The sequence below is a fragment of the Muscardinus avellanarius genome (genome assembly GCF_963383645.1).
Source record: "Muscardinus avellanarius genome assembly, chromosome: X".
Classification (NCBI taxonomy): Eukaryota; Metazoa; Chordata; class Mammalia; order Rodentia; family Gliridae; genus Muscardinus; species Muscardinus avellanarius.
This window is the reverse complement of record NC_137792.1, coordinates 38,464,268-38,536,356: the sequence shown is the minus strand read 5'-3', so window position 1 is coordinate 38,536,356 and position 72,089 is coordinate 38,464,268. Positions and strand designations below refer to the sequence as shown.

Genomic DNA, 72,089 nt, shown 5'->3' with positions numbered 1-72,089 from the left:
TCAGATGAGTAGCTGGTAAAAATCTTCGTCATTCTGTTGGCTCTCTGTTGAGGTTCTTGACAGCTCAATGTAATACCATATATTGATGCTCAATTTAATTTCTCGTGTCTTTGGGGTCTTGTTGAGAAAGTTTTTACCTGTGCCTATGTGTTGTCCTATACCCTCTTCAAGTAGCTGCAAGGTTTCTTGTCTAATTTCCAGGTCTTTGATCCATCTTGAATTGACTGTGGTACAAGGTGAGAAAATTGGGTTCATTTCCAAATTTTTTATGTGGATAAACAGTTTTGCCCCTTGTTGAAGAGGCTATCTTTTTTTCCAAAAAAGCCCCTTTATCAAAAATCAATTGGCTTTAAGTGTGTGGATTTGTTTCTGAGTCTTCTATTTTGTTCCATTGGTCTATGTGTCTGCTTTTTGATATCATGCTGTTTTTATTACTATGACTCTGTAGTATAGTTTGAAGTCAGGTATTGTGATGCCTCCTGCATGGTTTTGATTACTGAGAACTATTTTAGCCAGACTGAGATTTTTCCTGTTCCAAATACATTTAAGGACTGATTTAAGGACTGATTTTTCTCTATATCTGTGAAGAATAACCATAGTATTTTAATGGGGAATGCATTGAATCTGTAGATCACTTTTGGAAGAATGGCCATTTTGATGATATTTATTCTACCTATCCAAGAGCATGGGGGGGGGGGGTCCTGTCACCTTCTAAGAGCTTCAATTTTTTCAGTGTTTTATAGTTTCCCTTGTTTTGAATGCACATTGTTGATATTTTGTTTAAAATTTTTATGTCTAAGTTCATCAACAATATTGGTCTGTAGTTTTCTTTTCTTGAGCTGTCTTTATTTAATTTTGTCATTAATGTGATGTTGACTTCAAAAATGTATTTGGGACAGTCCCTTTCTTCTATTTCATGGAATAGATTGAGAAGTACTGGGGCTCACTCTTTAAAGGTTTCATAAAATTCACCTGGGAAACCTTCTAGACCTGGGATTTTTTTAATGGTAGGCTCTTCTTTTTATTGCTTCAATCTCTTTGATTTCTATTGGTTGGTTTAAATTTTCTATATCTTCTTGATTCAGTTTAGGAAGGTTATATGTGTCTAGAAATCTGTCAATTTCTTCTACGTTTTCCATTTTGTTGGAGTATAGTTTTTCAAAGTAGTTTCTGATAGTCCTCTGGATTTTCACACTGTAGTAATATCACTTTTTTTAGGCTTTAGAGATTTATTGACATCGCAATAAATATAGCAAGTCAACTTAATTCTATTACATTATTCTATATTCTATGAACAATTAGAAGAAAAATTAAAAAGCAATTTTAAAACACTATTAAGCACCAGAAATATCAAATTACTTATGGACAAATCTAATAAAAGATGTGCAATACCACTATGATGAAATTTTTTGAACATTACAGAAATTTTATAATGATGTGTGCATATAAGTCACTATACCTATAAACCACATTATGATGTGAGACTATGATGCACCAAATAATATCACTTTTTTCATCTCTTATTCAGTAATTTGGGTTCATTTTCTCTTTCTTTTGGTTATATTGGCTACTGGTTTATCTATCTTGTATATATTTTTTTTGAGAAACCAGCCTTTGGTTTTGTTAATTTTTTGTATTACATTTTATTCTCTACATTGATTTCTGCTCTGGTTTTAATAATTTCCTGTCTTCTACTGACTTTGGGATTAGACTGGTCCTGTTTTACAAGGGCTTTGAGGTATGTCATTAGGTTATTTATTTAATGATTTTCTGTTCTTCTTATGTGAGCATTCAGCACTATGAATTTTCCTCTTACTACTGCCTTCAAGGTGTCACAGAGATTTTGAAATGTTGTGTCTCTAATTGTTTCTCAGAATTCTTAATTTCTCCCCTTATTTATTCTTTGATCCATTCCTCATTCAGCAGTGTGGTGTTCAGTTTCCATGAGTTTTTGCGGTTTCTCTGTGTCTTCTTATGGTTGATTTCTAATTTCCTCTCATTTTGGTCTTAAAAGACACAGGAGGTATGTCACATTTTTTGAATTTGCTAGTGCTTGCTTTGTAGTCCATAATATGGTCTATTTTGGAGAAGTTTCTGTGAGCAGCTGAAAAGAATGTGAATTCAGCTGTAGTTTGATGGAATATTCTGTATGTATCTAGTAGGTCCATTTGGTTTATGGTGTTCTTTATGTCTGAGACATCTTTACTGATCTTTTGTCTAGAGTATCGATCTAGGAGTATCAGAGGAGTGTTGAAGTCTTCCAATATTATCATATTGGGATCTATGTGTGACTTAATGTCAGAAAGAGTTTGTTTTATGAACGTGGTTGCAGCTATGTTTGGGGCATAAATGTTGACTACTGTTATTTCCTCTTGATGGGTTGTTCCTCTTACCAGTAAAAAAAAAAAAAAAAAAAAAAAGACTTGCTTTGTTGCTTCTAATAAGTTTAGGCTTAAAGTCTATTTTGTCTGATATCAGTGTTACTAGTCTGATAGCAGTGTTACTACTCCTGCTTGTCTTCAAGTTCCATTGGCATGGATTATCTTGCTCTAGCCCATCACATTTAATTTGTAGGTATCTTTACTTGTAAGGTACATTCTTATCTATATAGATAGATTGTGATTTTTAGTCCATTTTGCCACCTTATGTCTTTCAATTGGGGAATTGAGGCTATTGTACTCAGCATTATTATTGAGATATTATTTTTAATTCCTAACATTTTGATTTTTAACTTCTGTTTGAGATAATGTGTTCTGTTTTGCTTAGTTGTTCATTTTATGGAAATCATTATTTCTCTGGTTATGGCATTTATTTATTATTTCTTCTTTGTAATTTATCTCTTTGAGTATTTTCTCTAGTACTGGTTTGGAAGACAAAAATTCCTTCAGCTTCTGTTTGTCACGGAAGATTTATATTTCCTGTCAAATTTGAAAGATATCTTTACTGGGTTTAGTAGTCTTATCTGGAATTTGTTTTCTTTGTAAGTTTGGGATAGCCAGGCATGGTGGCACATGCTTGTAATCCCCGCACTTGGGAGGCAGAGACAGGAGGATTACACAGGTTCATAGCCAGCATCGCTGGCTTAAGAGACCCTGTTTCCAAATAAAAATATAAAAAATAGGTCTTGGAGTATAGCCCAGAGGTAGAAGGGTTTCCAGAAACCCCAGTACTACCAAAAAAAAAGTTGGGGTTATGTCACTCCAAGTTCTCCTGGCTCTCATGACTTTGTTTGAGAAGTCTGAAGTGATTCTTATTGATTTGCCTCTGAATGTCACTTGGCCCTTTGTTTTTGTTGCCTTTAAGATTCTCTCTTTAGCCTCTATGTTAGTCAATTTGATTATTATGTGAACTATAAGTGGGAAGGCAAAAATAATTAGATGACTCTGCCATGAAAATATTTTTATTCCACTACTTTCAGCTTCTATTTCCTCTTCTATGCCTAGATCTCTTCAGTGTCCAACTCATACTGTCAAATTGTTTTTTCTCAATTATATACCACCCATTTATTTTTAGAGCTGTCATCTTCTAAAAGTGAAATTCTGTTTCCAATGTCTAGTCTACTGTTGAAGAATTGTATTGATGCCTTAATTTGAATAATTGCATCCTTTACCTCCTTCAGAGCTTCTTTTTAATTCCCGTTCAGGGTATCAAATTCTTTGTTTATTTGAACCTTCATTTCTTTCATCTTTCTCTAAGCTCTTTTCAGAAATCCTGTATAAGTTCTACTATTAAAGTTCTGAATTGTCCTTCTGGAAATCTCTGCAATTTTGTGTTGAAGAGTTCTATTGTTATGGGATTGCGGGCATTCATCATTTCCTTCCTATTCTTCATTCTCATGATTTTAGGTTTCTCAATTTTATATCTTTGTTGCTTTTGAAGCTCTCTCACACTCTGTAGGTTTCCTATGTCTAATTTTTCTCCCTTTATTGTATCTTATTCTAGCAACAAATATTTACTTCAAGATATGCCTTAAAAGTGAATAGCCTCTACTGTATGAGTATTCTCAGCTTTCTGATGTGTGTTTATCACCCTTTAATACTGATTTTGAAGTCTGTGTCCTGTATCACCCCACTGTTGTTCTGCCTAGAGATTATCAGTATGGGTTGCATTACTTAAGGGCTCTATCTGCTCACTGAAGTGGTAATGTTGATGGGTTTCAGGTGTTAAGGTCTGGGGACCTGTCTGTTGTGTCCATAATTGGGAGTAGACTAAGAGCTGTGAGCAGAGCAGTTTGTGTCCTATATGTTTTTAAACTTCAATGTGCAGAGTGTTGGGCAGTTCCATCTGTCGGCTGTGGTTAGTTTGTCCTTAGTGTCTGGAACTCCTTTCTGGTGGTTCACCTATTGGTTCCAACCTCAACAGTAGAGGTTTAGAGGAGTCAGCTGGTATATACAAGGGCAAATTGTGCTGTATCCATTCAACAGTGAAGATGAGTGAGAAGGAGGGAGCTGGAGTTAGGAATGCAATAATAGGGTAGAATAGGGAAGAAATCAAGTAGAATCAGAATTTGAATGTAGTTAGATAATATATAGTAAAGATTAGAGATAGTGGAAATAAAAGAGAATTCTAGTAGCCAATGTAGAATATTTAGGTATAGTGATACAAAATGGATTTAATACAAGGCATTGGTAGACATGTTTACTTGGAGTCCAACAGACAAAACAGAATGCAGACAATCTCTTGCATATACACACATAAGAGGAGAGGGAGAGAAAAAGACAAAAAAAATAAAAAAAATAAAAAGGAACCTTAAAAATTGCTTATTTGAGAGTGAGTAAAGTTTCTTTGCTGGAATAGAGCTGTTTCCCCTTGTGGTTTAGATGTTTCCTTGTTCTTTTTTTCCTTGATTTGAGGCTTTCTGAGAAGAGATGTGAAAGTTGTTCAGAAGCTGTTCAAACCTCCTCTCCTGCCTGCTCTGTCTCCTACTTTGCTAAGGAGGCAAATTAGGGAGTAGATGCAGAGAGGTGCTGGCCCTTAGTGGTTGCTGGGAGGAGGCTCTACTAGGTTGAGGGTTTTAGGTATAGTCCAGGACACTTACAGGCTCATTCCCCTGTATCACAAAAGATAGGGGAAAAAAACAAGAAAAGGAAGGCAAGAAGGGAGGAGATAGGAAAGATAGGAAAAGCTTGTAAATAGGGTAGGAAAAACTCTACAAATATACAAGTACAGAGTAGCAGCACAAAACAGATATACAAATCAAAAAGGTGAAGAGGAATGTATGCCTGTGTGTGTGTGTGTGTGTGTGTATGTACATGTGTGTACTATTGTTATATACATAAAAAAGAGAAAAAAAGATACTTGGACTCTGCCACCTTCTTGGATTCTGCATGGATACTTCCAGTTGCTTAAGGTTCTCAGGCATATTCCAAGCATTCTCACTGGCCAGGTAATCTATAGCAATGACGTCAATTTGCAGCCCCAATTCTTGGTCTCCTGCAGTGAGCAAGACCCTAGCTAGGTGTCTCTCTCTGCCTACGTGAGTGCTGAGTGCCACTGGGGCCGCCCCCATGCAAGCGTGGGGCTCTGCATTCTCCACAGAGAAGGCTGAGTTGGACTGTAGGTTTCAGGCCTGCTGTATTCCTCAGAGTTTCATGTGTGACATGTAGCCACAGTCTGATTACATCCTCACTTCTTTTTTTGAGGGGGGGTCTTTTCAGTTACCTTGTGAGAGTGCTGCACTCACCTTTGTTGCCAGGCATATGGCAGGCAGGGGCTATGATGGACGAAGGTGTGGTTGTCCTTCTCTGACCTGTTGTCCCATGGCTGTGTGATTCTGTGGCTGGTGATCTCCATGTCTATGTAGTAGGTGTCAGGTTGCTGATTATAAGAATTTTTAGTTTTTCCAAATGTTCCTTTCAGTCTACTGACCCAGTCTGCAGTACAAGTATTTTCTAGAAATAAAATTCTAAAACTCTCATTGGATTCTCAAAGGTGTGTATCATAAAAAATGGTCATTACTTTATATAATAAATTTATGTTTAACTTTAAATCAATTAACTTCATATGCAACCAAAAATAGGAGGCAGTCTTATAAATAGAAGCAAAACAATAATGTTCACTATTTATTATTTATCTATTTATTTATTTATTTATTTATTTAGAAAGAAGGTCTCACTATGTTATCCAGGTTGGTCTTAATTACTGGGCTCAAGTGATCTTCCTGCCTCAGCCTCCCAAGGGACTGGGACCACAAGCATGTGCCAATGCATTCAGCTATTGCTAATTTCAGTGAGACTAGGAGCTCTGTCCAAGGCAATAATACATAAAACTGAAATAAGAGCTGTAACCACTAGAAAGAAAAAGACAAATTTATCACTGTACGTTGCCATGCCTGGAGACTATGAAATCAATTTGAAAAATGCTGCTCAAGATAATCAACAAATTATGCAATGACCCATTGTAAAGAAACTATACAATGAAAAATTTGATAAGAGAATGGGAACATTCCAACATAATAATCACCGAAAACTCTAAATAACTAGGAATAAATTTAGAAATTTAAACAATCCTATAAAAATTCCAAAACATTGTATACACAGTATTTTACAATTTTACAATAGACAGTCATTATCTTTTCTTATTTATTTTCCTCCTCTCTCCTTTCTTTCTCTTATTGGAATTGGTACCCAGGACCTCTTACATGCTGGGCAAATGCTTTACCACTGAGCCTCATCTCTAGCTCCAGATGTTGGTTTGTCTCTTTGTTTGTGAGGCTCTGTTTTGTTTTGTTTTGATGTTGTTTTGAGATGGAGTCTCACCATCTTGCTCAGGCTGGCCTCAAACTACTGGGATCAAGAGATTCTCCTGCCTCAGCCTCCTGCACAGCCAGGACTACAGGTACATCCCACTGCACCAGCATTCAGATAGTATTTAGATGGCCAGAAGAACATATAATTTTCCCAAACAACAATATTTCTATAGTATATATGTCAACTCTTCCCACCAATTAAATAACTGTAATTCGAAGGCTTAAAACTTAAAGTCTCAATGGGATTTGTGTTGAATTTTTCAAAATGATGTTTAAAGAACATCTAATGGGCCAGGCATAGTGGCACACTCTTGTAATCCCAGCATTTGGGAGGCTAAGACCGGAGGATCGCAGTTCGTGGCCAGCCTCAGCTACTTAATGAGACCCTTCGCAACTTAGTGAGACCCTGTTTCAAAATAAAGAAAAAGAAAAAAAAAACAGGCCACGGGGTGTAGCTCGGAGGTCGAATACCTCTGGATTTCATCCCCAGACCCGCAAAGGAAAAAAAAAAAGAACATCTAATGGAAGTTCCCAGTACTATGCTGAATAACAGTGGTATGTTTGTTTCCTGTGGAGAGTGTAACGAGATACCACACACTTTATTGCTTCAAAAATGGAAATATATTCTTGGATGCAGATACTTGGGACACTGAGCAAGAGTATCATTAAAGCCCAGAAATTCAAGACCAGCCTGGATAACATAGCAAGACCCTGGAAGAAGAAGGAGGAAGAAGAGAAGAAGGAGAAGTATATGAAGAAGAGAAGGAAGAAGAATAGGAGCAGGAAGAGAGAAAGGAAGAGTGCAGGAGAGGAGAAGAGAAGAGGAGAAAAAAGAAAAAGAAAAGAGGAGAAGGGGAAGTCTGTTCTCTTACAGTTACAGAGGCCTTTAGAAGTATGAAATGTTACCTTAAATAAAAACCAAAACTAACATGTAACTAACAGGCCCAGCAAACTGTGTATTTTAACAAGGCTTCCCGTTTCTTGAGTTTTATGTCATACTATAGTTATGCAAAATGTAACTATTTGGGAAAATTAGGTGAAGGCTACACAAGACCTCCTAGTAACATCTTTTCAAGTTCCCATAAATCTAGAATTAATTCAGTAAATTGAAAGAAAGATTTAAAACTAGAAATAAATAAAGTATGGTATATCTTAGCAATGGAATACCACTCAGTGATAATATGGAATGAACTGATTTACACAACATGGGTGCATCTTGGAAATATCATGCTGAATTAAATAAATTTGGCACAAAAGAATATATACTACTTGCCAGGCATACCTCTAAAACCAGTACTTGGGAGGCTGAGAGAGGAGGATTGCAGGTTCGAGAACAATTTCAGCAGGTAGTAAGATTCTCAGCAACCTAACAAAGCCCTGTTTCAAAATAAAAATAAAATAAGGTTGGGGTATAGCTCAGAGGTAAAATGCCCCTGAGTTCAATCCCTAGTAAAACACACACACACACACACACACACACACACACACACACACACACCAAGGAAATACATATATTAATTATTATATTACTTATATAATATATTGCTTAATTCCATGTAAGTGATGTCTAAAACAGAGACAACTAATACAAAATCAGAAGAGTTGTTTTTCAGAATGAAAACTAATTGGGAAAGGGCACGAGGGAGCTTTCCAGATTATAATATTCTGTATCTTTTGGCTTTTTGTTGTTATTTGATACTGGGGATTGAACCCAGGGCCTCACATACGCTAAGTATGCATTCTACCACTGAGCAACACTCCCAGCCCCAGTATTTTGTACCTAAGTTGCTAAAGCTGGATTTGAACCTGCTATCCTCCTGCCTCAGCCTCCCAAGTACTGGGATCACAGGCCAGCATTACCATGCCCAGCTCCTTTTTATTTTTTATTTTGAAACAGGATTTTACTAAGTTGCTGAGAGTAACGTTAAGTTGCTGAGGCTGGCCTGAAACCTACAACCCTCCTGTCTCAGCCTCCCAAGTACTGGGATTACACGAGTGTGCCACCATGCTGTTAGCCCCATCTCTTAAAGGTTGCACCACACCCCAATAACACTACTCTTGAGGACCAAGCCTTTGAAACATGGGCCTTTGAGGGACATTCAATATCCAAACTATAACAGGCATAGAGGGAAACCTAGGGACTTTCCCACTGAGGGAAAGTACTATTAGTTGTTGTCAAAAGGCTTCAAATACCTCTTCCTCTACTGGCCATGGAGGTAGCTAATACCCACCAAAAGAATTTGAAGAACCTTAGTTAATAGTTCCAATGATTTAGAGAGAGAGATCAACTGATTTTTTTGGGTACTAGGAATTGAACCCACAGGCATTTGACTTCCATACTACACTCTCATCCCACTTTTTTTTATTTCAAAACAGGGTCTTTGCCAGGCGTGGTGGCACACGCTTGTAATCCCAGCATTTGGAAGGCTGGAACAGGAGGATCGCCGTTTGCAGACAGCCTCAGCTACTTAGTGAGGCCCCCTGCAAATCAGTGAAACCCTGTTTCAAAATAAAGAATAAAAAATAGGGCTGAAAAAAAATAGGGCTAGAGTTGTAGTTCGGAGGTAGAATGCCCCTGAATTCCACCTCCAGTACCACAAAAAATTTAAAAAATTAAAAAACAGGGTTTCTCTATGTGCTGAGGACCTTGCTGGGTTGCTGTGGCTGGCCTTAAGTCTGCTATCCTCCTCTCTCAGGCTCCCAAGCACTGGATCACAGATGTGCCCCACCATGCCCAGTTCCAATTGGAATTTGACATGTAGCTCTCTATTTGCTGCTGTATCCATCCTCCACTTTAGGTCGTCTGCTTTTTATTAGGATCTCATCAGCACAGAACATTTGCATTTGATGCACTTTGAAAAAAATCCCACTTTCAAAGGATTCTGGAGGTTGCCTGGGACTCATGTAAACATCTATGAGAAGGTAGGCAGAACAGTTGGAGGACAAAAAAACACAGACCATGTGCAGGTGCCGCCCACAGCACTGCTCTTTATTCTCCAAAGCTCAGTGATCAAGTCAATGACATCCTTGCATAATTGAAACTCTGAAAAAAAAAATAACTACTCCTGGTCAGACCGATCTGCGTTTCATCCTGATTGGGCTTTGGGGAAATGGGAAGCGCATCTAATTTCTACCTAAAGACATATATTCCCTGCTCTTCAGTTATGGCTGTTGTGGGAAATACTATAAGAGCCTATCCATTCCTCTTCATGCAAGCACTTAGTTCTTTTTCTCCATCCCACTCTGGCTTAATGCTTGCCAAGATGTCTGAACTTGGCCTTGTTACCTGTGGGATCTGATTATTTATATTCAGAACTAATGTCTGTCTTAGGAAATGCCACACTTCCCTTCTCACACACTGTAGTACCTTTTTTCCAGGTTCATGATTCATGACTAATAGAAATCCCATGGAGTGCAGAAGTTTTTTCCAATTACAGTATTGGATAAGCCTACAGGTGATAATAAGCTGTACTGGGAACATATACTTGCCACCAATAGCCAGGGGAGCCCCATGTTTTTCATCTGATAGTTTGAATCTCTCAGAGAAGCAGGCTGTACAACCTGCTTCATTCAACACTTCTTCTTCCAGCAAAAGGTCAAGGCACAGGACCCAGCTTAGCAAGACCCTACTACCAAATAAAAATTCCAATAGGGATGGGTATCTCGGAGGTATTCAATCCCTAATATGAAAAAAATAAAAAAAACCCAAAAGCTTTGGATCCAGGCATGGTACCACACCTTTAATCCCAGCTGAACAGAAGCCAGAGGCAGGAGGATCCTATGATTGAGGCCAGCCTGGACCATTTAGTCAGAATCTGTCTCAAAACTTAAAATGGAGCTGATGAATATTATGCTAAGTGAGATCAGCCAGTCTCAGGCAGTCAAGGGTCAGATGTTTTCTCTCATAGAAAATAAGAAACAAAAGGGACTTCAGATAAGTGAGAAAGACCAGTAGAAGGGTGGAAGGGGATTAAAGAACAGAGATGTAAAGAGGAAAAAGGAGGATTGAGGAAGGAAACAGTTCAAATAATATTATGTCCATGTATGAAGGTATCACTACTAATCCCACTAACGTCTACAAAGAGGAAGGAGGAAAGAGTAGGGAGCAGAAGCAGAGGGAAACACACCAAGTGCTGTGTCCATGTGTGTCTGTATCACTTTCAACCTCACGATGATGTAAAAAGCACTAATAAAAACATTTTTTTTTTTGGTGGCACTGGGGTTCCTGGAAACCCTTCTATCTCCGGGCTACACTCCCAGACCTATTTTTATATTTTTATTTGGAAACAGGATCTCTTAAGACAGCGAGGCTGGCTTCGAACCTGCTCGATCCTCCTGTCTCTGCCTCCCAAGCGCGGGGATTACAAGCGTGCACCACCATGCCCAGCAAAAAAAAAAAAAAAACATATTTTTAAAGAGTTCCACATAAAAACAATAAGGGGGCTGGGGACGTAGCTCAGTGACAACACTAGCCTAGCATGGGCAAGGGGTGAGGCTGGATCCCCAGGACTAGGGGAAATGCTTTGGGAATGGGTGACTTCTAGGGAAAGTACTAAGGGCTCCCATCTGAACCTGCTGGCCTGCCACCAGGACCACATTCCAACCATCCCTGGCAACTTCGCAGGGATCGTGCCTAGCTGTAGTGACCCTTCAAGAGGGTTGGGACTGAAGAATGGAAAGCAAGGAAAAAGAAGACAGTAAAGAAGGACACAGGGGACCTGAGGCTTGGAAGCACAACAGATGTTTACTATGAAGCTTTGCAGCATATTTATATCATACAGAAATACCAAGAACTCTTTAACCTACGTCAGCAATACACATAAGACATGCACAGCACATAACCCATGTAAAAGCATACCTGGCACCATTAAGTCCTCTCAAAGCACAAGCAAGGACGGAGGTCCTTCAGAAGGACAGAGTAAACGGCTAGGAGCTTATCAGGCAGAATATGCACAGAAGTTAAGGATGTGACCAGCCGTAGACAAAGCAATGGGAAGTGAAAAGAGACAGACACGCTAAAATTAGCCTGAGTAACAAGGCCGAAGATGAGAGCAGCTTGCTGTTCTTCATGCACCAAAGGGCTTAGGGAGTAACCTCAGACTCTTGTGACTGGCCTGTCAGCACTCTGTCCCCCAACACCTAGCGGCTCTCATCCCTTTTTCCAGAAAATGGCCCTGCAAATAGCAGGCACACATCAATTTCATGTAGACCACAGAAGTCTTTTCCAGCCAGGAAGAAAACAATGAAGTCCTTCCCTGGAGGGAAGCAGCCTGGTATTGTGAGATCTCATGAGAATTAGAACCCAAACCCCTGATTCAAGTGCAGTCCAGGAATTTCAAAACTCCTAAATATATTGTATGCTCCACCCTCTAGGTACTAAAATCCAAAATAAACCCAACTACTAATTGCAAAATAAACACAAGAAAAGGTAACACATTTTTAATGAATCTAAAATGATAAAACCAACAGTTTTGATACCAAATATCAAATTCTTTCCAAAAAAGTAATGTACCTGCTTTGCTGGTGTCCTAAGCACGTGTGTAGTCTGTGTCGGGTTCCTAGTCTTGCCAGTGTTTACAACCTGGATTCTCCAGGCTCTGATGATTTCAAAGCTCATCAAGTCCCTTCTTCAGTATCAGTTAAAATGGCAAAGGAGATGGAAGTAACCCAGGCACTTGTGAAGATTGCTTGCAGCTCGTGAGTTCTAGGACTGTCCCTGCTGTATCAGCTAATTCTTGCTCTCCAGCCTATCATGAGGGGGATTTTCCAGGTACCTACTGTAGTGAACACTGTCAGCCTTTCACCTCAGCAGGTGCTGTGGATGCCAAGAAACTTGTCTTTGGCACTTTATCCCCACAGTTGTCATCTAACTGATGACTTCCAACTTCAGATCCGGCAAACGTTTTTCTGAGGTCCTCCTCTGACCAAGAGGGCTTGTTCAGCCTATGAAGAGTAGATGAGAAGTGCTGTGGAGTTAAGATTCTCAGAACAGCCCTCCACCAATGACCTTTTGATACCTAGTTCTCTGGCCTGTGGTCGGGATAACTCTGAAGTGTGTGTTCTGCACGGCCTCTCAGGCTCCCCCCAGCATGACCAAAGCCCTGTTGTCCACAGTGGCAGCTGGTTTCCACAATGCATCCTTTACTGGCTTTGTTCATGGTCTGCCTCAGCTCCCCATCCTGCATTTCTGGAGTCACATCCCAAATAATCTACCTGCACTCAAATACTTGCTCTGGAGTTTGTTTCTGAGAAACCCAAGCCACATTAGCCTTCTTTCATTCCCCTTGTGTTTTTCTTCCATAACCATAACTTGTGGGGTTTTCTTCTCTTTCTTTCATTCCTCCCCTCCACCACACACACACGCACTTTGGTGCTGGTTATAGAGCACAGGGATTTTGTTTGTTTGTTTGTTTGTTTTTGGTAATGGTTATATACCTCTGAACTACAATCCAGCCCTTTTTATTTTTTATTTTGAAACAGGGTCTTACTAAATTGTCAAGGCTAGCCTTGAACCCGCAATCCTCCTGTCTCGGCCTCCCAAGTAATGGTGTTATAGGTATGTATCACCATGCCTGACTTCCATACTTTGTTTTGATTTAATTATACACCCTACAAGAAAATGTACTGCTAGCCCTTACTCTGAGGATAGAGCCAAATCCATCATATTAATCTCATTCTGCTTCCCAGCAATGGCATAGAGCTTTAGTCAACTCTCGCCAGTGAGACCTGAAAGCAGAATTCCAAAAATTAGTTCTTCTCTCCAAAAACAAAATGCAAACATAGTAGAGCATGGTGGAGCACACTCGTAATCCCGGTACTTGGGAGGCTGAGACAGAACAACCACAGGCTGCAGGCCAGCTTTGGCAATTTAGCGAGACCCTCAGCCACATAGAAGCTGTTTCAAAATAAAAAAGTGGTTGAGGTGTGGTTTGGAGGTAGAATGCCCCAGGGCTCAATCCCCAGTACCAGAGACAGACAGACAGACAGACAGACAGAGAAAGAGAGACATGGTGGTGCACACCTACAATTCCAGTACTTGGGAGACTGAGACAGAATGATTGCAGGTTTCAGGTCAACCCCAACAACTTAGCAAGGCCCTCAGAAACTTAGTGAGATACTGTTTCACAATAATTTTGGGGGGTGCCGGGCGTGGTGGCACAAACTTGTAATCCCAGCATTCAGGAGGCAGAGACTAGAGGATCGCTGTTTGCAGACAGCTTCAGCTACTTAACGAGGCCCTTCGCAACTCAATGAGACCCTGTTTCAAAAAATAAAAAGACTAAGAAATGGAACAGAGAGGCGGGGTGTAGCTCAGAGGTAGAATGTCCCTGGGTTCCATTCCCTGTACCACAAAAAAAAAAAGTAAATTGGCTGGGGTGTGGCCCAGAGGTAACATGCCCCTGAATGCAATCTGCAGTACAAAAAGGGAGAGATGGAGGGAAGGAAGGTAGATGTTCCCTGTTCTTCCAGTGGAAATTTATGGGTCCCAACAGGATGCTCAGAATGACAGATACTAATCTGTGGCAATGGAAGCAAGCCTAAAGGGAAACAGACTCATCATAATGCGAAAAGACAAGATCCTGCCTTTGAATGACATATTTGAGCTACAGAAGCCACTGAATCTGTGGACTTACATGAAGTAACAGATTTTGTATTATTTAGACCAATTCCAGTGGAACTATTCTGTTACTTGTAGTTAAAGCTATCCTATCTGATATACCTTCCCAAATATTTCAATAACTGAAGCAAAATGTTTTGTTTTGAAACACTGCCACTTGAAAAATTAAATCCTGCATGATTTCTAGCAGCTGCCTAATAATAAGAACTGGTTCAATAAATAATGGCACATACTATACACCCATGGAAAATCTGTTTTTAGGAAAAATGTTTAATGACATAAAAATTATTTTAGTGTATTTTAAGTGAAAAGTTAATGTAATATGAATGTATTAAGAAAATATTAAAATTAATACCCAACTCAAAAGTGTTAACAGCTGCATTATTTTTTTTATATCTCCCATGTTTTCTCTTAGAAAGATGCGTTAAATTTAACCAGGTACAGTGGTGCATACCTGTAATCCCAGTTCTTGGGAAGTGAGACAGGATCACAGGGTTGAGACCAGCCTTAGCAACTTAGTGAGACCCTGTTTACAAATATAAAATAAAAAGGGCTGGTGTGTAGCTTGAAGGTAGAATGCCCCTGGGTTCTATCCAATGAAGAAAAAGGAGGAAAGGAGGAAGAGGTGGAGGAGAATTGTATGTGAAAAATATATTTGGAAAAAATTAACCTATGATCCTTAAAGTCTTCTTTCTCTTTCCTCCTTTTCTCAAGGAAAGAATTGTCTAACAGAAAAAAAAATACATGCAAGGGCAGAAGTGTCCAGGACTCTGCAGCAAATCAAGTTTCAAAGGTTAAGCTTCCTGACCTGTTTGATGGTAGGGTTTTAAGATGACCGCTCATCTCACTTCTGAAGGGTTAGGGACAACATGAGAAGAATTCCCATAGCCTGCGGGGCACATCCATGCTTGCCTTTCAGCTGAGATGCTCACCATTGGTAATGCTGTAGGAATCAGCTAATCTCCCTGCTTTGGGAGGGAGGGCAAGGGTCAAGGATTCTTCTAGTAGCTAACTTACCAGTGGGTTTTTTTGCAGAATAAAAGGGGGGGGGGAGTGCAAAGGGAAGCCAGAACCAGAAAGCAGAGTGAAATTAAAGCCAGGGTCATGAAAATGGTGGTAAATGGAAAAAATAATGCAGGGTTACAGTAAAAGAGGAAAAAGATTACCAAGAAGTCTGATGGCTGGCCATCTTTCCAGGATGAGGCTGGGCATCTGAAGCTGCTGACATTTCATGACAATAGAAGGGTCTTCCCAGGCACCAGCAGCTCTTGAGTGGTCCCTGCTGAGCAGAGTTGAGAGGGCACAGGCAAGCCCCATGTGGTTGATTCTCAAGTATGCCATCTTCCCTAGACGTGTTGCCAAAACACATGGGAAGCCTTTGAGAGTCCAATGCTGCCTCCACACATCTGGGGATTCAAATTAGATTTGCGAAAGTCACTGAAACAAATTCCAATCACCTCTTCAGAGGAAGCCTGATGGAGGCGATGGGGCCCTATTGGTAGGTTTCAGAAGAGCTTAATTCAGCCAGGCATGATGTTGCACTCCTGTAGTAATCCCAGTACTTGAGAGGCTGAGACAGGAGACTTGCAGGTTCCAGGACAGCTTCAGAAACTAGGAGAGACCCTGTTTCAAAATAAAATATAGAAAAAGGGCCAGGGATATATCTCAGAGATAGAATGCTCCTGGGTTCATTGCCTGTATCAAAATAAAACACACACACAAAAAGAAAAGCTGTATTCAAGCCTCAAATTTTGTATAAACTATACACACTATATATATATATATATGAAATAAATAATATATAATATATAGTATATACACGGTAATATAACATATATGTGATCTACAATATACAGCATATTATATAATGTTGTAATGTGTAATATTATATATACTGCTGACTATACAGCCCTTCATAAAATTCCAATAAGTATCTATTCTTTATCAAAGAATCAATGTGAAAGCACCCTAGTAAAACTATAGAAGTCTCCAGAATGCAAGCTATTATTAGTGATTTTGAAGTCTTGGTCAGGAAAATTACAAAGTGGAGAACTAGTGACTGTAAATACGCCAAGACCAATTTTTAACCATGTTCATCTACAGAAGAACCACAAAAGAATGAGTCTACCCCTTGGAGGAGCTGGTGCTGGCAGGCAGAAGGCCAAATCCTATTGGCTTGCAATTTTTTACATCAAGGAAGATCATTTCAAATACTAAAGAGTAGGGTTGTATTGTTGAGAAAGGATCAAAACCCAAGAAATCTTAGGGAACCATACAAGACCCTTTCCTTGAGACTTCATACTTAACAAATTATTTCTGGGTCCCTGAAAAAAACTCATGCATCTGATTCAGGCCGTGTCAAGACAACATGGAACAATCATGTTTTGTATCAACCAAATCCTCTGGGAAGTAGATGCTGAGATGCAGTGAAGAGTAAAAGAGTTTTGTTGGCAAGAAATGGTTGCAAAAAGACCAAGGGCTTGAAGGAAGCAGTTTGTGACAGGGAGAAGCTCCAGACACATGCAGATCTGATCAAGCCTCAGCCAACCCAACAGAGAGTTTTGGAGCAAAAATGACCCACCAAAGGAATCCCATGTTGAGAAGATGTGGTCAGATCTTAGACCTCCACCACATTCAGTTGTTGGTTGGGGCTATCCGGAAGAGCATGGCCATGCTTAAAAGTGAGGTGGGTTCCAAAGTGCTAACAGCTGGAGACCATCTCAAGGGTACTTCTAGAATTTTTTTTTTCAGTACTGGGGATGGAACCCAGGGACATTCTACCTCCAAGCTACATCCCTAGCCCTATATTTTATTCTTTATTTTGAAACAGAGTCTCACTGAGTTGCAAAGGGCCTCACTAAGTAGCTGAGGCTGTCTGTGAACCACAACCCTCCAGTCTCAGCCTCCCGAATGCTGAGATTACAAGCGTGAGCCACCATGCCTGGCATATTGTGGGTTTTGTTTTATTTTTAATTTTTATTTTTTTTTGGTGGTACTGGGGTTCCTGGAAGCCCTTCTACCTCCGGGCTACACTCCCAGACCTATTTTGTATTTTGGAAACAGGGTATCTTAAGCCAGTGTGGCTGGCTTCGAGTGCAGGGATTACAAGCATGCGCCACCATGCCCGGCCAGATTGTGGGTTTTAAAAGTGGCCTCTGGAAAACAGTTGAAATAATGCTATGTCCATATATGAAACTACTGACACCAATCTCAATAATATGTAAGGGAAGGAGGAAGGAGTAGAGTGGGATGTGAAGGAAAACACACCAAATGCTGTGTGCATGCATGTTTCTGTCATTATGAACTTCATTGTGATGTATCATTACACTGCATGGATAAAAGTAAATTTAAAATAGTTAAACCTAGCCGGGCGTGGTGGCGCATGCTTGTAATCCCCACACTTGGGAGGCTGAGACAGGAGGATCTCACGGGTTCGAAGCCAGCCTCAGCTACTTAGTGAGGCTCTCAGCAACTTAGTGAGACCTTGTTTGCAAATAAAATAGAAAATAGGTCTGAGAGTATAGCCTGGAAGTAGAAAGCCTCTGGGTTCCACCTCCAGTACCACCAAAAAAATAAAAAATAAATAAAAAATAGTTAAACCTCAGTAAATAAAATTTGGTTTTATGAAACAGGGAAATCTATATTCTTAGTTGATGTAAAACACTATATCATAGACACTTAAGAGATGATAAACAAGAAAATGTATTTTTAGCCGGGTATGGTGGTGCATGCCTGTAATCCTAGTACTTGGGAGGCTGAGACAGGAGGATCACAAATTTGTGGCCAGCCTCAACAACTTAGTGAGGTCCTCCACAACTTAGTGGGACTCTGTTTCAAAAGTTTTTAAAAATTTGAAAATCAGGCCAGGGGTGTAGGTTGGAAGCAAAATGCCCCTGGTTCAATCACCAGTACCCCAAAAAAAGCAAAAATAAAATATATTATTTAATCTCACAGAATAATATGACCCTTAAAAACAGATGATTAAACTGGTCATGGTGGTACATGCCTGTAATCCCAGTACTTAGAAGGCTGAAACAAGATGATCACAGGTTTTCTGCCAGCCTCAGCAACTCAGCAAGGCCCTTAGCAACTAACTTTAAAGAGACCCTGTTTCAAAATAGAAAATAAAATAGAACTGGGGATGTAGTTCAATCCCCAATAACATACACACACACACACACACACACACACACACACACATATATATATATATATGTTTAATTTATCTTATTGTTTATTTTTGATTGATGATATCCAAACATTATCATCATCATAATTCTTTCCATGCTTTCATATACAATCATTCAAAATTAAATTAATGCCATGCATTTATGCTCTTCTCTGTTGTTTACTTATACAACAATGCTTGGACTATATCAACTACTGTTCCTTGTCAATATATAATTACAGATTCCAGTCTATTACAGAAAAAAATGACAGGAAGACATTCTGAAGAAGAGTAATAAGTGATACCATTTGAATTAAGTAATGAATAGTGAGAAAGCATTGAAAAGAAAGAAAAAAACAGTTAAAGGTAGCAGGTGAAAGAGTATTAAAGGAAAGAAGAAATTTAAAGAGATTAGAGATTATATTAACATATAATCCCAAACTAGTGTCTTAGACAAAAAATAAAATAGAAGTTGCTTCTAGAGTGTCAGCACTGGGCTATCAAATGGACTGCTTGTGAGCAATTATAACAGGAGCTGGAGATCACTAGAACCAGAAGGGTTCACAGAGGAAAATGCCAAGATGGTCCATCTCACTTCCTGTTTTCAGCATTACCCATCGGGCATACCAGGAAAATGTGGATGATACAGTAATATATTTATCAAGATGGAAACATGGGAAGTAGGAAGTAGTTAAGTTGAACAAAATTCTGATATGCTCAAGCAGTCATATACATGGAGATCAGTTAATAAGACTTCTGTTAGCAGCTAATGCTTCAAGTTCAGAGGGACAACAAGGATTGATTCTTTCCTTCCAACACTAGTTTGTCTTCCTCATCCCCAGCATCAGTCAATAGCATTATATTTTCCTGGACATCCAGATTTGAAAGCTCTGAGTTTCCATAGATTCTTGCATCTCCCTTATTTCTTTTGTTGTTGTTGTTGTGGTGGTGGTGGTGGTACTAGGGATTGAACCCAGGGGCTACCTCTGAGCTACTCTCCCAGCCCTATTTTATTCTTTTTATTTTGAAATAGAGTGTCTTTAAGTTACTAAGGCTCTCACTAAGTTGCCATGGTTGGCCTCCAAACTTTGATCTTCTGTCTCAGCCTCCCAAGTACTGGGATTACAAGCCTGCACCACCATGCTCAGCTTCTCATTCCTTTTTTTATTTTTAAAATTTTTTAATTTAATTAATTAATTTATTTATTTATTTATTTGCGGGTCTGGGGATCAAACTCAGGGGCATTCAACCTCAGAGCTACACCCCCTGCCCTATTTTTTATTCTTTATTTTGAAACAGGGTCTCACTGAGTTGCAGAGGGCCTCACTAAGTAGCTGAGGCTGTCCGCGAACCGCGATCCTCCAGTGTCAGCTTCCCGAATGCTGGGATTACAAGCGTGCGCCACCATGCCTGACTCTCATTCCTTTTTTAAAAATATACTTTTATTTATGTATTGTAATCACACATCATAATAAAGTTCAGAGTGATAGGAATATACATGTATACCACACGTGGTGAGCTCCCCCCCGCCAGGGGCCTACCCCATTCCCAGGCCCTCTCCATACACAATATTGAGATTGGAATTGATAATTTCCTAAGTGTACACAGCACCGATGGAAGTGTTTCCTTCATCAAGTCTCCTTTTTTGGTCTCAGTTTCCAAGTCAGACAGACAAAGCTTCTTATTACCTCTCACATTTATCATTTACTTTCATTCCCACTACCATTCACTTTCATTTCCACTGGCATGCTCTTCTAAGTGTTTTTACACATTAATACATCCCATACACTATCAACAGTGCCCTTCCCTGCCACTCTGAACATTGGCCTGCGAGCCAAGTCCCCCACATCGGGGCCCTTCCTCTCTGCTCCCCTCTTAATGCTTGCCCCTGTGGTCCACCCCCAAGATCAAACCAATCCATATACCCCACCCATTATTTGCCTCTTCTTGGCTCTTGGCTGCCTTGAAGATGTTTTTTCAATGCCAAGCCACACATTCTCTTAATCTTCTAATGTTTCTGAAATTAGGAAACATCTTATGATAAAGATTAGAAAAAAATGTCAGCCTCAGAACTGAAGAAGTCATGGGAGGGTCCGCATTGCTTGAGACTACAAGAATTTTATAATGTGCAGAGGAGATCAATTCATCTAAGTATTGCTACAGTTGTATACTAACTTTACAGACTTCTTTTAAACTTAGCATGAGGCAGTTTGTGCTAGAAACTGTTCTGTAAAACATATAAATCCCTACTCAGATGGAGCACACATCATGAAGAACTGTTGCCAGGTTCTGAAAACTATCTGTCATGGCGTCTGGTTGACTTTTAAGAGAAGCTTTGTAATTTCTAGTAACAAATAACTCAATTAGGAGGAAAAATAAAACTATGGTTCTGAACAAAGAGGATATGAGATGAGACTTACTATACTTTGTGTGGCAAAAAAATGTTTGGAGACACTAACCTGTGCTTTTGTTAATCCTATATTTTCTTCTTTCTACCACCTTACTCCACTACCACAACCACTGATTGAAGCAAAGTTTGTCCCTTTTCTCATTTCCCCAGGGGTGCAATGGAGCAAGTCAGAAATTATATTTGGCCAACTGGACACGATGGTGCACGCCTAAAATCCCAGTACTTGGGAGGCTGAGATGGGAGGACTGCAGGTTTGAGACCAACCTCAGCAATTTAGCAAGACCTTTAACAACTTAGGAAGACCTGATTTCAAAGTAAAAAAAATAAAAAAGTGCTGAGGATGTAGTGCAGTGGTAGATGTCCCTTGTTTCAATCTCCAGAACCATAAAAAAAACAAAGACTAAATAAATTAGACATGACCTAAGAGAGAGCAAATCTAAGCCCCACTTCTTGTCAATACAGCTAGCCCTCCATATCCACAGGTTCTGCATCTGAGGATGTAACCAAACCACATGCAGATTGAATTTTTTAGAAGCTAGGGGTACTGAGAATTAAATCCAGGAGCATTCCACCTCCAAACTCTACCCCCTTCCATTTTTGTTTTTATTTCTTAATTTTGAAACGAGGTCTTGCCAAATTGCTGAGGTTCTCACTAAGTTACTGAGGCTGGCCTTGAACCTGCAATCCTCTTGTCTCCGCTTCCCAAGTACTTTGATCATATGTGTGTGCCACCATGCCCAGCTCACAGATCAAATTTTTTAAAAAATGTATCTGCACTGAACATGTGAAGGTTTTTTACTTGCCATTATTCTCCAAACAAAACAGTATGACAACTATATCTAGCATTAGCATTGTAGTAGATATAATTAGCCGTCTAGAGATGGTTGAAGGTATATGTGAGGATGTGCCAAGGTTATATGCAAATACAATGCCTCTGTATATAAGAGACTTGAGCATCTTTGGATTTTTGTATCTGGGAGTCCTAAAGCCAGTCCCCTATGGATATCAAGTATATAAGTCAGTATTCTCACTGCTGTGACTCAAAATACCTAATGACAACTCAAAGGAAGAAAATTTTATTTGTTCAAAATTCTGGAGATTTCAGGGGTTCAATCCACATTAGGCCAGGTGAAGTCTGTGGAGCTCAGGGCATGGTGCAGGAAGCAGAGAGACGAGCACAAAGGCTCTTCTCTCACATCACAGAGGCCAGAAGCAGAGAGAGCCTATGAAAGGGGTTTATAAATGCATGCACAATCCCCAAGGCCACCCCCTGTAGTCACAGTCTACCTGCCTAGGTTACCACCTAATAAACCCATTACAGTTGTGCATGGTGACACACACCTGTAATCTCATTACTTGGGATGCTAAGACAGGAGGATCACAGGTTTTAATCCAGCCTCAGCAACTTGGTGAGACTCTCAGCAACTTAGTAAGACCCTGTTTCCAAATTAAAAAAAAAATAGGTCTGGGAGTGTAGCTTGGAGGTAGACTACTCCTGGGTTCCGTCCCCAGTAACACACATGCAAAAATAAATATAAACCCATTACAATGGATTCATCCAGTGATGAGATTAGAACTCTCATGCTTCAGTAAGTCCCATCTGAACATCATTGCATGAGCTCTTCAGGGGACATTCTATATCGAAAACATAACATCAAGGGCTGGCCACAGCACACAGCCCACACAGAGATTAAAAAGACTGAGATGTAACTGGAGCTGGACATGGCAGGCCACATAGAAAGAGGGTCACAATGAAATCTCTTTTATGTGACATGAACTCTGATATAACAGCCCCACTCAGGTCCTTGTGTTGAGTAAATCCCCCCAAACTTCAATAAAACCCCAGAAAAGAATGGAGAAACCCAAGAAAGAATCATGCTAATATTCCCAGCCAATCCAGAATAGGATGCCTAAAATGGAAGTTATCACATGTAAAGTTCTATGATTTCCATTTCCATGAAATGAAAGATGCCAAAGAGGTCAAGAATCATGAGAATATTACAAAATACAGCATAATGTTTGAAAAGAAAAGCAGTTTGGGAAAATCTCAAGACTCCGTAAAACTAAGTTCAAATTAGGTTATGATTCTATAGTAAAAAGCATAGGTGGAGACTTCCGGGAAGATGGCGACCGAGAAAAGCGGGGCTTAAGAGCCCCGCTAACAACTAATCTCCATTACCACAAAATCAGCACCTTTCATAGCCAGAAAACACCATCACCAGTGAAACAAAAAATCACCAGGCTCCAGAGAGAAAGCGGACTGAGAACACAGCTCAGAGCCACAGAGGAGATACACCAGCCTCATGCCTGAGGACGCGGCAGCAGCGCCATACTGCCGGCAGCAGCGGCGACTTCACCGGACGGCTACAGCAAGACAAGGTGAGCCACTACGGAACAGCCAGGCGGGATCTTTCGGCGCAGGGAGCACCTAAAGCTCCCAGTGGCTGAGCTCAGCACACGCTGCAGGGACTCAGAGTGGAACTCAAAACCAAGAAGAAATAAGCCAGCCTCACAGCCGAGGGCGTAGCAGCGGCGCCATATTGCCACCGGCGGCAGCAGCACCGAATTCAGCGAGGCCAGTACAGCTACATCTGCGTACTCAAGAACAGTGAGTCAAATTGCGGGCCACAGAGGAGAAATCCCAGTACTGTACTCCCTGGGACTTGACCCAGTGGGGGAGGGGCGGTGGCAGAGATATCACACCATAGGAGAACGCCCAACCTGGCACCCCCCACAGTCTAAAGCAGCCTCTATCGACGCCCTGGGTCGGAGACTCTGTGATACAACCCAGTAAAGGAGTAGTGGGGTCAGAGATACTACAGACTCGAGATCCAGAACACCTTAAGTGAAGTCATAGTGACCCAAGGGAAGAACCCAGAGAAGGCACAAACTTCCGAAATCATGGGAAAGAGGAATAATACTGGAGCAATGAATGCCCACAACCCCACAACGTCAGAACCCGATAAAACAGAAAATCAGAGATTTCTAGAAGATCAAATCAGGAAAATAACTGTAGAAATAATAGAGGTGCTTCGAAAAGAACTCAGAGAGAGCCAAAAAGAGATAAAGGATGCAATTAATGAAGTAAAGGCCTCAATTCAAAGCACAAACAACCGATTAGAACACATGGAGAACAGAATCTCGCTCTTAGAAGATAAGCAATCCAAAAATGAACGCATAGTTTCTAATCTAGGAAAAAATATCCGACAGCAGGAATCTGATATTGAAGAAATATGGGCCCATTTTAAGAGAGCTAACCTAAGAATAATTGGAATAGAGGAGGGAAAAGAAAGTGAAACCAAAGGGATCAACAATCTCTTCAAGGAAGTAATAGCAGAAAATTTTCCAAACATAGAGCAAGAGGTTGATACACAGGTCCAGGAAACTTATAGAACTCCCTTTAGACAGGATCGGAGAAGAGGATCTCCACACCACATAATTGTCAAAATGACCAATGTGGAAGCCAAGCAGAGAATCTTAAAGGCAACAAAAACAAAGGGCCAAGTGACATTCAGAGGCAAACCAATTAGGATCACTCCAGACTTCCCAAACCAAGTCATGAGAGCCAGAAGGGCTTGGAGTAACATATTCCAAATTCTGAAAGAAAACAACTTCCAGCCAAAAATTTCCTACCCAGCAAAACTTTCTATCAAATTAGATGGAGAAATAAGAAGCTTCCATGACAAACAGAAACTGAAGAAATTTATGTCTTCAAAACCAGCGCTAGAGAAAATACTCAAAGAGATTAACTACAAAGAAGAAATAGGTAACACACACCAGAACCAGAGAAACAAGAGTTTCCATCCAACAGACAACTAAGATTGGTTATCTGTGGAGATTCATTACTTATGTTAGTCTTTTACCTATCTCTAAATGGTATTGTTTGCCTTTATTGTTGTTAATTTTTAGGATTTCTAGTTGGAATATTAATATACCTTCAGATATAGCATTTGGAAATATTTTATCCAATTCTGTTAGTAACTTTTAACTCTGTTTACATTGTCTTTGGATATACAATATTTTCTTTTATTTTTTAGGGAGTTTGTATATTCTTCTGTTGCCTGTGCCATTGAAATCATATCCAAGAAATCACTGCCAATTTCAATGTTGTGAGGTTTTATGACCCAGATTTTCTCCTAAAAGTTTATAGTCTTAAGATTTATATTTAGGTCTTTTATCTAGTTTGAGTTAATACTTGTATGTGGGATTAGGTAAGGGTCCAATTTTATTCTTTTCCATGTAATTATTATTTTTCAACAATATTTAGTTAAAAGATTATTATTTCCCCCACCAAATGTTCGTGGAAACCTTGTCAAAAATAACTTGACAATATATGGAAGAATTTAGCTCTAGGCTTTTATTTAACTCCAATGGTTTATATATCTGCCTTTAGAATAGTACTACACTGTTTCAATTATTGTAGCTTTATATGGTTTGAAATCAGAAAATATATATCTTCTAGCTTTGTTCTTTTTCAAGATCATTTTGGGTATCTAGAGTCCATATTCCATATTAGGATAGATTTTTTTTCTGAAAAATAAATATATAAATATATGATAGTTTCACCTAAAAAAATAGAAAAAAATATTCTCTGGTAAGAAAGAAAGTAAAAAGAAATATTGAAATGTTATCTTTAAGTCATCAAAAGCTTGGTATCAGACAAATGAAACTGTTATGTGAGATTATCATTTTTAATTTTGGATAAATTGCTATAATACTAGATGTCAACCACTAAGCCAAGCATGGGAGGGAGGGATGGGGAGAGAATGGGGTGGGGATCGGGTGGGGGCTGACTGGGTGATGTGTGCATGTATGTCCACAAAAGTTTGTATCCCACTATGATGTATGAATACAGTGCACCAATAAAAAAATAAAAAATAAAAATAAATTAAAAATTAAAAAATAGAATACAAAAAAAAAATCATAGGTGGAGCCAGGTGTGGTGGCACCCATCTATAGTCCCAGTATTCAGTACTTGGGAGGCTGAGACAGGAGGATCACAGGCTTAATACCAGTCTCAGCAAATAGTGAGACTCTCAGCAACTTAGCGAGACCCTGCGGGATACATTTATTCTGTATCATTTTTAAAAGTGTACTTGATATAGAGTTTCTTACATTTTTTCCTTACACAGACATTACTTTGTATGTATATGTATGTGTATGTGTGTGTATGCGTGTCTGTGTGTCTGTGTGGTGCAGGGGATTGAAACCAAAGACGTTTGACTTCCAAGCTACACTCTTAGCCCAATTTTATTTTCTATTTCAAAATATGGTTTCACTAAGTGCTGAGGGCCTTGGCTAAGTTACTGAGACCACCCTCAAACCTGTGAGCCTCGTGCCTCAGCCTCCCAAGTACTGGATTACAGGCATGTGCCACCATGCCCAACCAGACTGTATTTAAATTGAATAGTACATCTTACACTTGCTGGCACTTTGAAAATTAGGGAAACTGCTGCTCTTCATCATTTTCAGCTGTCAAAATCTTACCCCTTAGCAACCAAAATATTCACCAATAATGGATTTATTAAATAAATTGTGCTACCTCTATATAATGGAATACAGTAGTTATGAGTGGTCTCATAGGAGGTTGTTTAATGACATGGGGAAAGCTAAATTAAAAGAAACCACTTGTGGGTTGTGGTGTGTGTATATGTGTGTGTATGTATGTGTGTATGCATATGTAGAGGGAGCATAATCTAAAGAGCTGGCTCCAAGGTGTCTCCCAGTTCCTTTAATCTCAAAGGTCATCCCTTAATCTAATAGCCTCAAGTGCAGCACCATCTCACCATCTCACACACGTTACATAAAAGATCTAGTGCTTGAGTGATCAGCCATTCAGGTTTTCCCAGAAGTAAACGCTAAAGCAAGGACAGTGCTGGCAAATTAAGAGTGGTTGATCACTGCTATGATTTAAATGTGTCTCTCAAAAAACATGGGTTAGGCCAGGCAGGCCAGGCACAGTGGTATACTCCTGTAATCCCAGTACTTGGGAGGCTGAAACAGAAGGATAACAGGTTTGAGGATGACCTCAGCAAGTAATGAGACCCATCCACCTAGCAAGAACCTGTTTCCAAACAAAAATGAAAATAAAGCTGGGGGTATAGTAATACACAGGCACACATATGAACAAATAAACAAATACACACAAACACACACAGAGATCTATTGGAAATGTAATCCCCAAATCATATATTAATGGTATTTAAAGGTGAGGCCTTTGGGAGGTGGTTAGGATTAGATAAGGTCAATTAGGAGCCCTTCAGTAGATGCCAAGGCTGAACTTCTCAGCCTCTAGAACCATGAGCCAAATAAACTTCTATTTCTAATGAATTACCTGGTCTTGGGTATGTTGTCATAACAAGAGAAAAAAGACTAAGATGATCACCCTAACCAGTGCCCTTCTCGGTGTCCTAGGCACTAAGTCAGCCTTTGCTATTGGCCACTAACTCCTTCCAGGGATTTTGGCTGTCCTGCTGCTGAGCCCACCTGCAAGGCCTAAAGCAAGGCGCTGAAGTTACTGTATCAACAAATGTTTTGTTACGTTACCTTGAACCAGGAACAGCTCAGGGCTCAGGATCTTTGCTCGGGGCTCTGTGATTGGTCCCTTTTCAGAACTTCTGTACTGTTTATCAATGCACAAAGACATGTATATAAAAGTAACAGAAAACAGACATTAGAGTTAACAGAACCTCAAATCTGAAATATCTCCAAAGGGCAAAATGAAAGCCAAACCCAAGATGAACAACCCAAGACACCAAATTAAGGCTTTTAGTTTTTAATCAAAATATATGCATAGACTAAGGATACTTAATGAAGCTGTTCATATGAGAAAAATATCTGAAAATTTCAGTTTGATGAAAGATTATGAGACAAAAGGATGATATGCGGCTGCCAAAAAATGGAAATACAATCTTTAAATATATTATAGGAAAGAACTAGAAAGGATTATTCTAAATGAGACCAGCCAGTCTCAGAAACTCAAGGGTCATATGTTTTCTCTTGAATGTGGAAGCTAGGGAGAAATTGGGGAAAAAAAGGGGCTTCAGATAAATGAGATGTAAAATAAAAGTAGTAGGATAGTGGAGGGGGATTGGGACGGGGAGGTAGGGAGACAAAAATACTGAGAGGATTGAGGAAAGAAACAGTTCAAATAATGTTACATCCATATATGAGGTATCACTACCAATCTCACTAACATCTATTGGGCTTTGTGGGGAGCTGGGTTGGATCTAGAGAAAAACACAGCAAGTAATGTGTGCCTGTATGAATGTATCACTTTGAGCATCACTATGATGTCTAATTGCAATGCACCAATAAAGGTATATTAAAATAAAAAATGCTAGCAGCATATGATCACATTTTATAGAGGAGCAAATAAGGCAGCCTAACTGTGGGGATGGGAGGGGGAGAAGGAAACTCTTTAAAGCACACGATGTACTAATTCATATCGAAGTCAACCACTAAACTAAGCATGGGAGGGAGGGATGGGAGGGAGGGAGGTGGGGATTGGGTGGGGGCTGGCTGGGTGATGTGTGCATTTATGCCTACACAAGTTTTTTACCCCATTATGATGTATAAATACAATGCACTAACAAAAAAATGTGTTAAAATTTAAAATAAATAAATAAAAATAAATAAATAAATATGGCCAAGCTTGATACTACACATTTGTAATCCCAGTACTTGGGAGGCTGAGACAGGAGAATCACAGGTTCAAGACCAGCCTCAGCAACTTAGGGACACCCTGTTTCAAAATAAAAAAACAAAATCAGGCTGGGGGACAGGGTAGCTCAGCGGTAGGTTGAATTAGTACCACAAAAATTATATATACATATGTACTTATATATGTATTATATACATTTATATAAATATATACTTGTCAAAAGAAATATAATGTCTGAATGAGTGAAATCCACAGCACATTTACTCTTTAAAATAGGAACCAACGAGTTTGACTGTTGGTTTTCAAAACACATTATCATCACTCAGAAGATTTTTTAAATCGTGAACTGCTGGGCCCCATCTCAGAACTTCTGACTTAGTAGATCTGGGTGGAGCCCAAGAATTGACATTTCTAACAAGCACCACATAAAGCTGGTCCTGGGACTACCCTTTGAAAACCAGTGAGTTAGAATGTTGTCAGAGAGGACATCATGCTATGGTAAATGTTCTAGAAATCATGGCATGAGGAAGTATGGAAAGAATTTTCTACTTAGTTTGAATAAGTGTTGCATGGTAGCTGGATGTGGTGCTCATACTTGTTATCCCAATATTTAGGAAGCTGAAATAGGAGGATCACAGGTTTGAAACTAGCATCTGTGACTTAACAAGACTCTCAGCAACTTAGCAAGACCCTGTTTCTAAATAAATTAAGAAATTATGGCCAGGCATGGTGGTGCACACTTGTAATCCCAGCAGTCGGGAGGCTGAGACCGGAGGATCGCAGTTCACCGACAGCTTCAGCTACTTAGTGAGGCTCTCTGCAACTCAGTGAGACCCTGTTGCAAAATAAAGAATAAAAAAATAGGACAGGGGGTGTGGCTCAGAGTTCAAATGCCCCTAGGTTCCATCCCCAGACCCGCAAAAAAGAAAGAAATTATGTATCTCAAAGGTAGAATGCCCCTGCATATAATCCCCAGCACCAAAAAAAAGTTATGTGGTAATTTCCTACCCATATTTGAAGGTTTATGTGACAGAACAAATGGGCGTATCAGCTGTTGTTTTAAAGGCAAGATTAAAGCCAATAATTGGGAGTTACAAGCAGGAAAATTTGAGTTCACATATGGAAACCCTTTTTGTTAGAACCACTCTAAAAAATAGAGTAGGTTAAGTTAAAAAAATCTATATTAAAAAAATCTAGTTATAGACTTATAAGTATGATTATAAATCCTTTTTATGAACAAATACATATTTTCTTAAAACCTAAATGATAAGCAGAATTTTAGAAGTAGTTATCTTTTTTTTTGAAGGGGGGATCTACTGGAAATTGAAACCAGGGGCATTCTACCTCCAAGTCACACAGTTTTTATTTTTTATTTAGAAACAGAGTCTCCATTAAGTTGCTGAGGCTGGCCTTGAACCTTGGGATTCTCTTGTCTCAGCCTTCCAAGTACTGGGATTATAGGTATGTGCCACCCTACCTGGTTTAGAAGTAGTTGTTTTTCAATGGCCACCTTACAATGCAACTAGAAGGCTCTCACCAGATGCCAAGCAAATGTTGCACCATGCTCTTGGTATTCTCAGCTTCTAGAACTGTGAGCCAAATAAACTTCTATCTCTTATGTATTACCTGGTCTCAAGCATTTTGTCACAGCCAAAAACAGATTATTTTTTCTTCTGGTAACATTTTGTTCTTGTAGCATGACAAATTTTTCTTTCATTTTGTTATCTCTAGTGTCTCAATTGAGTCCAATGAATATGGATTAGGTATGTAATAAAATACTGAGAGCTAAAAAGTGAAATGGGCTGCCCTACAGAATAGGGAGCTGGTTCCCTACCCCTAGGGCGATTGAGCAATAGCTAGAGAAAAACTTAGTATGTGCTTAAAGAAGTAGTTATGCGGTCATTTCCTACCACATAAAGTTCTCAAACTTTAATGTGCATCAAATTCTTGGAAGCCTTATTAAAATACACAGTGTTGCCAGGCCTGGAATCCCAATACCTGGGAGGCTGAGACAGGAAGATCAAAAACTGGCGGCCAACCTCGGCAACTTAGCAAAGCCTTCTGCAACCTACTAAGATCCTGTTTCAAAATAAAAAATAGAAATAGGGCTGGAGGTGTAGTCTGGAAATAGAATGCCTATGGGTTCAATCCCCAGCACCAAACACACACACACACACACACACACACACACACACACACAGTCATGCTGGTTCCCACCCCAGAGTTTCTGACCCAACAGAAAATTCAGCCTAAGAATTTACATTTCCCAGTGATCCAATGATGTCATTTTGCTAGTCATTTTGTGTCACTTAAAATATGTTCTCTTATCCGGGCGTGGTGGCGCACGCTTGTAATCCCCGCGCTTGGGAGGCAGAGACAGGAGGATTGCGCAGGTTCGAAGCCAGCCACGCTGGCTTAAGAGACCCTGTTTCCACATTTAAAAAAGTACAAAAATAGGTCTGGGAGTGTAGCCCGTGGGAGTGTAGCCAGAGGTAGAAGGGCTTCCAGGAACCCCAGTACCACCAAAAAAAATAAAATAAAATAAAATATGTTATCTTATCCGGGCGTGGTGGAGCACACTTATAATCCCAGTGCTTGGGAGGCTGAGACAGGAGGCTTGCACAGGTTCAAAGCCAGCCTCAGGTACTTAGTGAGGCTCTCAGCAACTTAGTGAGACCCTGTTTCCAAATAAATTATAATATAGGACTGGGCATGTAGCCCAGAGGTAGAAAGCCACTGAGTTCCACCCCCCAGTACCACAAAAAATATATTTTCTTAGCAACTTATTTATTTTTTAATAGTACACAAGGAAGTACACATCCTTCTAAAATGAATCCCAAGATTCTCCTTTCCTATTTCTCTGTTTGTGACCTCATATAATCCTCTTCTCTTCCTTGTGACCTACACCTAATGACTCGCTTCTAGGAGATAAAATGCAGCAATGGCCAGGTGATGTCCTTCTGAAGATTAGGCCATGCAAGACTGTGAGAGACGTCTACTTCCAGAAAGAGAGTGGGAATACTTTCTCCTACTTGTCTTACTAAGTACAACTGAAAATCCTGGGTATATGTAAACTAAACATGAGAAGATGCTGAAAAGTGAAAAGAAGACATATGGGCTAGGGACATTGGGATCCAAAGAATGATAGGCTTATTAGTTCTTGCACCTTCTTTTTGTTTCACATATCCAAGTCTTGGTGTTAGAGAAGCTGGCCATCAGAAAATGGCCATGAACAGAGATTATTTTAAAAGCCCCACAAATGCCATGTCTCTATGGCCAAATGACTAGGAAAGGGGTAGTCTAGAAAGACAGAAAAGGACTAGCCAGGTATGGTGGCACATGCTCGTAATCTCAAATAAAAAATTCAAGGAGAGCCTCAACCGCTTAGCAAGGTTCTCAGCAACTTAACAAAACCTCATTTCAAGAATAAAAAATAAAAAATAAATAAATAAAACTAAACTAAAAACTAAAAAGGGTTGAGAGTGTAGCTTGGAGGTAGAATGTTCCTGGGTTCAAGCCCCAGTACCAAAAAAAAAAGAGAAAAAAACAGACATATATACAAAAGGACACAATAAAGAGCCCTGAAATAAATCTGTGCATTTATGGCCAATTAACTTTTGACAAATATGCCAAGAGCATACAATAAGGAAAGAAGAGTCTCTTCAAAAAATTGTGTTGAGATAATTAGATATTAACATACAGAAGAATGAAATTAGACTCTTATCTCACACCATATGCAAAAATCAACTGAAAATTGATTAAAGATTTAAAACATAAAACTGTAAAACTACTAGAAGAAAACACAGAGGAAAAGCTCCATGACTTTGGTCTAGGCAATGATTTGGGGATAGGACCAAAGGCAAAGTCAACAAAAGTGAAAATAGATAAATGTTTGGCATCAAATGAAAATGTTTTCATACTGAAAATGAAACATCAGAATAAACAAAAAACATGCATCTAACTCATAAGGGTTACTAACCACAATTTATAAGAAACTCAATAGCAAGAAAACAATCTAATTTTTAAATGAGCCAAGAATTTGACATTTTTCAAAAGAAGGCATATGAATGGCCAACAGATATATGAAAAGATGCTCAACAACACCATCAGTGAATGCAAATTCAAACCACAATGAAGCTGAACATGATGACACAGGCCTGTAATCTCAGTACTTGGGAGACCGAGACAGGAGGACAGCAGGTGTGTGCGTTGGGGACAGGGAGTTGTTGGAGAGACATTGGTCAAATGATGCAAATTTTCATTTGGCAGAAATAAGTTCAAGAAATCTATTGTGCAATATAATCCTTGTAATTAATAATGTAGTTTATTTTTGTGTGTTGTCTGGTGCTGAGGATTGAACTCGGAGGCATCCTACCTCTAAGCTACAATTCAGCCTCTTTTTAGTTTTTATTTGGAAACAGGGTCTCACTAGGTTGCTGAGAGCCTCATTAAATTTCTGAGGCTGGCCTTGAAAACTGTGATCCTCCTGTCTCAAGCTCCTAAGTACTGGGATTACAAGCATCACCATGTTGGCCATGTAGTATATATTTTAAATTGCTAGGAAAAATAAATAAATTGCTAAGAAAACATATTTAAGTGTTTTCACCCCAAAACAAGTACATGATGTAGTATATATATATAAATTAGCTTTGCTTAGCCATTTTACAATGTATATGTATTTTAAGACATCATGTCTCATCAAATAAATGTATACAATTTTTATTTGTTGATTTACACAAATAAGTAAACATTCAAAAACACAATGCTATTTATAGGAATAGGATATTGGAACCCATATAACACTGATTTTAAAAATTCAAGATCTAAGTGAAGAAACATACAGTGTTCATGGATTTGAACCTGTGATCCTAATGTCTCAGCCTCCCAAGTACTGGGATTATAGGCATGTGCAATCACACCCCAACTCAGCTAATTGTGTGTGTGTGTGGTACTGGGGATGGAACCCAGGGCTTTCTACCTCCGAGCTACACCCCCAGACCTATTTTATATTTTTTTTAATTTGGAAACAGGGTCTCATTAAGTTGCTGAGAGCCTCACTAAATAGCTGAGGCTGGCTTTGAACCTATGTGATCCTCCTGTCTCAGCCTCCCAAGCGCAGGGATTACAAGTGTGCGCCACCACGCCCAGCTCACTTGTTATATTTTTAATGTAATTGGGAGGCCATTACTCTGGGGTAGCTCTGGCATTTTTAATTTCTATATGTAACCGGGTGTTGTGGCACACTTCCTGAGACAAGAGAATCACAGGCTCAAAGCCAGTGCATGGTTACTTGGCAAGAGCTTAGGGTTTGTTTTTGTTCTTTTTTTTGGGGGGGTGTATGTTTTACTGGGAACTAAACTCAGGGGCATTCTACTTCCAAGCTACATTTCCAGCCCTCCCGAGTACTGGGATTACAGGCATGGGCCACCACTACACCTAGCTGAGATCCTGTTTTAAAATAAAATAAAAAATTTAAAAAGGGCTGGGGATGTAGCTCAGTGGCAATATGCCTCAATTCCTACATGAACAAACCAAAGCCCAATGCGAAGAGTAATTTAAAATAGTAACTGTACCAATTAGAAGTCACTAACTAACCTCAAGGTGGCCACTTGCTACTCGAATCAAAATCAGTGTCTTTGTCTTGCTTCTGCAAACACTTCATAAAAAGTTTCCCCTTTGGCCCCTCTGAGAGTGTCAGCCATTTGGAATCTGGTTCTGTCTTGACTTAACGAAACTCTTTAAGATGTAAATGGGGTTAAGTTTTCCTTTGATCACACCTGAAACCAAAAGGATGATTGCTAAAAAGGAAAATTGACAAATTAGACTTGAGCACAATTCATAACCTTTTCTCTGTTAAGAGGATGAAAGACAAGTTACCACCTGGGAGTAAGTATTAGCAAGCCACATGTGTTAGTCAGCTTTCTGTTACTGTAACAAATACCTGAGAAAATCATTTCATAAAGACAAAGAGTTTGGCTTTGACTCACAGTTTTGGAGGTTTCAGTCCATGGTCGATTTGCTTGGTTGCTTTGGGGCCTGCAGTAAGACAGCTCATAAAGGCAGGGTGCATACAGAGGAGCAAAATCTCACAGTGGGGTTGCAAAAGAGAGAAAAGAAAGAAACCCACTATCTCACAATCCCTTCAAGGGCACACACATACACACACACACACACACACACACACACACACACACACACACCCCGCAATGACCTAAAACCTCCCTCTAGGTTTTACTACTTAAAGTTCCCACCACCTGCCAATAGCACCATGGGCTGGGAGCCAAACCTCGAACGCATGGAACTTTGAGGGATCATTTTAGCTCCCAACTATAGTATCACATATCCAACAAACCTAGGTTTCTAGAATATATAACAAAAAATGTCAGAAATTAGCAATAGCCAGGCATGGTGGCCCGCACCTGAAATCCCAGCACTTGAGAGGCTGAGACAGGGGAATTAGAAGTTTGAGACCAGCCTCTGCAACTTAGTGAAGCCTTGTTTCAAAAACCAAATAGGAAAATAGGATTGGGAGTGTAGCTTAGAGGTAAAACATCCCTGGTTCTCAGTACTACAAAAAGAAAATCAACAATAAAATATACCCATGGGCTGAGGATGTAGCACTTGCCTGATATGCACAAGGCCCTGGGTTCCTTCCTCAGCACCATAAATACAATAACAATATAGCACAAGCCTGTAATCCCAGTGCTTGGAATGCTGAAATAAGAAGATTGCAGGTTCAAGGCCAGCCTCAGCAACTTAGTAAGACTCTGTTTCAAAATTAAAAACAAACAAAAAAATAGGTTTAGGGGTATAGCTTGGAGGCAGAAGTTCCCCAGGTTCACTCCCCAATATCAAATAAGAATAACGTGAGCAGACATTTTGCACAGAGAACTAAGAGATACATGCTTAATCATCAAGAACTGCCTTCGCCCTGCTCTTCCCAGCAATCGCTTCTCCTGGGGCCATTTCAATCCCTTGTCACCTCCCTTTTTTCCCTTTCTCGGACACTTTCTGTACCTCCGCACTCTCTTATGTCCTCAAACTGGCCAGGCTGTAGTCCCAGCAGGAAGTGCACAACCTTCCCTCCCAGATTTGGCCCTACTGGCTCTCTTTAACACCCACGGCCAAATTAGCACTCCCGGCCCCTTTTCTTGGTATCTAAAGGAAGACAATTCTCAAGCAGTTCAATCTTTGGAGTCAGGCCAACCACTGGGAAGGGAAGCAAGGTGGTCAAGAACAGAGGGGCTTGCAGGCCCCGGGGAAGCAGGAAAGCACAGGTGGGCACAGGCAGGGCTCCCCTCATCACACCTTAGGGGCCCACCAGGACCCTTCCCGTCCCTTGTTCTCAGATCAGCCAGAGAAAATGGACTAACAATAAGGTTTTTCCATTTCTGCAGCAGTAAAAAGCCCTGGCCTTTTCAAATCAGTGTTAAAAGTGTCACTTAATGGCCAGCAGACTAGCCTCTAGTTATTTCACAGTAGGGAAGGAAAGTCTGGCTGGTTAAGATGGATGGGCAGATTATCCAGAACAGAGGGGAGCAAAAATTGGTGTGTGTGCGTGTGTGTGTGTGTGTGTGTGTGTGTGTGTGTGTGTGTGTGTAAAATCCACAGGGACAGATAGACCCAGATTGAAAACAGTGAAGGGCGGAGGCCTTCAGGATTCTTTGAAAGTCCCAGGTGGAACATAGGTCGAACATACATCCTGCACGGACCTTTCCTGCCCAGCTGGGATATCCTGTGTTTGTCGAAAGGACCACACTGGGAAAGCCATGACCATTGTCCTTCCCGAAATCTGCCAGGGAGCCCCTCCCCAGGCCAAGGCAGCCGCCCCAGGCAGAGGAAGAGTAACTCTGGAAACACGTTATCAGCATCCTCCACGGACTTCCTTGTCTCCTCCCCAGCCTCGTTAGCCCCAGCCTCAGCATCCCCACACAGAAACCTGCGAGGCTGGGATGGGGTCAGCACCCTGAAGCCAGCTGCGCTAACCGCTTCCTATCTGGCCCAGCCCAGATCCCACAATGGAGCCAGGGCCGCTCCTGCTGCTGCTGTGGGTCTCGGCCCTGAGCTGTTCTCTCTCCTCGCCGGCTTCTCCCTCTCCTTCTCTGGGGCCCCGGGTCAGGACCGGCTACAGTTTGGGAAGGATTTTCCTCGGCCTTGATAAATGCAATGCCTGCATCGGGACATCTATTTGCAAGAAGTTCTTTAAAGAAGAAATCAGGTCAGAATCCTAATCGAATAAATCTCTGGGTTCAGATTCTTTTCCTGTTATATTGAAGATGTCCAGTTTATTGGAAAGGAACCGGGATGTAATTGATGGGTGGGAGCTAAAACAAAGCCAGTAGTAGTAGCAGTAGTAGTAGTAGTAGTAGTAGTAGTAAGGATTGAACTCAGAGGCATTCATTCTACCTCTGAGCCACACCCCCTGACCCTTTTCAGTTTTTACTTTGAAACAGGGTCTCACTAGGTTGCTGAGAGTCTCCCTAAATTGTTGAGGCTAGTCGTGAACCTGCAATCCTACAGTCAGTCTCTCAAGTACTGGGATTACAAGCATGCGATCCTCCTGTCTCAGTCTCTCAAGTACTTGGATTACAGGCATGTGCCACCATGTGCAGCTTGAATGGTGTTTTGCTGATTATAAAAGTAGCACCTGTTTGTCTTAGAATTTATAGGAAATGTTAAGGGAAAAGCAAAATAAGTATCACGTATGATTCCTCCCTCAAGAGATCATCCCTTCCTTAGAATAATATATGTTTTCTTGTATATCCTGATATCCTGGCCGCTCATTTTCTAAGTATGGACTAAGAAATGTCCATAAATCTGGTCATACTATGTATACTCTTTGGGGAGCATTTATTTAACAATATATAGGGGACACCTTTCCGAAGGATTAAATATTTTTCTTCACAGTCTGATTTTTTTTTTTTTTTGCAGTACTGGGGATGGAACCCAGGGGCATTCTATCTTCTAGCTACACCCCCACCCCCAGCCCTATTTTTTTATTCTTTACTTTGAAACAGGGTCTCACTAAGTTACAGAGGGCCTCAAGTACGTAGCTGTGGCTGGCCATGAACCCACAATTCTCCTATTTCTGCCTCCTAAGTACTGGGATTACAAGCATGCACCACCATGCCTGGTTTCACAATCTGAATTTTAATGGCTTCATAATATTCAATTACATCAACTATAATTTATTATAATTTATTATTTTTATATTATAACTATAATTATAATACTTGGGAGGTCAACATCTAGGATTTTTTTCAATACTCAGTATTATAAAGTGTTATGGGGTGTATTCATTCGAGTCACCCCTCCATGCCATGGGGCTGTATTTCTATCCTCTGTATTTCTATCTTTTAATAAACTTCTTTAAATCTTCAAAAAAAATAAAGCGTTATGATCGAGGTTATGTCTGTCTCAGTCTGTCTCTCTCTCTCTCCTCTCTCTCTCTCTATTACTACTTTTTGTTTGCATTTCTTCTGAGTTGAGGTTTATCAGCCATTTGTGTTACTTCACTGCTAAACTGCCAAGTTCACATCCTCCCCCTCACGCCCCCTACACTAGGTTCCATGGTGGGAACCAAACCCAAGACCTCGTCCATGCTAAGCATGCCTTCTACCACTAAGCCACACACCTAGCTCTGCTTCACCTCTCTAATAGGGTATTTTTCATCTTGTTCTAATTAATCTCCAAACATTTCTCCACTTTTTGGGGGGTGGAGGATGTACTAGAGATTGAACCCAGGGGCATTATACCTCCGAGCTACACCCCCAGCCCAATTTTTTTTGTTCTTTATTTTGAAACAGTGTCTCACTAAGTTGCAGAGAGCCTTGCTAAGTAGCTGCGGCTGCCCTTGAACCTGCGATCCTCTTGTTTCAGCCTCCCAAGTACTGGAATTACAAGCGTGCGCCACCATGCCCAGCTTTACATCTCTTCACTTATAAATATGACTCCCAGTATGTGGTAGGCTGATTGCTAGTTTGAGACCAGCCTCCCAACTTAGTGAGACCCTGTCTCAAAATAAAAATAAAAGGGACTGGGATGTAGCTCAGAGGTAGAACACCTCTGGGTTCAATCCTCAATACCACAAAAAAGAAAAAAAGATTCCCATTACTATGGAATCTTTGGCACACACCTGGAATCCCAGTACTTGGGAGGCTGAGACAGGATGATTGCAGGTTCAAGATCAGCTTTGGCAACTTAGCAAGACCCTCAGCAATTTAGCAAGACCCTATTTCAAAATAAAGTTAGATTAGATAGATGATAAATGATGATAGATGATAGAGATGATAGATGATGGAGATAGATAGATAGATGATAGATCGGTTGGTCTGAAGGTATAGTTCAGAAGTAGAATGCCCCTGGATTCAATCCACAGCAACACACACACACACACACACACACACACACACACACACACGCAACAAGAACAACAACAAAAAAAACCCTGATTATCATAATAGCTGAAAATACCAATCCCAAACTCTGCGGCACTGGGTGGCAATGCTCCAGGTGAGCACTCAGGACTGCACAATGCAAATGACAGGAGGGCCTCCAAAGCTGGCTACCTGAAGACCTATGACTGGCAGGTGAGGAGTGCCTTTCTGTCTTTCCTTTATCGTTTCTTTGTTGAGAATGTGGTGATGTAGCTGGGTGTGGTGGCACAATCCTGTAATCCCAGTACTTGGGAGGTTGAGACAGCACAATCACAGGTTCAAGGCCAGCCTCAGTAACTTAGTGAGACCTTATTTAAATAAATAAGAAAAAGGGCTGGGGGTGTAGCTCAGAGATAGAGCACCTCTGAGTTGTATCCCCAGTACCCCAAAAATAAATAAATAAAAGAATGCTGGTAATGCATCAGAGGCTTTCTATATGCAACCACTGACCTGTGAATATTTGAATAATTCCTGTAAAAAAAAATGTCCCATGAGATCCATTGTTGAATTTTATCTCCTGAATGGAAAAGTTAAGGGAATCTAGGAAATTGTATAAACCTGAATGACATACTTTCCTACTGTGAATATACCTTTTTATGCTCAATCCTGAGTGGTCCCACCAACTGGATCCACGAGGACCAAATTATGGTATTGTGTATGGGGGAGGCGGGTGTTTAGTGACACTATTTTAGAAACATTTAGAAAGGTCTGAAAGAATATTGCTTATCTCCGGGCGTGGTGGCGCACGCTTGTAATCCCCGCACTTGGGAGGCTGAGACAGGAGGATCGCACAGGTTCGAAGCCAGCCTCAGCTACTTAGTGAGGCTCTCAGCAACTTAGTGAGACCCTGTGTCCAAATAAAATATAAAATGGGTCTGGGAGTATAGCCCGGAGGTAGAAAGACTCTGGGTTCCACCTCCAGTACCACCAAAAAATAAAATAAAATAAAAAGAATGGTGCTTATCTAAGGGTAGCCAGTGGTTTGGTGAGACCAAAGAAAGTCTGAAAAAGGGAAGAGCAGACAGCGATCCTAGAAAGAATATTGGGTACTGCACCAGCAAGCGCAACTATATCCTGACAGCTTTAGAAAGATGCTAGGTGCTTTAAGGGTAAACTGAAGAGGTGAGAGATAGAGAAGAGAGGTAAGAAATATTTAAGAGCCAGGCACAGTGATAAATGCCTACTTGGGAGGCTGACACAGGAAGATCACAGGTTCAAGGCCAGCCTCGGCAACTTAATGATGCCCTCCTCAACTTAGTGAAACCCTGTTTTAAAATAAAGAATAAAATAGGGCTGGGGGTGAAGCTTGGAGGTAAAATGCCCCTGAATTCAATCTCCATACCACAAAAGAAATAAAGAGAGGGAGGAAGAGAAGGCGGGAGGGAGGAAGGGAAGGAAGAAGGAAGACTTGATTTAGGAAGAAACGTCCACATGCAAGGGAAAAGGGCATCTCGTGGTAATTCCAGTGCTGCCCCTCTCCCCTGCACACCCCACTACTCTCCAGGTCCAGGGGCTTGGGACATTGATCTTGATGCTTGGAAGCAAGGACAAAATAAATGTTTAGAACCTTGCCCACTCTAACATTCTCAACCTGTTCCTGTGAGCTAATTCATAAAATGGATGATAGAGGAATAGGTGACGGCAAAGTGGTGAAGATCAAAAGCTCTGGAGCCTTGAATGCCACATCCTCCCATTCCTGGTAGTGTGATCACTCTGTGCCTCGGTTTCCTCATGTGTATTCCTGACAATATGGTCGCCTTCACAGGTTTATTGAAATGATTGGATGCATGGAAAGTGGTCAACAAAGTGAATGGCATGCTTAGGTGTTTCATAGATGTGTGTTACTTTTATCATAACTGGGAAAAAGTGTTGATTCTGCTGCCCCTTGATAAAAAGCCAATGGCTCAAGACGCTGAGAGTCAGGAGAAGAAAGAGCTTTACTTAATGGCCAAAAATAGAAAAGCAGAAGCTCTGCTTATAAAGCAGCTTCCTCCCTCTAGGGAGTTAGTGTCACAAATATAGGATGGAAATATGGAGGGAGGGAGATAGGTGAATAAAGAAAAAATATCAATGTCCTTTCTGGGAATTGATGGAGAGCATCTGGCAACTTGGGGGCCATTCTTTTCTTTTTAATTTTATTGGTGCATTGTAGTCATACATCTTAATGGGGTACAAGATGGTAGAGGCAATACATGCACACATCACTCATTTAGCCCTTCCCCAACTCCCTCCCCATTCCCTACCCCTCCCTCCTTCTCATGTTTGGCTTAGTGACTGACTTTGATATGTTTGTGAATGTACGTCATGTGCGTTAGGGAATTTCCCTCTTTCACCTCCCATCCCCTTCAGTTATGTCACCTCATTTGTTCATCTATGGTTTCTCCTCTTTCATCTAGAACTCCTCCTATGACCCTTTTTCTCCCTAGGAAACACCTCTTTTCACTCCTTTCATGGTCTCATGTTTCCTATCATGGAGCCTGTTAGGTATTTGTATTTATTTATTTATTAATTATACTGGTGATTGAACCCAAGGACATTCTACCTCCAAGCTATACCCCCATGCCTGTCCTGTTTTTCAAAATAAGTACAGTGTCTCGATAGGTTGCTGAGCATCTCACTACATCACTGAAGATGACCTGGAACCTGTGCTCCTCCTGTCTCCGTCTCCCAAATCCTGGGATTACAGGCGTGTGCCACCATGCTCAGCCAACGCTAGAGATTTTTAAGTCAACTAAGCAAGTTAAGCTAGAAGGTTTATCTCCTTCTTTTCCCTCAGTAACATCATCATTATCTAAAAGAGCCACATAGTTGTAAATCTTTCCTCCTAGGACCTTTGAGATATTGAAATTCCATGAACAAGAGTGACTGCAGGAAACAGGGCCCTGGCCCCTTTCTGATCTGCCTAGAAAAGAGGACTGTGGTCCTGAAGCTTCCAGCCAAACTGACCCACTGCAAGTTTGCAGTGCTTTGCCTTTTTCAGTATGTTTGTGGCGATGCTCTTGAACAGAATTCCTGGTGCCAATTTCCAGATTTCCAATGCAGTTCATGTCGTTGCCCTGCACAAGTTGCTTAATGGAGTGTGCGTGCGTGTGTGTGTGTGGTACTGGGGTGGAACCCAGAGCCTTTCTACCTCCAGGCTATACCCCCAGACCTATTTTATACTTTATTTGAAAACAAGGTCTCTCACTAAGTTGCTGAGAGCCTCACTGAGTAGCCGAGGCTGGCTTCGAACCCGTGCGATCCTCCTGTCTCAGCCTCTCAAGCACTGGGATTACAAGCGTGCGCCACCACGCCCGGCTCTTACTAGATATTTTTGCTGTGGTGTCTTCCTAAACATCAAAGGCTAGGACTCCAGTGCATTCCTCAGGGACTCAGAGGCCAGCCTCCCCAGCTCCCTGGACAAGCCTCCTGACCTCTTGGCTCTTGCAAGTTTTTTTTGTAGTTTTCTTTGATATCAAAACAATAGGAAGAACCTGGGTGACACCTGTAGTTAGAGTACTTGGGAGGCTGAAACAGGAGGATCACAGGTTCCAGGCCGGAGTGAGACCTTGTTACAAAAATAAAAAATAAAATAGGGCTGGAGTGTAGTTCAAAGGTAGAATGCCCCTGGGTTCAATCCCCAATAACACACACACACACACACACACACACACACACACACATACACACACACACACACACACACACACACACACACACGGATTGAGGAAGGAAACAGTTCAAATAACATTATGGCAATATATGTAGAAGGAGAGAGGAGAGCAGGTAGGATGCAGAAGGAAACACACCAAGACCTATGGGCATGTATGTTTGTATCACATTGAACCTCACTATATTGTGTAATTGAAATCCCCCAAAAAAAATCTTTAAAAAAATTTTTCTTTTGTGATACTGGGAATGGAACACAGGGTCATTCTACCTCCAAGCTCTACCCCCAGCCCAGTTTTTTATTTTTTTGAAACAGGGTCTCACTGAGTTGCAAAGGGCCTCACTAAGTAGCTGAGGCTGTCCACAAATTGCCATCCTCTTGTCTCAGTCTCCCAAATGCTGGGATTACAAGCGTGCATCACCACACCGGGCTTTTAAAAATTTTTAAATATGGCCAGGCATGGTGGCGCACTCTTGTAATCCCCGCACTTGGGAGGCAGAGACAGGAGGATCGCGCAGGTTCGAAGGCAGCCTCGCTGGCTTAAGAGACCCTGTTCCAAATAAAAATATAAAATAGGTCCGGGAGTGTAGCCCGGAGGTTAAAGGGTTTCCAGGAACCCCAGTACCACCCCCAAAAAAATTTTAAATATGAATTCATCCAAAGCACATTATCCCAGCTGGGCGTGGTGGCGCATGCCTGTAATCCCAGCATTTGGGAGGCTGAGACAAGAGGATCACAGGTTCGCGGACAGCCTCAGCTACTACTTAGTAAGGCCCTTTGCAACTCGGTGAGACCCTGTTTCAAAATAAAGAATAAGGCCGGGCATGATGGCGCACGTTTGTAATCCCCGTGCTTGGGAGGCAGAGACAGGAGGATAGCACAGGTTTGAAGCCAGCCACGCACGCTGGTTTAGGACACCCTATTTCCAAATAAAAATATAAAAATAGGTCTGGGAGTGTAGCCCAGAGGTAGAAGGGCTTCCAGGAACCCCAGTACCACCAAAAAAAAAAAAAAAAAAAAAAGAAAGAAAGAAAGAAAAAGAAAAAAAAACAAAATAAAGAATAAAAAATAGGGCTAAGGGTATAGCTTGGAGGTAGAATGCCCCTAGGTTACACCCCCAGTACGGGAAAAAAAAAAAAGCACATTTTCCCAAACTCATTATCCTGGGATTGCCCAATAATGCCCAATAATAATAATTTAAAGATTCCTATTGAAATTAAACAAATAGCATATTAAATAGCCTGGTTTTCACTTGCAGCATGACCCACAATGATTAATAATAATGAAGGCAAACTTTTTTCTGAGAACATTTCCATACATAAATCAAAAGGAGATTTAACATTCTCCCCTAATGGAAATGTCAGTACACAGCTGGAGAAATGGCTCTGGAGAAAGGGCAAGTGGGGCCTAGGAAATCAGCAAATGATAAAGGGCCCAAGGCCCATTGTGTAATTCCACACCTCCTGGAGCCAAATAGCTTCCAATCTGGTGACCTAATACTTAAGTGGCAGTGATTGCCTGAGACTGGGTTGGTGCTGATGAATTTAATCTTAGGATTCAAAGCAAAGTTGATGAGGCTCTTTGGAGTTAGATGTGGAGGGGTCAATGGTCTTCCCAGTGCTGTCCCAAGAGGCTTTGCGAGCACTATGGTTCCAAGACTTCAGCACCGTTCAGAGGGTGGGCAGTCTGGCAAGTGGTGCAGGAAAGGGGGAAGATGGTGAGCTTTGTTAACAGAGACCCCAGAGCTCACATCTCTGCTTAGCAACCTCTCATCTGACGTGGAGCAAGGTACTGAGCTCCCTAAGCCTCCGTTTCTGCATTCATCCGGCGAGGCTGCGTCGTGAAGAGCATCAGTGCGGCCTGTGTAAAGCTATGGATAGTCTTTCCTTGGGGGAGAAGTTCGGAAGGCTGTGGCCAGTCCTATACCAGGAGAATAAGGGTCCCTTCTGTCTGATTCAAATGCTCTTCACCTTTTCTGACATCACATACATGTTTTCCTCGGTTTAAGAAAATAAAAATGGCACTTCCGGGAAGATGGCGACTAAACAAATCTCCATTACCACAAAATCAGCGCCTTTCATAGCCAGAAAACACCATCACCAGTGAAACAAAAAATCACCAGGCTCCAGAGAGAAAGCGGACTGAGAACAGAGCCACAGAGGAGATAACCGGCCTCACGCCCGAGGACGTGGCAGATACGGCAGCAGCGCCATACTGCCAGCGGCAGCGGCGACTTCACGAGACGGCTACAGCAAGCCGAGGTGAGCCGCTGCAGAACAGCCAGGAGAGATTTCTCCGCGCAGAGAGCATCTAAAGCTCCCAGTGGCCGAGCTCAGCACACGCTGCAGGGATTCAGAGAGGAAATCAAAACCAAGAAGAAAAACACCAGCCCCACAGCCAAGGGCGTAGCGGCGGCACCATATTGCCACCGGCGGCAGCAGCACCGAATTCAGCGAGGCCAGTATAGCTACATCTGCGTACTCAAGAACAGTGAGTCAAATTGCAGGCCACAGAGGAGAAATCCCAGTACTGTACTCCCTGGGACTTGACCCAGTGGGGGAGGAGCGGTGGCAGTGATATCACACCATAGGAGAACGTGCAACCTGGCACCCCCCACAGTCTAAAGCAGCCTCTATCGACTCTCTGGGTCGGAGACTCTGTGATACAACCCAGTAAAGGAGTAGTGGGGTCTGAGATACTACTGACTCGAGATCCAGAACGCCTTAAGTGAAGTCATAGTGACCCAGGGGAAGAACCCAGAGAAGGCACAAACATCCGAAATCATGGGAAAGAGGAATAATACTGGAGCAATGAATGCCCACAACCCCACAACGTCAGAACCCGATAAAACAGAAAATCAGAGATTTCTAGAAGATCAAATCAGGAAAATAACTGTAGAAATAATAGAGGTGCTTCGAAAAGAACTCAGAGAGAGCCAAAAAGAGATAAAGGATGCAATTAATGAAGTAAAGGCCTCAATTCAAAGCACAAACAACCGATTAGAACACATGGAGAACAGAATCTCGCTCTTAGAAGATAAGCAATCCAAAAATGAACGCATAGTTTCTAATCTAGGAAAAAATATCCGACAGCAGGAATCTGATATTGAAGAAATATGGGCCCATTTTAAGAGAGCTAACCTAAGAATAATTGGAATAGAGGAGGGAAAAGAAAGTGAAACCAAAGGGATCAACAATCTCTTCAAGGAAGTAATAGCAGAAAATTTTCCAGACATAGAGCAAGAGGTCGATACGCAGGTCCAGGAAACTTATAGAACTCCCTTTAGACAGGATCGGAGAAGAGGATCCCCACGCCACATAATTGTCAAAATGACCAATGTGGAAGCCAAGCAGAGAATCTTAAAGGCAACAAAAGCAAAGGGCCAAGTGACATTCAGAGGCAAACCAATTAGAATCACTCCAGACTTCCCAAACCAAGTCATGAGAGCCAGAAGGGCTTGGAGTAACATATTCCAAACTCTGAAAGAAAACAACTTCCAGCCAAAAATTTCCTATCCAGCAAAACTTTCTATCAAATTAGATGGAGAAATAAGAAGCTTCCATGACAAACAGAAACTGAAGGAATTTATGTCTTCAAAACCAGCGCTAGAGAAAATACTCAAAGAGATTAACTACAAAGAAGAAACAGGTAACACACTCCAGAATTAGAGAAACAAGATTTTCCATCCAACAGACAACTAAGATTGGTTATCTGTGGAGATTCATTATTTATGTTAGTCTTTTACCTATCTCTAAAGGGTATTGTTTGCCTTTATTGTTGTTAATTTTTAGGATTTCTAGTTGGAATATTAATATACCTTCAGATATAGCATTTGGAAATATTTTATCCCATTCTATTAGTAATTGTTAACTCTGTTTACATTGTCTTTGGATATACAATATTTTTTTTATTTTTTAGGGAGTTTGTATACTCCTCTGTTGCCTGTGTCATTGAAATCATAACCAAGAAATCACTGCCAATTTCAATGTTGTGAGGTTTAATGACCCAGATTTTCTCCTAAAAGTTTATAGTCTTAAGATTTATATTTAGGTCTATTATCTATTTTGAGTTAATATTTGTATATGGGATTAGGTAAGGGTCCAATTTTATTCTTTTCCATGTAATTATTATTTTTAACAATATTTAGTTAAAAGATTAATATTTCTACCACCAAATGTTCGTGGAAACCTTGTCAAAAATAACTTGACAATATAGGGAAGAATTTAGCTCTAGGCTTTTATTTAACTCCAATGGTTTATATATCTGCCTTTAGAACAGTACTACACTGTTTCAATTATTGTAGCTTTATATGGTTTGAAATCAGAAAATATATATCTTCTAGCTTTGTTCTTTTTCAAGATCGTTTTGGGTACCTAGAGTCCATATTCCATATTAGGATAGATTTTTTCTGAAAAATAAATATATAAATATATGATAGTTTCACCTAAAAAATAGATAAAAAAATATTCTCTGGTAAGAAAGAAAGCAAAAAGAAATATTGAAATGTTATCTTTAAGTCATCAAAAGCTTGGTATCAGACAAATGAAACTGTTATGTGAGATTATCATTTTTAATTTTAGATAAATTGCCATAATACTAGATGTCAACTACTAAGCCAAGCATGGGAGGGAGGGATAGGGAGAGAATGGGGTGGGGATTGGGTGGGGGCTGACTGGGAAAAGTGTGCATGTATGTCTACAAAAGTATGTATCCTACTATGATGTATGAATACAGTGCACCAATAAAAATAAATAAATAAATAAAAATAAATTAAAAAAAGAAAATAAAAATGGTCTCCTCGCTGTGTGTGGTGGCACACACCTATGATCCCAGTACTTGGGAGGCTGAGACAAGAGGATCGAGGGTTGGAAGCCAGCCTCAGCAATGTACTGAGACTCAGCAACAGAGTGAGATCCTGTTTCAAAACAAAAATATAAAAAGAGCTGGGGGTGTGTAGCTGAGAGGTACACCCTGAGTTCGATCCCCAGTACTATAAAAAAAAATGGTCTTTTCATAAAAAGAATTGGTACCACTTCAGTCTAAGAAAGAGAAATGGGGCAGTTGGGCTGCTGGCCCCTGTGTCCATGTCCTCAGCCCTGCTGGCCAGCCCCTCACAGGCCCATCCTCAAAGGACTTTTCTCCTGACAGGTTCGACAGTGAGCTGGCATCCCACCTCAAGTTGCCTCCTGGCGATTTGCCCTCCTATCCTGCAAACTACTCAGATGATTCCAAAACCTGGCGCCCCGTGGAGATTTTTAGGCTGCTCAACAAACACCAAAACGAGATGTCAGACAGGAGAATCTGCGCCTCTGCAGCAGCCCCAAAGACCTGCAGCATAGAGCGCGTCCTGCGGAAAACAGGAAGGTTCCAGAAATGGCTGCAGGCCAAGCGTCTCACCCCAGACCTGGTGCAGGTGAGTGGTAGGCAGTGGAGAAGGAGGAGGAGGAGGAGGAGGAGGAGGAGGAGGAGGAGGAGGAGGAGGAGGAGGAGAGAGGAAGGGCCATTCCCATCTCACATCTCAGTCTGGAAAAAAAAAAGGGAGAACTTGGTGGTCTTTGGGTGGATACCTTTAATCCCAATATTTGGAAGGCTACGAGCGGCAGGACGCGGCAGAGGGCCAGGCCCGTCTCCCAGCCGGCTGTTCAGGGAAGGCGAGGACGGTGGGCAGACGAGAACCGCAGCGTCTCTCAGGCCCCTCTGTCTTGTCTGCAAAGGGCTGCTGTGTTGTCCAGTAGATGGGGATTGATTTTATACAGGGGGGTCGTTCCTTTACTGTTCTGTTGTCTAGACTGTGGGGGGGGGGCGCGCTGGGGACTGAACCCAGGGACATTCTACCTCCGAGCTCCTCCCAGACCTATTTTTTATCTTTTAATTTGAAACAGGGTCTCTTAAGCCAGTGAGGCTGGCTTCGAACCTGCGCGATCCTCCTGTTTGCACCTTCCAAGTGTGGGGATGACAAGCGTGCACCCAGGGGCATTTGACCTCCGAGCTACACCCCCTGCCCAATTTTTTATTCTTTATTTTGAAACAGGGTCTCACTGAGTTACGGAGGGCCTCACTCAGTAACTGAGGCTGTCTGCGAACCGCGATCCTCTGGTCTCAGAGGCTGGTCTTGAACTTGCAATCCTCCTGTCTCAACCTCCCAAGTACTGGGATTACAGGTATACACCACCGCACTCAACTTATTTATTTTTATCAGCATTATTGTTTTGCCGTGCTTGGGATGGAACCCAGAGCCTCATGCATGCTTGGCAAGTGCTCTCCACTGAGTTATATCCCCAGCCCATGGTTTGCTTATTTATATAGTGACTTGCCTGGCCTAATTCTTTTTTTTTTTTTTTTTTTTTTTTTGGTGGTGGTGGTATTGGGGTTCCTGGAAGCCCTTCTACCTCCGGGCTACACTCCCAGACCTATTTTTTTATATTTTGAAACAGGGTCTTGTAAGCCAGGACAGCTGGCTTTGAAATTGCACGATCCTCCTGTCTCCGCCTCCCAAGCTCGGGGATTACAAACGTGTGCTACCACGCCCAGCCCTCTGCCCTATTTTTCTGATAACCCATCAGGCATGAGTCCTCATTTCTGCTTTGGAACTCGCGATCCTTTGATACTTACATGGAAGTTTCGGGTGTAACGAGAGAGCTATTATAAGGCGGATGGCAGAGAGAAGTGCCTAATCCTGGACTTATACCAACTAACCCAGTGCCAGCCCAGCCCATCAGTCAGGCCGGCCCTGGGGATGCTGTGGCTACTTAAGTGGCTTTTCTCTAACTTCCTTAAGAGCTGCTTTCCCATGAAGATCTAGGCCAGAACCCTTGATTGTGCATATCTGTGCGTGTGTGTGTGTGTGTGTGTGTGTGTGTGTGTGTGTGTGTGTGTTCAGGGGAGGAAAAACAAGGTCATGAGAAACTAACAGGCTAAGAGAACTAGGCAAGACAGAAATGAGAGAAGAAAAGCAAATCAAAGAAATGAAAGTAGCCAGCTGCTGTGGTACATACCTGTACTCCCAGTACTTGGGAGGCTGAGACAGGAGGATCACAGTTTGGGGACAGTCTCAGAACTTAGCAAGGGCCTCAGCAACTTAATACAAAAAGATAGGAGAAAGAAAGAAAGAAAGAAAGAAAGAAAGAAAGAAAGAAAGAAAGAAAGAAAGAAAGAAAGAAAGAAAGAAAACAAGAAAGGTAGAAAGAAAGGAAAAGAAACAAGAAAGAAAGAAAGAAAGAAAGAAAGAAAGAAAGAAAGAAAGAAAGAAAGAAAGAAAGGAAAGGAAAGGGAGGAGGGAGAAAGGGAGGGAAGGGAGGGGAAAGGAAGGGAAGAACTATCTACCGTCTGACTGGTTCGGGGGCCTTGGAACCTCTACTGTCAGTCCTATGTATGAATAAGTAAAGTCAACTTGGATAAAAAGCCCCAAGTATCATCAGGAGAGGCTGAGTCCGAGCTCCCCTCCTGCAGGGCCAAGTGCAGTTCTGTCTTAAGGACACTCTGGAGCCACAGATGATACGACACAGCTGGGGCTGCCAAGGAGGGTGACAGGACCAAGAATGGAGAAGGAGATGAAACTATTCCGCACGTGTGTCTGCGTGTGACAGCACTTATGCTAATAAAACCGCGACCTTTCTCCCCTAAAAGCTGCTTTGTTCGGATGGGAATATCCCACGGCCTAAATTACTAGTCCACAAATAGGATCACAGCCAAGAACACCGCTCTGAGTTTCTCAAGATATGCTTGTTCTCACAAACACAAAGGTTTCCCGGGCTCTTACGCCAAGCGTAAAGTAACCACCCTTGGCAGCCCGTGGCTAATGAGAAGAAAGTACCCTCCCTCCGTCGCGCCCGCTTCCCATCCCCTCCAGGACGATCCCATCCACTTCTGACAGCCTACGGAACACAGAGGCTGTTACAACCTTCCAACCAGAGTGGACTCGGTCCCGGGCGCAGAGCCTTTTGTCCACCAGGTGGCGGTATGGAGCGTTCTAGCCGCTTTGTTTAAACAAGAGCTGCTGGCAGTTCTGCGTGCTGCGTCTCCTTTATTTAAGTAAACAGAATCGGGAAAATAAGCAAATTAATAAAAATGCACCTTGGTCATTCAATCCAAATAAAGGTGTATATGTAACTGCTCAGCAAGGGAAATTCATTTTTATTTAGGTTTAACTCAATATTTAAGGGACATTTTAAGACCTATGCCAGATTCTAGGAAGGTGTAAGGATTATCAAGCAAGGGCTCAGCTCTCTGGAAAGTGACACCACAGTGACGAAACAGATCATAAGAAACTTGTTCTGATACACAATAGGTTATGATGAAGTGTTTTAAGGAAGAGGGAAATTTTTATATTGGATTTGCAGCTACTGTTCAGACCATAAATAGTCTAACCCTCTCACAGGTTAGGAAATCAAGGACCCTTTAAAAAATTACATTTTGTGTGTGTGCATGTGGTATAGGAGAATGAACCGAGGGACATTCTACCTCTGAGCTACAGCCCCAGCTCTGTTTTATTCTTTTTGTTTTGAAACTGGGTCTCACTAAGTTGCAGGGGGCCTTGCAGAGTTGATGAGGCCGGTCTCGAACCTGCAGTCCTCCTCAGTACTGGGATTACAAGCATGTGCCACCATGCCCAGCTGTAGTCGTCTTTTTAAAAAATTTCAGGAAGCCTGATGTAATGGCACATACCTGTAATCCCAGTACTTGGGAAGCTGAGACAGGAGGATCGAAGGTTTGAGCTCAGCCTCAGCAACTAAGTCCCATCCTCAGGAATTTCGCAAGACCCTGTTTCAAATTTAAAAAATAAATTAATAAAAAGGGCTGGGGTTGAGGGGTGTAGCTCAAAGATAGAATGCCCCTAGATTTAATTCTCAGTACAAAAAAAAAAAAAAACAGACAACCCAAGGCAGGCTTCAGCTTTCCCTGAATTTAAATATTAGTCGACCAGACCCTCCTTTAAAGAAATCAAGCTGCTCTTTGTTCTTACGATTAATTTCTTCCTTTGATATCTCACTATTCCTATTCTGATGTACAGTGGTCTTTCCTCACCTGAAGTTTCAATTATCCATGGCCAACTCTGGCCCAAAAATAATAAATGGAAAATTCTAGCAATAAGCAATTCATAAGTTTTAAGTGATAGTTATTACAGTGCATTGTTCTAATTTCTCTATTTTGTTATTGTTGTTTTTATCTCTTCCTATACCTAATTTATTCATTAGACCTTATCATAGCTATGTATATATAAGAAAAAAAATATAACATATGTAGAATTTTGAACTACCTATGGCACCCACAGGCCATCTTGGAATGCATCCCTTGCAGATAAAGGACGACTCTGAAACAAACAGTTTTGCTGAAAATATGATGTGGCTCAAAGGCCTCTGGGTTGGCGGTACCTCTATATATGTTCACATAGTATGAAGTAAGCAGAACTTAAATTCTGTAACACACACACACACACACACACACACACACACATATATATATATATATATATATATATATATGTATATATATAGAGAGAGAGAGAGAGAGAGAGAACGAGAGAGAGAGGGAGAGAGAGAAACTTGGAAGAATTAATAGCAGAACTATAAAACCTGCCAATAAATTTTGAAAAGCACAAATTTTTTTTTTTTTTTTTTGGTGGTACTGGGGTTCCTGGAAGCCCTTCTACCTCCGGGCTACACTCCCAGACCTATTTTTACATTTTCATTTTTGGAAACAGGGTCTCCTAAGCCAGCGCACGCGGCTGGCTTCGAACCTGTGCGATCCTCCTGTCTCTGCCTCCCAAGCGCGGGGATTACAAGCGTGCGCCACCACGCCCGGCAAAGCACAAATATTTAAAAAAAAACATTTTCTCTAAGCAAAAGGCAATAAGATCAGACATTACCAGCAAATTAAAATGTAAAGGAAAAAAGGTACTAAGGCATTTTAAAACATTATCTTTTGAACCGCAGAGCAAATGGTTGTTACAATAGCAAGAAAATAACAGTGATGACATAAAGAACTTTCAACGGTAAGGAAGGAGACCTATGGCCTAGTGGAAGAGGATGAGGGGAGAGCGTTGGGGAGGGGAAGGGGGAGCACTGAAGGAGACAGTTCAAATAATATGACGACAGTATGTGAAGGTATCATTGTCAATCTCACTAGCTCCTGTGGGGAGAGAGGAGGGGAGCGAGGTAGAAGGTGGAGGGAAAGACACCAGGAGCTCTTCTGTGCTTGTATGTTTTAACCACATTGAGCCTCACTATGATGTATAATTGTGATGCACTAATAATTTTTTAAAAGAGAAAATTACAATAATGAAAATTCCATATTTCTCACAATGTATGATGTAGTATTTGCCAAATCACTGCTTCTAGGAAAGCTAAAAATCAATATAGTGTTGTGCTAGGAAGCTGATGATATGTGTTCGGTCATTAATGAGGAGTAACACAAAAAGATATAAAATGCAGGATAACAACCTGGTCCTAACTCAGGGTCCCCTCTAGTAGTCATAATGTTTTCGGGTGTGCTAGCTTTTCTCTCTTAAAGATTATTCAGAGTCCTGCGGAGCTAGGCATGGTGGTGCACGCCTGTAATCTCAATACTTAGGAGGCTGAAACGGAAGGATTGCAGGCTCAAGGACAGCCTCAACAACATGGTGAGGCTTCAGCAACTTAGTGAGACCCTGTTTTAAAATTTAAAAATATAAAATAGGGCTGAGAGTGTAGCTCAGAAGTAGAATGTCCCTGGGTTCCATCCCCAGTACCAAAAACAAAAGAAGAAAGAGGAGGAGGAAAGGAAGAAGGAAGAAGGAAGAAGGAAGGAAGGAAGGAAGGAAGGAAGGAAGGAAGGGAGGGAGGGAGGGAGGGAGGGAAAGAAAGGAAGAAAGGAAGAAAGGAAGAAAGGAAGAAAGAAAGAAAGAAAGAAAGAAAGAAAGAAAGAAAGAAAGAAAGTTCCCAAGATATCAAGGGACCTATCATAAACCTGCCATAGCTATGGACTTCAAAGCAAAATTGAAATTTACAGCTTCTCCTCCCTCCTGTAGTACCTGAAACAGTGGACTAAGTGAGTTAGCTCTGCCTGGAAAGAAACATGACAGTTGCAAGGACTTTTCTGAATGTCTAAATTAGCGAAATCATCCAAATGGTCTCTACAAAATAATCATGGTGGTGGTAGACACTTGTAGAATGAAATTTAACACGCCAAAATGCCTCACGTTGTGTGTGGGTTTCAGAGGAAAAGATAATCAAAAAGAACTTTAGGAAAAGAGGGGGGGGGATCAAGCCGGGCATGGTGGTGCACGCCTGTAATCACAGTACATAGGAGGTTGAGATACGAGGATCACAGGCTCAAGGTGAGACTCAGCAACTTGTCAAGACCCTCAGCAACTTAGTAAGACCCTGTTTCAAGACAAAAATAAATAAATAAAAAGGGCTGGAAATATAGCTTGGAGGTAGAATGTCCCTGGGTTCCACCTCCACAAGGAGGAGAAGGAAGAGGAGGAGGAGCAGAGGAGGAAGAGGAGCAAGAGGAGGAGGAAGAGGAGCAGGAGGAGAAGGAGGAGGAGGAAGAGCAGAGGAGGAAGAGGAGCAGGAGGAAGAGGAGGAGGAGGAGGAGGAGGAGGAGGAGGAGGAGGAGGAGGCAGCACAACATTTTGTCATTGTGTCCAAAAAAGGAAGTCTGCTCAGGGACTTCTTCCATGGCTTGAAAGATAGGCAAACAGAAAATAACAATGCCCCTGGACATCTGTCAAAAATGCAGAGTTCTAGGCTTCCTGTACCTACCCGTCCCTACATTTTAGGCAGGAGCCTATGGATTTGCATTTGTGTAACTTTCTGAAGCCTTCAATTGCCACTCAACTTTGGGGTGCACTGCCCTTTATAAAATTATTGGAGGTTCCCCCTCCACTCTGCTCATTAAATCTTCCTCTGCTTTCTGGGGTTCGGGTGTGCTCGAAAGCCAAGGCATCAGTAGGCAGCACGAGCTTTACCAAGCCTCCTCCCTTTCCTGATCCTTATTTCATCTGGGCAATGGGAGCCTTCTACTAAACCACTTGATAACACAACCATCTGCATTTTCCAGCATAGGCTGTGAAAATTAATGTCACACATCTCCTGCAAATGCATGGTACTAGGGATCATACCCAGGGGTGTTCTACCTCCGAGCTGCACCTCCAGCCCTATATTATTATTATTATTATTATTATTATTATTATTATTATGTTAGCGGTACTGGAGATTGAACCCAGGGGCATTCTACCTCTGAGCTATACCCCAGCCCCATTTTTTTTTTTTTTGGTGGTACTGGGGTTCCTGGAAACCCTTCTACCTCCAGGCTACACTCCCAGACCTATTTTTTATATTTTTTATCTGGAAACAGGGTCTCTTAAGCCAGTGAGGCTGGCTTCGAACCTGCGCGATCCTCCAGTCTCCGCCTCCCAAGCGCGGGAATTACAAGCGTGCGCAACCACACCCGGCCCAGCCCCATTTTTTATTCTTTATTTTGCAACAGAGTCTCACTAAGTTTCAGAGGGCCTCACTAAATAGTTGAGGCTGGACGTGAACCCACAATTCTCCTGTCTCAGCCTCTCAAGTACTGGGATTACAAGCATGTACCACCATGCCCAGACTACTACTACTATACTACTACTTCCTCCTCCTCCTCCTCCTCCTCCTCTTCTTCTTCTTCTTCTTCTTCTTCTTCTTCTTCTTCTTCTTCTTCTTCTTCCTATTCTTACTATATTTGTTTATTTATTGTGGCACTAGGGATGGAACTCAGGAGTATTCTTCTGAGCTACACTCCCAGCCCTATTTTATTTTTTTAAACAGGGTCTAAGTTGCAGAGAACCTCACTAAGTTGCTGAGGCTGTCCTTTTTTTTTTTTTTTTTTTTTTTTTTTGGTGGTACTGGGGATGGAACCCAGGGGCCTTCTACATCCGGGTTATACTCCCAGACCTATTTTATATTTTATTTGGAAACAGGATCTCTTAAACCATCTGAGGCTGGCTTCGAACCTGCGCGATCCTCCTGTCTCAGCCTCCCAAGCACGGGGATTACAAGCGTGCGCCACCACGCCCGGCTTGAGGCTGTCCTTAAACATGTGGTCCTCCTATCTCAGCCTCCCGAGTACTGAGATTATAGGTGTGTGCCACCACCCCCACCTTGAAGCCTTTTTTGATCAATCACTGTAAATTTCTAGGAAAGTCACCAGGGTAAAAGAGCCCCAAAGGCTTCATGTCCTTGTATTTATTGAGATGATGGCACCTCTCTGGGAAAAGACCTAGCACAGACTCCAACTCTGACTTTCAGGAAATGAGGAAATGTGAGCGACTCCTCTCAGCTGTGTCATATCAACCATCTTTTCTTTTTTGTTCTTGTTATATATATATAATATATATATATATAATATATTATATATATTATATATATTATATATATTATATATATATATGTTATATATACGTTATATATATATATAATATATATATACTGGGGATTGACCCCAGGGGCATTCTGCCTCTAAGATACACTTCCAGTCATTTTTATTTTTCATTGTGAAACAAGGTCTCACTTGTTTCTGAGGTTGCGGAAAGCCTCACTAAGTAACTGAAGCTGGCTGCTAACCTGTGATCCTCCTGTCTCATCTCAGCTAGCTGTCTGTGCTGGGATTACAAGCGTGCGCCACCAAGCCTGGCTCCATGTTGGTATTTTTTAAATTTTATTTATGTATTTTATTTTATTTTTGCGGTACTAGGGATTGAACCCAGGGGCATTCTACCCCTGAGCTACACCCCCAGCCCTATTTTTTAATTCTTTATTTTGAAACAGGGTCTCACTGAAGTAAGGGGCCTCACTAAATAGCTGAGGCTGTCCGCGAACTGCGATCCTTCTGTCTCAGCCTTCCTAATGCTGGGATTACAAGCGTGCGCCACCACGCCCGTCTTGGCTCCATGTTTTTAAATAGGAATCCCTGCTGCAGCCTCTGCTTCTTCCTCTGCGTGCAGCTCCTGGGTAACCCTCCAGAACTCCCCAACACACAGGACCGCCAGCACTGGGCTAGCTTGGTATAATGTGCTCCATGGCAGGCAGCTACCTCCGAAGCCTGGATCCTTTCCCGTCACACTGTGGCCCCTCCACGTACCATCGCCTACTCCTGGCCTCCGTGACCCTACCCCCCACCTAGCCTGCTTGGCCCTCTCCCACTCCCCCAGGAGCACTCTGTCTTCTGCCCCAGGGACCCCACCCTCCTGCTCTCTGCCCTCCCCCACCCCCCAGGGGTCCCTCCCCTGCCACCACTGACCCTGCCAGCCAACCCCAAGGTCTCCCTGACCAGCAGAGCCTGCCCAAGCACTAAACACCCCTTGCCCCTCTGGGGTGTGTCCCACTTGCCTGCAGGGCCTGCCCAGCCCCCTCCTGCGTTGCCCATCACAGAGACTCCTGGACCGCGTGGTGCGGCGCTACGCAGAGGTGGCGGACGCCGGCAGCATCTTCATGGACCACTTCACCGACCGTGACAAGCTGCGTCTGCTCTACACACTGGCTGTCAACACGCACCCCATCCTGTTACAGGTACCCTGGGTTGAGTTCCCACCACCTTTATTGCATGTCCCCAGGCCACCAGTCCATGCTGGCACCTTTGTGACATTCAAGGACATACCTATTGGCTTTTGGGGCTTTAAAGCAGTTGTGGCTGCTATAAAGAGGCATTGAGGGTGCGCAGCCAGGGATCTGGGTAGCAGGGAACCATAGCCATCTTCACTGCTAGAGGCTGGTCAGAAGGGCCCGGTGTAGGGGGGCAGCTTTGACCCATGCTTCAAAGATCAGCAGGATTTGAGCGAGTTCAAGAGGTGAGGACACAACCAAAGAGTGAGGCCCCCAGAGCTGTGCTTGGAAAGGAAAGGGGGGAAAAAATAGGAGCAACCTAACTGTCCATCAGTAGGGGAGTGGTCAAATAAATTAGGATCTGAGGACATACTGCTCAAAAAAAAGAGAGAGAGAGAGGTGAGTATGGTGGCCCCTGCGTCAATGCAGCTTCCAGTCTGACGACAGAGGCAGACACTCAACATGTCAACAATCACCCATAGAACGCGTGGAGCCCAGTCCCCCCGCCCCCAAGGGTCAGGACACAGAGGTAACACAGTGGACACAAAGGAAACCAGGAAGTGGGAGGGAGGAGGAGAAAAAGGAGGAAGAAAATTAAGAGATAAAGGAGTTGGGAGAGAAGGTGGAAAGAGGAGAAGGAGGGGAAGGAAAAGAAGACAAGAGGGGAGAGAAAGTACAGGTGGAAGAGAAAGGAGCTGTGGCAGAGACAATTCATTAAATATGGCCCAAAGGGAGCTGAGTGTGGTCCACACGCCTGTAAACCCAGTATTTGGAAGGCTAAGGCAGGAGGGTCTCAGGTTTGAGGACAGCCTCAGCCACTTAGTGAACCTCTCAGCAACTTAGCAAAACTGTGTTTCAAAAATAAAAGTTATAAAGGCTAGGGTTGTAGCTCAGAGGTAGAATGCCCCTGGGTTCAATCTCCAATATCACACACACACACACACACACACACACACACACACACACACACAGAGTATTTGTTGGCCAAAGGGCTGATGACTGAATACATAACGAGGCTTGTGTACTGCGCAGCTGCCATGGACCGGGTATTGAGTTAAATATTGAACATCATCATGTCAGTCGATGCTCCCTCCACCCCGGCAAATAGCATTATCCTCTGTTTTCCCAGATGAGGCTAAGTGGGGCTCAGAAATGCAAAGTGACTTGGCTAAAGTCACTTAGTGTCATGGATGGAACCCAAACCCAGAGCTGCCAGAGGTCAGAGGCCAGCTCTCTCCATTAAAGCCTGCCTAGGAGTATTGGCATTTTAAATACTAGAGGTGGAGAATGAAGGGCTGCTTTCTCACATCTCAGAGGTCTTTGTTCACATTGTTCTAATAATGGTGGTGGCAGCAGACCCTGACTACCCTGGGCCTAGCTCCTAAGAGGCCTGGGCTGCGCCCCTGGGGCTGGGACCCTCTGCTCGGTCCTGAATTCTGCCTAGAAAGAGCACAGTGTGGAACCCAGGAAGGGCCCTGTGGCTGCACGTTTAGACAATAGCAGCCTGGGCGGGGCCCCGCTACAAGGCACTTAGTGAGAAAGATCACCCGTAGTCAGGAGAAAAACCAGAGCCATGGGTATGGGTTGTCTAGCATGAGTTAAAATGGGAAGAAGGCAGCCAGACATGGCACGTGCCTGTAATCCCAGTATTTGGGAGGCTGAGACAGGAGAATCACAGACTCGGGCTGTTTCAAAATTAAAATTAAAATTAAAATAGGACTAGGGGTACACCTCAAAGGTAGAACCCCTACCCCTGAATTCAATCCCCAGTCACACACACAAAAGAAATGGGCATAACTTTTCGTTGTTTTGTTTGTGCAGTGCTGGGGATGGAACCTGGGCTCTGAGCATGTTAGGCAAGTGCTTGACCACCGAGCCCTACTTGTTTTTTGTTGTTGTTGTTGTTTGTTGTATTTGCTGTTTTTTTAATTTTTAAAATTACTTCCGAGCTACACCTCCAGCCTATTTTTTATTCTTTATTTTGAAACAGGATCTCACTAAGTTGCAAAGGGCCTCACTAAGTAGCTGAGGCTGGCCAAAAAGCTCCTGTCCAGCCTCCCAAATACTGGGATTACAAGCGTGCACCTCCATGCTCGGCTACTAATTTTTTTTTTTTTTTTTGCCTCCAAGATACACCACCAGCCCTATTTTTTCTTCTTTCTTTTGAAACAGGGTCTCACTGAGTTGCAAAGGGCCTCACTAAGTAGTAGCTGAGGTTGTCCTCGAACCACCATCCTCCTATTTCAGCCTCCCAAATGCTGGGATTACAAGTGTGTGCCACCACGCCCAGCTTCACTGTCATTTGTGTGTGTGTGATACTTTGGTTCCTGCTATACGCCCAGACCTATTTTTATACTTTTTTTTATTTGGAAACAGGGTCTCTTAAGCCCGCACGGCTGGCTTCAAACCTGCGTGATCCTCCTGTCTCCGCCTCCCAAGCACGGGGATTACAAGCTTGTGCCATCACGCCCGGACCTTCACTGTCATTTTTTAAAATACTTTTCTTGCAGGATATGGTGGCACACACCTGTAATCTCAGTACTTGGGAAGCTGAGTCAGAAGAATGGCAGGTTTGAGGATAGCCTCAACAACTTGGCAGGCCCTCTGCAACTTAATGAGACCCTGTTTCAAATTTAAAGATAAAAAGAGCTGGGAATATAGTTTGAGGGTAGAACTCCCTGAGTTCCATTTTTCTGAATACACAAAAAAAAATTTTTCTATCAGCCTTAACTCAACCCTCTAGTGTTTTTCTCATAGCTTCTTTTTTTTTTTTTTTTTTTTTTTTTTGGTGGTACTGTGGGTAGAACCCTTCTACCTCCAGGCTACACTCCCAGACCTATTTTATATTTTATTTGGAAACAGGGTCTCTTAAGCCAGGGCGGCTGGCTTTAAACCTGCACGATCCTCCTGTCTCCGCCTCCCAAGCGCGGGGATTACAAGCGTGCGCCACCACGGCCGGCTCATAGCTTCTTTTCAAAGCAGTGAAATGTGTGATATCCTAAAGACGAGCCATATTTTGTTCAATCATACAACTCTTAAACATATTTCCCTGAATCCTGGACACCATAAAAAAAAATCGCCAGCAGTCCATTTGCATTCTCATGCCCTGCTTGGAGAAACTGCTCAGATACAATCCGCCTCTGGGCGTGGTGATGCATACCTGTAATCCCAGTACTTGGAAGGCTGAGACAAGAAGCTCACAGGTTCAAAGACAGCCTTGGCAATGTAGCGAGTCGCTCAGCAAACTAGTGAGACCCTGTTGCAAAACAAAAAAAAATAAAATAAGGCTTAAAGAAGGGCTGGGGGTGCAGCTTAGAGACCGGACACCCCTGGGTTCAATCCCTAGTGCAAAGGAAGGAAGGGAGGGAGGAAAGAAGGAAGGAAAATGAAACTATCTACTGCATGGAAATGAGAGCGGCCTCCTTTCTGAATATTTCCATCAACGACAGAATTAAAAAGTGGGGGGGGGGGGGTAGGGGCATCACCGTGTTGGAAAAGATATAAAAAAGACGAAGAGACGCTTCACTGACGTGTTTTGAGAGCAGGGATGTTAGGCTGATTTTTCTGCCTGCTCTCAGCCAGAGGGAGAGCGTGAGCTGTCTCCAGGAGATTTTTCTCTCCTCTGATGCCTGCTCCTTCTGGCTTGGCAGATCTTCCCTGGGGCGGAGGGATGGCCACTACCCAAGTACCTGGGCTCCTGCGGCAGATTCTTTGTCAGCACCAACACCAGACCGCTGCAGGAATTCTATGGTGCACCCCCAGACCAGGCCGCCGACCTCGCCTACCAGCTCCTGGGCGTCGTGGAGTCCCTGCACAGCAATGATTTGAACTATTTCTTCTACTTCACCCACGTCGAAGCAGACACGTTTGGCATCTTTAACAACGGGCATCTGTTCATCCGGGATGCCAGCGCGCTGGGCGTCATCGACAAACAGGAAGGTACCCAGCATGGGTCTGGCTGAGCAGCTGTCAGGGAGAAGCCCAGGCGACGGGCGCTGAGGAGGGGTGACCTGGGGTCACACTGATGGGCCTTTGCGGCCTCCGCGTGTCACAATGAGAGCCAGCCGTATTCGGGGAATGTTAGATGTGTGGAAAATGTCCCTTGCCTGTATTTGAATTTCTCTCCGTCCCCAGCTCCAAAGAAGCGAGTTGACCTCATGCCACAGTGGTTCCGTCTCGGCGGCACCCTCCCGGGGCAGCGCTGGGGTCCGACCGGGTCTGTGAGGCCCAGGGACCTGCCCCGGCCCTCCTCACACGCACACAAAGCACAGCCTCCCCTCGGGCTGCGCTCGCTCGGCACATGCTTTTAGCCTTTATCTAAAACTTAAATATCTAGCTGAGCCACTGGTACATTTTGCAATCCGTGTTGGCACATTTGCTTTTTATAAAGTTTTTAAATCAAAAAGCATGGACCCGAACGAGGCGTATGATGATGATTCATGTTTCTCGCTGTGTAGAAACGCTCAGCCAGCCTCCTAGAATCCTTTAAACACCCCGATTTCTCAAAGGGCCCACATTTTCCAAGCTCGACAATAGGACAAAGGATCTTCTTGTCCCATTTTTCTTTCTCTATTTCTGATTTATTTAATTTTTGTGGTGCTGGGGATTGAACCCAGGGGGCAGTCTACCTCCAAGCTATACCTCTAGCTCCTCCCCTCCCTTTTTAAAATTTTTGAAACAAAGCCTTGCTAAGTTGCTGAGGCTGGCCTCCAACCTGCCAATCCTCCTGTCTCAGCCTCCCAAGTACTGAAATTATAGGCGTACACCACCGTGCTTGGCTTTTCTTGTCTCATTTCTGATTTTATCTGAGGAAGTCTGAAAAGATAGAGAAATTAAACTGCACTTTCTTATTTACGGCTAGGCCTTTATTACAAAAAATAACCAGTGAGGCTGATTCCAGAATATTCGGGATCACTGAACATCACAACCCACTGAATGCATGCTCTGGATTAACTGTTTTATTCATATTTTTATTTTTTTATTGGTGCATTATAGTCTCACATCATAATGTAGATCATGTTGATAATGGCATATATTCACACAGCACGTGATACACCCCCTCCCATTTTCCTTCCCTCCCAATACCGAGTATCCAGGTTAGCAATGTTATATTTCATACATAGTCGTAGGTAGCATTTCCACTGATGAACCTCAGCCCTCTTCCTCCCCACCCTTCCTCTCTGGCTTCGCTGAGGTTTCTCCTCCATCATCTGGAGTCCCTCTGGTATCCCAAACACTCCCTAACTCGAGCATATTAGAGAAAACATCTGTCCCTTCTCTTTCCGTGCCTAGCTAATCTCACTTAACATAATGTTCTCCAGGTCTTTCCATCTTCTTGAGAATGATACGATTCTGTTCTTTATTGCTGAGTACAATTCCAATGTGCATATTTCCTATAATTTTACAATCCACTTATCTGTTGATGGAGACCTAGGTTGGTCCCATATTTTGGCTATTGTGAATTGTGCTGCTATGAACATGGGTGTGCATATGTTACTGTAGTTCTCTGATTTCAACCCCTTTGGAAAGATACCCAGGAGTGGTAGAGCCGGATCATAGGGTGGATCCATTCCCAGTTTTCTAAGGAATCTCCACACTGATCTTGACTTTGAATAAATGGATTCTCCATGCTCAGTTATCAGCCTATTGTAGCAGAGAGTTCCTCCTAGGTTGTCTGTCTTCTGCCTGCCTGCCTGCCCCCGTGTGTGTGTGTGTGTGTGTGTGTGTGTGTGTGTGTGTGTGTGTGTATGGTACTGAGGGTTGAACCCAGGGGTGTTCTACCTCCAAGCTATACCCCCAGCCCTATTTCATTTGGAAACAAGGTCTCACTAAATTGCCAATGACCTCACTAAATTGCTTGAGGCTGGCTTCAAACCTGTAATCTTCCTGCCTCAGCCTCCCAAGCATTAGGATTACAAGCCTGAGCCACTGTGCCTGGCTGGTTGTTCTCAGAAGGAGCCATTATGTCCTTTAATCTCCTGGTGGGAGGATCGCACAGGTTCGAAGCCAGCCTCAGCTTCTTAGGGAGGCTCTCGGCAACTCAGTGAGACCCTGTTTCCAATTAAAGTATAAAATAGGTCTGGGAGTATAGCCCGGAGGTAGAAAAGCCCCTGGGTTCCATCCCCAGTACCCACAACAACAACAAAAATCTCCTGGTGACAGGAAAATGCTAGAAGACCAAACCACTTTGCCTAGCAGTTCTAATCCGTGGAGCCCTTCCCCAGGGAGAACAGGTTATAGGGTGCGTGATCTGTTCTGTTTTCTCTTCTAGGCAGCCAAGCAGCCATGAGAGCAGGAGCAAACCAAGATGTTTTTAGCTGCCTGGTTTCTGGCTGCGAGGCCCAGCTGCCCTCCTGCGACACCATCCCTGAGAAGCAGAGCATGGTGCTGGTGTGTCAGCGCCTGCTGCCTCGACTTCTCCAGAGGAGGTTCCCCTCCCCGCTGCAGGAGGAGATAGACTCCGCTCTCGCGCAGTGTGGCCAGGGTGCCCGTCCTGACGCTGAAGTTCTCGGCGCTGCCAGCCGGCTGAAGGACATCTTGAGGCCTCTGAGAACCTGCGACCCCAGATTTGCCTACCGCTACCCAGACTGCAAGTATAACGACAAGTTTTGAGGGGACAACACGCTCGGCCCTCTGTCCCCCACTCCCACGGTCAAGTGGCTGCTAAGTTGAAGAAGCAGGTCCATGTGAAACACCAGGAGAGATGCCCATTCATTGCCCAGGGACTGAGGAACACTGGGGAGGGAGGGAGCAAGGCTGGGTGACATCATGTGATTATCCCCGCAGCGGGGACATCACAGCAGGGCCCTGGCTGGGCATCAGAAGACCAGGGCATAGATGCGCCCTCGATGCTCAGTTTCCTGGGTTCTCTGGCAGAGTCCTGAGGGTGAGAGAAGCAAATGGGAGGTGCCTGGGCTGCAAGCGGGAGAGTGACCAGAGGCCGGCGTGGAGGCTCTGGCCACTGGAACCGTAGACAACGGACCCCGTCCTGCTCCCTGTGCATCCTGCTGTGCTCCCCGCCTAGCATCCCCGCTGCTCTCAGCCATTTGTGGGTACAGGCTGTGGAAGCGTGGCCTCAGCCAGACCACAAAGATGGCTTTCCCACGCAGCAGCCCCAGCTCTCCAAGATGGAGTGCGCTGTCAGTGTTGCCCCAGCTGGAGGCCAGGCTGGCTCTCTCCACGCTGCGTTATCCAGCGCAGCGCTCGGAGTCTGGGACTTCTCGTTCAAACTCAGCCATACAGGTTATTCTAAAACCAGGTTTAGACAGGTGTGGTGGCGCACGCTTGTAATCCCAGCATTCCGGAGGCTGAGATCAGAGGATCTCAGTTCGTGGACATCCTCAGCTACTTAGCGAGGTCCATTGCAACTCAGTGAGACCCTGTTTCCAAATAAGGAATAAAAAATAGGGCAGTGGGTGTAGCTTGGAGGTCAAATGCCTCTGGGTTCCATCCCCAGACCTGGAAAAATAAATAAATAAATAAATAAATAAATAAATAAAACCAGGTTTGACCAGGCGTGGTGGCACAAGCTTATAATCCCAGCAGCTTAGTGAGACCCTATTTCAAAATAAAAAAGGGCTGGTATGTAACTCAGAGGTAGAACCCCCCTTGGCCCATCCCCCAATACCACAAAATAAATAAAACTAAGTGTCTCTTTTTTTTTTCTTTTTGGTATTGGGGATGGAACCCAGAGGCCTTCTACCTCAGAGCTACACCCTCAGACCTATTTTGTTTTTTATTTGGAAACAGGTTCTCACTAAGTTGCTGTGGCTTGCTTCGAACCTCCTGTCTCTGCCTCCCAAGTACTGAGATTACAAGTGTGGGCCACCATCCCCAGATCAGAACTACGTTTTTCAAGGTCAGGCAATAGAACATATTTGACTCAATAGTTTACTTTTATATCTTTGAAATGAAATATTTAGCTACATGGGATGTGGACCATGGACACTCCTGCCTGGGCCCCTGCAACAGACCCAGGGCGCCTTCCAGATCTTTTCCCAGTCTCCCTGCCAGCCCTCTACCCCCAGGGACCTTTCAATCTACCTCCTCTTTTCTACCTCTAAATGAGTACCTTTAGGTCAGAATGCCTGGTTTAATAGGCCCGGCTATACAGATGGGGAAACTGAGGCTGGGGGGAGGAACAAGTCATTTGTGGGATAGTTCCAGAAGTCCTGCTCCCAGTCCACGCCCTTGTTGCTTTCCCCATCGGCCTCTGACTCTCACCCCATGCTATTCAGGTCTAGTCCCTTTACCTAATTCAAAAATGGACCCCCAAAGTCCTATTTTGGGGTATACTATTTTGCCTTTTGGGTTTGCCCTCGAACTGTTCCAGACAACTGCTCTGTGGCCACGATGATGACAAGAACAACAGGCCAAGCTTGGGGAAGAGCAGGCCTCGGCTGCCTCAGAATCTTCCCCATGGCAGCCCCCCATCTTGGTTTGGAGGGTGAAGTCTGACCACCTCCCCCTGCACAGTCACGGCCCCTCTTCCCTGCTGGCCTGAGCGCAGCATTCCCTTCCGGCTGGCATCGTGGCCAAAACGCAGGAAAGGAGCCGTAGCCACCAGACCCCACAGAAGAAGAGGGGTGGCCACGGAGACCCTATGGTGCATGAGCCAGCTCCAGCCCATCTCCCTGGGTCCAGGTGTTTTTCTGCTGTAAAATACTTCTACCTGATGAGCAATTTTGAGTGGGGTCCACAGGGAGTCCAGAAATGTCCCCTTCCTGGGGCCAGAGGTAACCGCCCTCTAACCCCTCTGCCACATATCAGCCCACCTGCACAGACCTCCAGGCCAGTGGCCTGAGACTTGAGGGACCCTTCCTTCAACACCATCATGTGAGCCCCAGAGCTGCTGAGGCCTGAGGTAATGCGCCATACTTGAGCAAGTCCCATGAGAAAGGGAAGAACAAAACCACCAAGCACCCCAGGGGTTGCTGGGAGATTGTTTGGAGTATAAATTGTAACACAGCACTGTGTATTTGTGCAGCTGGCTTCTGACCCACAGTGCAGGTGGAGAGCTAACAAAGGCAGGGCATGTGGATGTTGGGTCGGGCCTATGAGTGCTTCCGAACGGCCTAGAAAAGCTTCCCCAGCCCGTGGGTTGTGCGCTTTTGTGGACAGAGCAGATGTGCTGTTTTGTCCACACATCTGAAGATCATAGGCCCCACTGGGGCTCTTCTTTCAGAGGACTCTCCACCCCCACCATCTGTGGACCCTCTCTGCAGCTCCTCCCTGTGGCAGACACAGAGCAGAGCTGTCCCAACCCCCCTGAAAGGAACAAGTGTGTCCTCAGTTGCTGGCCCCTTTGGGCTCCGCCTCAGCCACTCTGGGGCTCACTCAAGGTCCTGCCCTTTCAGTAACCTGGCTTGGTGAGGTGTGATGACCCAGCCATTCTTTCCACTGAGCAATACTCCTGTGGGGAGTTCGGGAGTTGCTCAACATCCTGGGGGGTCTGCAGGACAGTCTAACTGCCACCCCTGCCCATCCTGCTCCTCCTGCATTCGTTTTACAGATGCCGATCACTCTTAGCCACCTTACACCCTATGGAGGCCCCCAGAAAGATAGGCCCACATCCTGATTTCCAGAACCTGTGACAATTAATTACCTTACCAGTGGGGGGGAAATGTGGTTAAGTTAAGGATCTTAAGAGGAAGAGATTTTCTGTGCTGCACTTGGAACCTGGGGGCATTCTGCCTCTGAGCTAACCTCCCAGCCCCATTTTATTCTTTATTCTGAAACAGAGTCTCACTAAGTTGCTGAGGGCCTTGCGAAATTGCTGAGGTTGGCCTTGAACCTGTGATCCTCCTGTCTCAGTCTTCCAAGTACTGGAACGACAAGCATCGAGCTATGGAGGAGAATATTTGGATTGTTCAATTAGACCCCAAATGCCATCCCACATAACCTTATAAGAGGGAGTTTTGAGACAGAAGAAAGGGGGCAATGTGAAGATGGAGGCCATGACTGGGACGATGTGGCTGCAAGCCAAGGAACTCCAACAGCCACCAGAAGTGGGAAGAAGCAAGAAATGGATGCTTCTCCAGAGAGCCCTCCAGAGGGGTGAGGCCCGGCCGCCACCTCAAGTCCAGCCCAGTGAAACTGACTTCAGATTTCTGGCCCCCAGAACTGTGAGAGAATAAATTTCTATTGTTTTGAGCCACCCACTTTGTAGTTATTTGTTATAGCTCCCACAAAAAACTAATACACACCCCAGAGTTCTTTTTTTTTTTTTGTACTTGGGATTAAACCCATGTGTGCTCTACCTCTCAACTACACTCCCAACCCTTTTTATTTCACTCCCAATACTTTTTATTTTTTATTTGGAAACAGGGTTAGGTTATGTTGCTGAGGCTAGCTTCAAAACCTGTGATCCTCCTGTCTCAGCTTCCCAAGTACTGGGATGACAAGCATGCACCACCATACCTGGCCCAAAATTCATCTTAGTATCTGCTTCTGGATAACCAGCCCACACTCCTCAACTCCAGTCTGTGCTCAATTCAAAAGCAAACTCTGACCCAGGAGAGTGTGAAATGCAGCCATATCTAGAGATGAGGGTTTCTGTCCTCTCCTTACAAACATCCATGCATCACTGAAGACCCTGTCTGGGGCCTACCTTGACCCAAGGTTTTCCCTGCTAGGCCTAGTCTCCTGAGATCACTTTCTGAAGATCTCTGAACTCCTAGAACACAGGTCTGCACCCCATTTGAGGCTAATGCTAAAAGTAGTCCAGGAAGACCAGTGTCTCTCTCTCCCATATAACCAGGAGCCTCTGTGTGTGGTGATGATGTGGGGCATTTGTATTCCCCACAGCCACACAGGGCTGACACAAAGCAGATGCCAGGAAAATGCTCTTGCTAAGGACAGTGACTATGCTCTCCTGCCCTTTTTGTTCAGTGCTGTTTACACACCACTGGGCCATGGACAGAGCCACTCCCCAGGAACAGTGCCTTCCCCACAATAACTGGGAGACAAGTGAGTCCACACTCAAGTGACTTCAGCCAGAACAAAGGGCATGTGGTGTGTGGGGGGGGGGCATACAGGGATTGAACCCAGGAGTGTTCTACCTCCAAGCTTCACTCCCTAGCCCCCTACCCCCTTTTATTAGAAACACGGTCTCACTAGGTTGCTCAGAGTCTCACTACATTGCTTGAACATTTGATCCTCCTCTCTCAGCCTCCCAAGTACTGAGATTACAAGCGTGCATCACCACATCTGGCTGTCTGATGGTGTTTGATTGGAGATGTTGAGCCCCCCCCCCCTGCCCAAGTTGTATTAGCCAATGCATTTTTTCGATACTGGGGGTGAAACCCAGGGGCATTCTACCTCTGAGCTATACCCTCAGCCCAATTTTTTTTATTCTTCATTTTGAAACAGGGTCTCGCTGAGTTGCAAAGGGCCTCACTAAGTAGCTGAGGCTGGCCGCAAACTGCGATCCTCCTGTCTCAACCTCCCAAGTACTGGGATTACAAGTGTGAGCCACCATGCTCGACCTTAACCAATGCATTTTGGTCTATAGGACTGGCTACATGATTTGTGGGGCTCAGAGCAAAATGAAAATATGAGGTCTTCCATTCAAAAATCAAAATTGTAAAATGAGCTGGGCAGTAGAGCATACCTGTAATCCCAGTTTGGGCAATTTAGCAAGACCTTGTCTATAAATAAATAAGGACTGAGGGTGTAGCTAAGTGGCAGAGAATTTTGCTAGCAATTGGCAAGGCCCTGGGTTTAATTCTCAGCACCACACACCTAAAAAAAGAATTGCAAGAAAAAATAGTAGAGCATGAGTTGGGTATGGTGCTGCATGCCTTTAATCCCAGTATTTGGGAGGCTGAAACAGGAGGACCATAGGCTCAGTCAGCAATATAGGAAGACCCTGTTTCAAGATAAAAAGTAGGTAAAATGGTAGCTTGGAGGTAAAATGCCCCTGGGTTCAATCCCCAGTCTCCCCTGCCAAAGAGCATGAAGTAAGATTAGGCCTTCTACAACTGCATGGGGTGCAGCCCACCAAGCTGGCCCTCGGGGCCTATGAATACAAATTCTCTTTACACTTGGCATTGAGTGTTCTTGGCATATGCTGGGTGCTCAGTTGCCCTCCATGCCCAAGGGGACCAGGTGTGGGACCAAGTACAATATATAAAATGTTTAACAATCAACATGGCAAAGACCTAAGAGAACAGTCTCTACTGGTTGCAGCTATCAGGAGGGTAAAACCACAGGCCCCGGGACATGTTCTCCTTTCCAAAACTAGGAGAAAACTAGTTTTAAGTGATTTGCTCAAAGTGACGATTTTTCAGTCTCTTGCTTTCCCAGTCCTCTCTGTAATATCTAAATTTGGCCTGTATAGCTGGGCATGGTGGTGCACACTTGTAATCCCAGCAATTGGGAAGTTGAGACAGGAGGATCGCACAGGTTCAAAGCCAGCCTCAGCTACTTGGTGAGGCCCTGTTTCCAAATAAAGTATAAAATAGGTCTGGGAGTATAGCCCGGAGGTAGAAAAGCCCCAGGGTTCCACCTCCAATACCACAAAAATAAAATAAAATATTTTGGCCTATATGCCATTCCATGACTCTGAATGTTTCTTCTAGAGTTGAAATACTTTGTTGGCTGGGCATGGTGGTACCCATGCCCGTAATCTTAGTACATGGGAGGCTGCGACAGGAAGATCGTGGTTCTGAGGACAGCCTCAGCAACTAGTGAGATGCCCATCAACCTAACAAGACCCTCTCAAAAAAAATTTCAAATAAGGGTATAGCTCAGAGGTAGAATGCTCCTGGGGTCAATGCTCCAGTAGAACACACACACACACACACACACACACACACACACACACACACACCACGTATATTTATAGGATGCCATCTCTGTGCAGGAAAGAAGGAGGTATAAAACACATCTGGATGTGCTGGCTTGGATTGCTGTGAACTAATGCTGTGAGCGCATGGGGGTAATCCTATGGTTGTATATCTCCATCAATCCTAATGCCAGGCCCACAGAAAGGCAGCAGGGCTAACGCTGCAGTCTCTAAGGCCGCAGCTGTCACTCAGATCCTCACACTGCCCAGGACAGGGGGATGCTTGGTCAGTTTTGTTTGAACAATGCTCACGTTGTTGTTTATGTACAGACACGAGTACAGAGTGGCCTTGTTGTCTTGATCCCTCTTGGTCACAGAGCAGCCTTGTTTAAGGCTGGCATTCTGAGAAACTGTTTATGTTCAAGGAGAACACAAAGGCCAAGCTGGGAAGGCCAGGCCAGCTGTGACGCCGAGGATAGGTCCCAGTGATAATGCCAAGGCAGTTTCCAGCTGTCGTGGGTGCTTTTCTTTCTTGGTGGGACAACTGGTAATAGTCAAACAAGGTCTACACATTAGGCAATAGCATTTTGTTGGTTTTAATTTCTTAGTGTAGATAACTGTACTGTGGTTATGTTAGGTTTTAATACCAGGAAGAGAAGTCGGGTAAAGGGTATAGAGGAACTCTATACTCTTTTCAAACACTGCTACTGGACATTGAACCCTAGGGGCATTCTACCTCTGAGCTACACCATCAGCCCTTTTAAATTTTTATTCTGGCCGGGCGTGGTGACGCATGCTTGTAATCCCCATGCTTGGGAGCCTGAGACAGGAGGATCACGCAGGTTTGAAGCCAGCCTCAGCTACTTAGTGAGGCTTTCAACAACTTTGTAAGACCCTGTTTCCAAATAAATATAAAGTAGGTCTGGGAGTATAGTCTGAAGGTAGAAAGCCTCTGGGTTCCACCCCCAGTACCACACACAAAAAAATTTTTTATTCTGAAACAGGGCCTCGCTAAGTTGCTAAGGCTGATCCTGAACCTGGGATCCTCCTGTCTCAGCCGTCTAAGCACTGGGGTGACAGTGCCCAGTACTCAGGAGGCTGAGACAGGAAGATCGGAGGTTCACTGGCACCCTCAGCAACTGAGGCCCTCCACAACTTGGTAAGACCTTGTTTCAATATAAAATATAAAATAGGGCTCAGGGTATGGCTCAAAGGTAGAATGCCCCTGGATTCAATCTCCAGTACCACAGGGGAAAAAATAAGCTTAGAATTATTCCAAAATAAAAAGTTAAAGAAAAAACCTCAGTGCATGGAGTTGAAATCAGTTTAGCACTAACTCCCAGAGGTCAGTTACATATCAGAGCTGTGTTATATAAAACAAAAGACATATTTCAAAACACCAAAGTATCACTATTGTGACAAGATGGTCCCAACTACAAGAAATACACAGAAAAGTGAGTTGGATTCAAAGGAGGATTTGGTCTCTAATTTGAGGCATGTTCTAAGGTAATGATCATTGAGTTAGAGACATCAGTGCATGGTTTTCATTGTTACAGCTCTTTTGCTCTCTTCTTTTTAATTTGCTTAGGCAAATGTGCCCAATCTGGGACTGAGGCTGCCCCTACCACACTCAAAGGCAGCAGAGACTTGGGGCTCCCCCATACTAACCTCTGCTTCCTTCCTTTTCACAGGAGGTACTAGGGATTGAACCCAGGAGCATTCTACCTCTGAGCTATACCCTCAAACCTATTTTATCTTTTATTTTAAAACGGTCTCACTAAGTTGCTGAGGCTGGCCTTGAATTTGATGATCCTCCTGTCTCAGCCTCCCAGGTATTGGGGTAACAGGCATGCACCACCAAGCCTGGCTCAATTCCTCTCCTACATGCAAACCACAGCACCTCTTTCAGAGTGGGTACCACAAACCAGCTGAAACATAGTGTACCCCCCAACTGCCCACCTGCCAGTGGCCAATCTTCCTGACACCTCCCCTGGAGCTTCACTCAAGAAAACAAAACAAACAAAACAAAACCACTCTTTAAGGGTAATT

General features: G+C 43.1%; 1 protein-coding gene across 1 annotated transcript; it reads left to right on the top strand.

Annotated features, from left to right (window-relative positions):
- Nucleotides 1-36,625: 36,625 nt before the first annotated feature.
- Nucleotides 36,626-63,865, top strand: DIPK2B (divergent protein kinase domain 2B; the record flags this gene model as incomplete). Its single annotated transcript, XM_080718857.1, has 5 exons — nucleotides 36,626-36,825; nucleotides 47,841-48,105; nucleotides 57,047-57,220; nucleotides 60,904-61,192; nucleotides 63,525-63,865. 5 exons carry the CDS (start codon nucleotides 36,626-36,628, stop codon nucleotides 63,863-63,865), a joined length of 1,269 nt encoding a protein of 422 aa, XP_080574983.1.
- Between the last annotated feature and the right edge of the window lie 8,224 nt (nucleotides 63,866-72,089).